A 59,995-nucleotide genomic window follows, 5' to 3' on the forward strand; every position below is an offset into this window, starting at 1 on the left:
CAAACAAATAAGGCACAGTACGGGTTAATTACTTCCCCAACAGTGATATGCTATATCAGTAGCAAACCTGTTGTTAAACAGTGGTAACATCAATAAAGCATCCATGTCTCACAGTTTCTGTACAGCGTATTGTCATGGGTATAGCAGAGAGGAGTCTGGCACACACAGTGAAGACATAAGGCACAGCTATCATGCCAGCTGGTGAAAATAATTTAGATTATAAATAACTTCCTTCCCTCTGGGCTGTGCTTTGTCAGTAATGCAGCTTGTTTAAAATGTTGTAGCACTAAAGCACAGTGAAGTGATCAAAAAGATGTTAATAATAAATGAAACTTTTGGATCCGCACGAAAATGTGATGTTTGTAGCAGATTTGTTGCAACGGAACCTGCATCAGCATCATTTCGGTTTTCATTATGCTAATCTATTAATGGGCACAGTAAACCAATGATTTAAGATACATCAAGATAGGTAGAATAAGAAGAATATTTGACTTATAATGGATCATATCTGTAACATACTGACCTTTATTTTCTTATATACGGTTTCATTGAGAAGTGACATTCATCAGTGTCAGTGTGCAGGTCTTATTCCTCCTTGGTCACAGTATATCCTTGTCTGGACCAGTGATATGATCTGTGTGTGTGTGCACTGAAACTACTCCAGGTTGGTTTGGCAGGACATTGTCTGCCCTGGGAAACTGAACTGCAGCCAGCTTCTGCTTTCCTCCTGTCCTGACGCTAAAGACTTCAATAACTGAAACATTGCATGCATTCAGGTGTTAGGATTTTTCATGTAGGACTTGTACATATACTATGTCGATCCATATAAAAACAGCCTGTATACACGGATGGATATTATATATATATTTTAATGGGAACACATTCATATTTTTATTGAATAAAATACTCAATACAGCTGGTGTTACTGTTTCTCCCTGTATACATCCATGATTAAAAGAAAAAGAAAAAAAAAACACAGTGCAGCGGATCTTTCTCCGGTGCACCTGCATCTCTCCAGTCCATCACCATAGCAACCCGCCTTAGATACGCAGTCTCCTCTGCTCACCTGTAAGATTCCCAGCTGGGGCTTAATCAACCACTCAAGATGTGATAAGGCATATTAGTTCATCAGCAGTTTAGCCATGTGCCTACAGTGTAAAAAAAATGTCTCAATACTGTTACTAAGATTAATTGTATAAGGACAAATGTGTGCACATGTTTATTCTGCAATAAATACTGAGCATATATATATATAGAACACAATGTCAAATGTACAGGGATGTAATTAAAGTGTGCACAAAGAGTCTCTGAAGAGAATGAGTGTTTGTGCGTAGTGTGTGTGTGTGTGTGCCTGGTTGCAAGTGAGTACGAAGCTGCTGAACTTAAAGGGGTTGTGCGTGGATTATATACCATATATTCTTCTTGCTGATATACAAACCATACTTAGATAGAGATTATTTACAACATCCTCTCCCTCCTGCCTGTCTGTATCCAAGAATTTAAAGCTTCCAGTATCAAAACACAGTCACAATATATGTCGTATGTCATGTTTCAATATATAATATATCATATAATATTCAGCTTATATATTTTTTTTCATAAAGAGTATAAAACACAGCTGAAAATGGTTGTAGAGGATAGGTAGCATTTATGACGTCAGGATCTGATTGGCTTAGATTGAGTGACCTCGCATCATGGTTACATGGAGTCGAAGTCTTGGTCGCTGGGATCGATGACCTCAGGGGTCATGACCCTGCCCATGAAGAGGATAGACCCTGGAAAAGAAGAGGGATAGAAGGTTAAAGCTAACACACACACACACACACACACACACACTGATAAAACAGCTTGATGCATACACACAATACTCAACACGCACCTGTCCTTCTGTTTCTGATGACGAAGAAGAATGGGTGATCCGCCATGACCTGTGGGTACAGCACCAGGGTCCTGGTCAGGGCAATCATTCCTACGAGGGTGAAAGAAAGAGATGGGATTCATCATTAGTGTCATTTACTGACAGTGTTTTTGTAAATAAAGACGCACACAATGCCAGTGACCAAATAAAAAGTGTACCTGAGCCAACGGCTCCCTCTGCCCCCTCCTCTGTCACCTCCAGGTAGGCCTTCTGCACTGCTTTTCCAATGTACAGATCTTTACCATCTGTACAACACACACACACACAGCTCATTGTATTGTCTTTGTGTTGAGTTTAAACACAATAGTATGTGCCGATAAAAGTGCAGAGTGGGCTTGTTGAGAACAATCCCGCTCACTGGTAACCTCCCCTCCTTACAGTATTGCAGTTGCATTCTCTGAGTACATGTTGAGCTGAGGATGATCTAGTAAGTATAAGATGTGCCTAAATCCAGAAAGACTTATGGACTGTTTCATAATATAATACTGATAGGAGCAAGTCGTTTTTTAATGGAGCCCAGAGTGTGTTGACTAATGCATATTTAACCATGCTACATTTATGTACTGTATGTGGGACCATGTGTTCTCTGGTTTGTTATCCAAACATATTTGTGTATGAAAAGTCTTTGTGTTTCTCTGCCTCTCTATACCTGTATATCTCTGAATCTATTTTTAATGGATGATGTGACAGGTCTGACCTGCCCACTCAGTACCAGTTACCTTGGTTACCTTAGAAAGTACTGAGGGCTACTTCACTGCTGCCATGAAGCAGAAATATTAAAGCTCACACTGAACCCTTTCAGGACCTGAGATTCCTCTGGTTTGTGCATGTACATGTGTGTCCATATTGAAAAGCGTGCGTCTGCTGTTCACCTGTCATGGCAGACAGATCAGCATTGCTGGTGAAGATGTTCTTTATTCCCAGATCCTGCAGCACATTCTGCAGATCAATCTTCTGCTCGACCTTAAACCTGTGGAGAATTTAAATGTCAGAAGAAGGATGGTTGTGTTGAATTTCTTTAGAGTGTGTCTGAACTGCATGAAATGGTTGTGTGGTAGCCATGATGAGAGCTGGCATATCCCATGTCCCACCTGGGTAGGTAAACTTCCACCTTCTGTCGTTTGACATTGTTGGCCCACTCCTCCAGCAGTGATGCTTTGAGGATGGGCTCCAGCGATGCCAGTGGCACCTCCTGCCGAGGCAGGACGATCATCATGGACATGTCCTCTCCCTCGTAGGGCATCTCAAGTACCTGGTACACACCGCCCGCTTCCTGTGAGCCGTCGCTGAACTCACCTGATCGAAAGAAAATAAAACATACGCACATGTAAAACCACACACTCACGCACATGCACTGCTGCCTTCTGTAAGGGGTTTGTTTGTGGACATCGCTGAGGAGGAACATACACAAATAAAAGCATGTTGAGGCTGATTGATTGGTTTCATCGATTGTAGTTTGTGCGGTCATTTCCCTGATGCTTTAATTAAAAAGCACTCACGCTTAACTCCAAAGGTTTTGGTTACACTTGATGACAACATGCATACTATACTATATGCAGTCATCTAGTGCTCACAGTGCTCTGATGGAATACAACAAAATTCAATTAAGATGAAAGGATGGTTTGTTTGTCAGTACGCTGCCCATTTTTTTTTTACCAATTTTGTTTTTTTTACACAAACACACATTTCCAGAAGAAAATAAAACCAATGAATTCAATGTGGGGTCTAGAAAGATATCACATCCTTTCATATAGACGCACGCATCTGCCCCCCACACACAAACAAACAGCTATAGGGGTAATATCTTCTTACACATAGTTTCACAGCCTTTAGGTGGATCAGTGGATTTTTGTAAGTAATTAAACAAAACCTCCCATATAAAAAAGTCAATGCAAGACATTAAATGAGAGTATGTCTTAGAATGAGATAATCCTTTTACGCTCAAAAGAACTACATTTTAAATACAAACATAAGATTACAGTGTGAGATGGAGATTATAAGTAAATTAGCACTGCCAGATTTAATCCCACCGGCTTAAAAGGAAAAAAGAAACTGCTCATCCTTCATTAACTTTGTATTCTGGGCAGCGTCTGAATGCAGATAAAGACGGCGATGCAGCACAGAATGGAACGCAGCTTCCTGAAACATTTTACTTAACCAATATGATTGTGCTTCAAATGCAAACGCAGCCTATTCCCTAAGGACCTGTCCCTGTTTTCGCAGCTCCTCAAACACACACACACACACACACTGTGCTCACACACGGGTTCACACATACACAGATTCCCTTCATCCTAAATGTGTGCGAGTATGTAGGTGTATGCAAGAGTGCAGCCACTCTCTGCACACATATGGCCCCAAAATAACGCTCACCATGATTAGTTACAGTGCAGCAAGAAACAGGCACATTAAATAGGTATTCAAAAAAACGAATTTAAGAGCTTCCCATAAATTCAGGCAATAAATATAGTGCATGTTAAAATATTAAGGACAATTTGAAGAAGGAGATAAATACAGGTGTTGTAAAGAAAGAACAAATAAACATGGAATACAACATAAATATATAATTATTAGAAAACTCAAACGCAATAGATTGTGCTTTAACACAGGCTTTGAGAGAGTACTAATATAACACGATGAGATTGACTCCAAATGAATTACTGGAGGTTGTTTTGTGCAGTTGAAGTGAATTTTAGCAGCTTAGCACATTGAGCAGAACTGAGCATCCTTTCCTGGGAATAACGCAGCAAATATGAATATTTCACATCTAAGATTAACATTTTAAATAACCTCGAGAAATAAGAGCTGAAAAATCAAGGGCTCCAGAGAAACAGCTACAAGTACGGTTATACAAATGCACACACACGCATGCACAAGCACACACAGATGCATTTCCCTACCGTAGTAGAAGTCTCCCTGTTGGTACATCATGAGCGTCTGGACTTCAGAGCCATCGTCCCTGCTGAAGGAGAAAGTCCGGGTGTTCTCTGGCCTGAACTGGTTTTTCCAGGAGCCTCTGAAATAGATGGCGTTGACCAAGGTCAGGCGGGTCACGCTGCTGAAGTCCTCAGCTGATAGCAGCGTACGGATCTTACCTGAAGGGGACAGGTGAGGGAACAGGTTTACACCACTCCTCTAAAAATATCCCATGCCATTTTTTAATGAATGTAGATACAATCTACTTTCACTCACTCTCTGTGTGATTCTCCACCCAGCTGTTGATGTGCTCGGCTACAGTAGATGATTCACTGAAGTCCACAGTTTCCACATCAGCCCGGAAGTACTTCCTCATCAGATGCAGAAACTCGGGGTTAAAGGTGACGCCTTCCTGCAGGAAGAGGCTGTTGGCAAATCGGATCACGTAGTGGACATCATCATCCGACAGAGCTGTTGTCAGGTTCTGGAGCAAAGAGAACTCCACACCTGGGACAGAAGAAGGAGACACACATTCGCACTGTAGATGCATACACTAATGAAGTAAAATGTTTACATTACAAAATAAATGTATTACTACATTAATAATTTAATATAGAAAGTAATATAAAAATGTTTTACAAGCAGAAATTGTGAGTGCCATTGAATGGTACTTGGTCACAGTGTACAGCCTACAGCTGAGCTCACAGGCTGGGTAGAACTCCTTAATAAAAAAGTGCCCTTCATGTGTAAAACTGAAAGCTTTTTTAAATGCTTTAAATTGTGAGAAAAAAAATAAATACTTTTAAGTCCTTTACCCGCCACTGACCCTGACCCTCAATTTGTCCCCCACCTGGCAACAGATGGCTGAATCCTACAGCCTGTCGTATCTCCTCTAGTGAAACCCCCCTGGCTCCCAGTTCCACCATGCCCAAGGCCACGGCCACACTGAGGGGGGAGAAAATAATGTTGTCCTGACCCCCCGCCGCCTGCAGCCGATGGTACAGTCTGACGGAGAACTCCGATGTAGTGTCCTCTGGAATGTCCGCCGCCCGGCAACCATAGCCCGGCAACAGGATGAAGAGGAGGAGGAGCGGGGACAAAACGCCCAGGATCAACATCGTAGCACAGACCACAGAGAGCTGAGGGAAAAGAAGAACAGAGTGGAAAACAAAGAAGAGAAATTAGAAGAGATTATGGGGTGGGAGGACAGAAGTTAAGTATAGAAAGATATAAAGATGGATGGATGTGGTGAAAGGTTAAAGGAGAGGAAATAAATGATTGGAGAGCTGTGGAAGGGGGATGGGCAGCCAAAGAGTTGTGGACAGAAGAAAGAAAGGAAGGAAGAAAAACAGATGGAAGGATGACAAGATGAGAGAAAAATGATTTTGGGGCAGGAGGAGAGCCAAGAGTAGAGAGAGGAGGAGTTGGTACAAAAACAACAGGATTGCAGCAGGGATGGAAAGAGATAACGGTAGAGAAGATTGTTGCGTAAGGGGGAACAGAGATGAAGGACGAGGATTTTGCAGGGGTTAGACATGAAAGAGGGATGTAGGATGACGAAAAGAGACAGAAAACATCTGTCAGTCAATCATTCTGTATTATAGCCAGTGATAACAGTGCTGTTTAATACTAAAACAAACTGCGTGAAAACAGAGAAACACAGCAAAGACAGTATAGGCCTATATAAACATATATATTGTGCATACAGCTATACTCCAGTCAGTATGACTGTTCAGAGCACATCTGCTAAATGAGCTTATACATATTTCATGACCATTCCTAAATCAGTTTCCTTCCTTCACTTTGTGTGTGTGTGTTGAAGCCCAGCTGTGAATGGATGAGCACGATCACAAAAAGGCCCATACTACCTCCCCTCATCTTCCTATGCCATCACCGCTCTCAGCCTCTTTTTCATCTACCTCTTATCCATATTTTATCTATCGTCAAAATCTCTTCCTCTTCCTCCTCCTCCCTCTCACCTCTCTACTTCCCCACCTTCCCTGTCTCTTTACCTTCCCCAAATCACAGAGAATACAAACACACACAAGGTATGCACCATATTCCTAGCGCTGTTGTTGCCAAGCAACATTGTTTTCTGCTGGCCAAAGAGAAAAAGGAGAGTCAGTGATATATAGCATAACGACAGAGAAAGATATTGAGTACAGAGAGAGTGATGAAGAGTGAGATAGCACTTTGTTTTGTTTCTGCTATACGCTGCTGTTATTATAACGTTCATTCAATTAGCAGTCCCATGCAGGGCTGGAATCTGCTGGCTAATGCTGTATGTGTGAGATGGCAGGTGACTGCAGTGACAATGTACCTGAGTGTCAACAATATTAACAATGGGCAACAGCCAGAAAATTTGCGCCCCATCCTGTTGTGTCCTCTGCTCTGTTCCGGCATGTGACAGATACTACTTCATTACAAATCTGTTATATTTTTAATCCTACGAAATGACAACAACAACAAAGCCCTCTGTGCCACAGACCCCTACTCCCAAAACACATCACAGATTCAGTGTTAAACTGGGTGACATGCTCGTGGACACAGTAGTTTATCTCAGTCACACATAAACTCGACAGTAGTAGTCCTTTCTTAATCTGTTTTCAAGCTTGTCAAACATTTAAAAAATATATGAACCACATCATTTTGCGTTACCTCATAACAACATACAGTATGTAGATGGGAATTGTGACTGCATGTGGTTTATTTCAACTCATAGTGTGATGCATTTGAGACTACAGAATTCTGAAAGGACTAGGACTGAAAGTTAGATTTTCTCAAAAAGATAGATGAGCCACACTAATCCTGACCTAAAAAAGATGGCTGCTATGTGCAAGTAATGTGTGTGTGTGTGTGAGGATAAGAGACACACTGACTATTGGTTTTGGAGCGGCTTGTTGACAGTAACAAAACTGTGTTTGTAGAATAAAGTTATGCTTTAATGCTTTCATTCATTATGTTCATAAAGTGTAAACAAGGGTCAGAGTAGGACACTGAATAAACATGAATGCACTCTGAATAAAGAACCTTGATAGAAGTAAATAAATCAAGCTGGCAGCCACATAAGTTGTAGTTAAAGCCTGGGGAACAGTCACACTGCACTAATGGTGCACAACTTAAAATAAAAAATATAAAACGAGTCAGAAACCTGATGTGTTGCAGTTAATATGTCTTTGTTCACATGCGTTCACGGGCTCTCACATGTCACACTGTGAGTCAGAGTAAGAAAGGCTGAGGGAAAGGAGGGGGCGGCTGGCAGAGATGTAAATGGAGGTAATGTTCCTGACCTTCTGAGCTGTGGGAGCTGAACTTTTCTGAGACAGTCGGCCCTGTTTTCTGTAAGGAAAGACCCAGCCATGCAGCTAAGCCAGGGAAAAGCAGCGTGGAGCATAATTGCGTGTGCACCTCTGTGTGTCTGCTGTGCAAGCGTGCGTGTGTGTGAGTAGATAATAACACCATGGGTGGCTGGCTTTTAGTTGTAACGCTGACACCATTCTGACCTTTTGAGTTGTGGCACGCCGTCTGCAAGAGGATCCCACACTTTGCCAGTTTGGCCATTGAGGACTATGAGCGCAACTTTGGCTCCCATCTACTCAGGTGGGTTTCCCAGCATGCCTACCAGGTAAGTGGGGAAACCCAATACACAGGTATAAAATAAAAGAACTGAATATGTCAGAAAATCTCTTATGGTGCAAGACTTTAATCCTGACAACTTGATTAATTCCATGCAATTAAACCCACTGGCCTTTAAAAGCAGCCTTTAATCTCTCTGTGTAATCCTAATTCTCAGACAGAATAGATCGGCAGTTGACATTTCGACAATTAAAACATGACGTCACCCAAAACCGTGCGCACGTTAATCCTTACTGCCATTTAAACCCAACACCTTGAGACGGCATGCTTCGGAGGCCAGGGGAATTTATTAAACATGAACATCCTCATTCATGGTTCAAATCCACAGGTACCCACACATGCACACACACATTTTTAAGTTTCCACATATAGCTCCAAGACAAGGTTTCCAAGGCAACTCAGCAAGTGATGGACATTTTTCATTTTGCCAAGCTGACAGAGAATTTTTACCCTTGAAAGATATCTTCCTCCTTCCACACAGGCAGATAAACGCCTTCCTCTTTTCTTACTCTGCTCTTTCAGCATTTTCTGTCGCCTGCCTCTTTGCAAGAACTCCTCGCAACAGTTCTAGTTCTGTCACTTTGTGCACTCTCTGACATTGTCTGGTAAAAAAAAATGCAAACACACACACACTCTCTCACAGTACACTGACTGCACACGGTAATTTGTGCAAAAACAAGGCAAAATCCTGCTTCTTTTTTCTTCTCTGGAAATGAGGACCTGCACAAAAGTCTTCTTAGAGCTTCTCTGCTTCACTTCCAATCATCACACAGTGGCTCACTCTAAGTACACTGACAAACTGCTGAATCTTTGACAAATTCTGTGAAAATGCTAACATCCCATTTCATCAAGTCCTATCCCTCTGGGGAAAAAAACTGCAGAGACTGATGTCTATGATTATCTCTGGCCTAGAAAAGCCTTGAATTTCTGCAATAGATGCAGTGTTTAAAATGGCAGGGTGATCCGGCATGATTTCACCATGAATATGTTTGACTTATAAAAGGCTTTGCAGTACAGGGATAATTGAGTCTGATTATAATTCATGAGCTAAAGGTGCCATGGTTGCTGCTTTTTACATAGAACTGAATACACAAATGCAAGACGCATGCGAAATCACACTAAAGATTAACCTGACAAAGTCAACTCTGAATCACTCATATCAATATGCATCCTGGTGATCTGATCACACCGCTCCAAGGACAGTTATAGATACACCCAGGTGTAAGGTGATGTTTTGAGAGCTGTCTCCCACCCAGTTCGATAAGAAACACTGTCTCGCCGGAGCACAACCGGAAATTTACACAAGCTCCGTGCAATAAAGCCCACCAACCACATGGTCAGAGCCTTTAACTTCATTACAGTCTAAGGAAAAAAGGAAGCACTGAACTCCTGTGGTGGGTGGGGACTTCCATTACAGCACACAAAAAAGTGGATCCAATTCATCAATCAAGCTGTCTGTGCAGCTAACACCCCCTACATGCACCTACTGTAGCACCCAGACAGCTAACAGCAGTGAAACCACAAAGAGGCAAGTTGTGTATTTTATTCCGGATATTACACCACAAGCATTGCTTCATTGTGATTTACCTGTGTTAAACAGGAACTATTAAAGCATCCTAATGTGTAAACAGTAATTCAAGAGACTACTACAATGAATGCAGAAGCTAAAGATCAATGGTACCCACTGTTCTGACATATTCCTTTGGTAAATTAGTTTTAAAATAATAGGCAGTAACAGCAGTTTCATCACTATATAAGATCAAAAATGTAGGACTTACACACACACACACACATATATACTGCATATGGGAACTGCAGTGTTTTGAAAGATTAATTCGTTGTGCTCGATAGCAAACAACTGTTTCACAGGAAGCACTGCAACTTGTCTTAATACAGTAATAAAGATATTCAAGTGTGCCGAAGCCATGACAGCATGACTGTAAACAAACGTCGGGCTTTTGACACAAATTCACGTATTTGATAGTGAGCTGATGCTTCTTCATTGCAGTCTATATTTTCAAACGATCACTGTGTTTATTGAGCTTAATATTAAACTCTCATCCAAGTTAACCTTAGGTTGTTTATTTTTTAATCTCCCAATAAATTGTCCTACTAAGTAGAAATTGTCTTTTCAAAAAACTTCAGGAATTTCTTATTTAATGTGTAAGTGGGCATGCTTGGGAAATCATAATCAAGTGTGAAATGTGTTATAGATTTTTATGTATTTATTTATTTACGTACTGGAGAAGGCAGCAATTGTTTAATAAGCAGGTCCAGTGGTGGAGAGAGAAACTGTCTTCACTAAGATGCTACGTATACTTACATAGCTTAAAATACAGTGTGTGGTTTTCAGGCCTCAGCGATAGCACAATCTTATATTTGGGGTACATAGAGGCTGCTATGAGTAACAAAAACAGTAAGCAAACGCAATGCTATATGCTTAAATATACTGGCGTAATTAGCGGGTTAAATCTAATATATATTTTGTTTTTTTAGCCAATCCTCAGCTCAATACCTGAGCTCATGCAGCACCTTGTTAGAAAATAACATAATGTGCCATGGAAGCAGCTTAAAGTCCCAAGATGCTCACTGTACACTCCACACAGGGCACACAGAGGTTAACAAGTCTTTATTAATCCCTGCTAACAGAGACACCCAGAGGGTGACACACACACACACACACACACACACAGGTGGAGAGGTATAAAGTCAATTAAATAGGCTTGGAGGCAAATAAAAGACACAAAAGAAAAGCAAACACAAATAAAGACAAGTAGGCAGATAAATACGTGCAGACAGGAAGTGCTAAAGAGCTAAACAGCGGCAGCTTCCATGCAGACACTAGGTTTGAATCTGAGCCAGTGATTTCTAACGACCCCCTGCATAGCGTGGCAAGATGGTTGACTGCTCCTCACACTCTGCCAAAACACACTAAACAGCATCTCTTTCTCTAGTATTGGAAAAACACACATAGACACACACACTCTCTCTCTGAGCTGTGGGAGCGCAGTTAGGAGGTTTGAGGCGTAATTGGATCGGCCTCTATTTGGGGTCAGCGGTAAAAGTGAAAAGACTGGAGGCTTTTTCAAATGGACTAAAGACCAGGGAGGCACCACAGCGCAGGAAAGGTCACTATGAAGAAGTCCTGTGAGGGAAATGTGTGCGTCTGCATGTTTGTCGGTTAGATAACTGAGGCAGGTGAAGCGATAGCCAGGTGAGAGGCAGAGAGGAGGAAGACGGCAGGGGGATAATAAGAGTGTCTGAATCGCTGTGTTGCTTGCTTCAGGAGGGTGGAGGTTCGCTAACAAGTGTGAAAGACTGACAATTAAGAGAATAATACAAAGTGATTTGGTTCCATTTTTTAACAAATCATCTGATATTGCTGCAAAGATCAGAGCGAAACGGAGAACAGATCTGTGTTCATGTGTATAAGATGAATTTATCTGCCTTCCCTGTTTATAATTCAAACTAGCCCCATCTCCAGCCACACCTCAGACAGGCTTTTCCCATACACTTTAAACAATCCAGGGTTTGTGTATGTGTGTGTTTCACTTCACTTTTGTACAGTACTGGGTGAAATTTTGTTGTTATGTACAATACATCCACCTCCTCTATGTACACAAATAGTTAAAGGTACCTCACTGTTTCATACATGTTGGTTTTTCACCTAATTCAAACCGACAATTAATTTCAATTCTTCTGATTTCCTCTTTTTTTCTCAGAAATTTCTCTCTCTCTCTCTCTCTCTCTCTCATCCTCCTATCTGGCCGGCTATGAACTAATCCCCCGTGTCTTTGCTGCAGCAGAGTGTATTGGGGACAAACCTGCTGCTTGGCTCTGTATTTTGCAGGTGGCGTGTTTGAGAGTGAGTTTATAGGATGTGAAGGAAAGAATGAGCACAGTTTAGTGGATTTATTAAATAATTTAAACTGTGATTGTCTTTTACCGTATGTCTTTACCCTTTCTGGCTGATGAATAAGCATTTTTTCATAATTACTGCTATTACTAAATTGTATTTCAAAACTCCTACTACTTCACACTGCAGTATATTTTGTCCAGCCTACAAAAAATGCACTGCATTTCATGACGGACAGCAGCTGCACAAATACTTATAATTAAAATAAATCAATTTATACTCACAGCAGAATAAAAACTAAACAAAATATAAAAGCAGACACACACTCACACGTGAGCTCCCAACATGGGCAAGCACAGAGAGCAAACAGCAAGCGATCAGCAGAGATTAATACTGACTCAGATGCATATGGGATTAATACATCCAGATTATGATTTAAAAGGATACTCTCTTTCCATTAATATGAACTGCAACTATGGGCCTAAATGGGGATTTAAAGGGTTATTATCTGTCATGGCACAGATAAACAAATGAGAGCCGGCGTGAGAGGATGACAAGTGAGAGAAAATGAACAGTGCAATGTTTACAAATGATGTTGTTTGACATTGAAAAAGTGAGATCAGTGGAAAATTGCAAAAATAATGCCACATTTTGTTCCACGTCTTTCTATTTTCATGCATTCAGAGAAAGGTTTGATGTCTTTGTTTTCTATTTTTCTTTAATATAAGAATTGTATCCTCACTAAATGTAACTAGAGTTGCAATGTGAGTTTGTTAATAAACCATAGCTTTGAATTGGACAGTCTCTGTGGACTCAAAACCAACATGAGCACACATACAGAGCTGCATGAAGGAATAACAAGTGTGTGTGTGTGTATTTATGCGTGTGTGGGGTGGGGATAAGGTAGGATCAGGCTACTACAATCTGCCTCGTTAATTCACACACATTCACTCAATGCGCCTTTGCCTGTATTTCAAGGGCAAGAAACCACATCACAACCCCTATAAGATGATTTAAAACAACAGCAGATAAAGCAGTGCAATCGAAAATAAAACAGCCCTGGGTGGTGGACACACGGCTTTTAATCAATGGGTTTGAAGAAATATGTTTTGGCTCCAACGTGCATCTCCACCCACCCACATATTATAAACCCACACATGTTGATTACGGCATTTTAATCCCTTTACACGTTCCTCTAAAAAAATCACCAGTTACACCCACACATTCCTGCACCTTAATAAAAAGTAATTCTGTAGAAAAACTCAGAAATAGCCCATGGTATTTTTTTTACATCATCTTACGCTGAACACTTATCCTGTCATGAAATAAATGAGTAAAGAAAGCGCTGTTGCTGAAGCGGCTGTAGGTTATTGCATAAAACGTTTCTTACCGATAAAGGGCGTACGTAGGGATGGATGGATGGATAAGTGCGGTCTCTCTCTGCTGCTCTCCTCCGCAGCTCACTGCTTGTTCATTTGCCGCAGACCCCGCCCCCCTCCGCTCTGATTGGACCAATGTCCGTCGACTAAAGATGAGTAAATGTGGAAGAAGATGACTCACTCCTTCTCGTTTCCGCATTAGCTTTCGTTACAACTGTCAACGTTAACGTATTATTTACCCTCTTTTATGCAACTATATATTTTATTAAGGAGTAACACAAGGGATATAACAAACATATATACAGTTTAAACCATAGCATAGCATATTCTTATATGTTTTTTTCAACTATAAATTATCCAACATGTACATACCCGAGTGTCAACAAAGGTGGCGTAAGGGTTAAAACACGTTTTAGCTTCCTGCTTGGGATTTGAAGTCCTTTCTGGTGGCAGTTCCTTTAAAAACAACAAGAAGACTCACGGAAAGAACTACAACCAGCGTCTCGTGCGATTCTACGGGCAGCCGTCACAACACGGCTCTCCGCCCACACCCGGCTCTCCGCTACAGTTTTGTCAGGCAGAAAACTTCCTGAATGAAACACAAACCACCACAAGAGAGGCGAGGCACCCAGCGGAAGCATCGGCCTGTGTGTTGTAGCTCGTATGTTTATTACCGGATAATTAGCTAGCAGTAGAGCTAACAGTTTAGCCGAGGACGGATCGATCACCTGCTCCAAACTGCTAATCTCATGTTAGCCTGTCACCTATAGCTGGAAGGTAGCTTAATGCTTTCCCTGTCAGCCTCACCTACAGCTCTACCATCAAAGGTAAGGCTCCTGCAGCGACTGTTAACACTTGATGTGACTTGTTACGGTGTGACAACATATTGTGTATGTCCTCACACTGCCCTGCTGGTGGATAGTGTGATTATTAAAACTGGAAACAGGACCACCTTGTTATTTGGCTTTGCCACAGTGCTGATCTGATCTTACCATTTCAACAAAAAACAAATTGAAAAGCACACCTTTAACAGATTAATAATATTCCAGCTAGTGACCTAGTTTATGTGCAAGGATCACTTTCAGAGACGTTTGCTGTGGCAACACATTTTGTGGCGTCATAAAGCACTTTTTATTCTGTGTAGGTGTGCCATGCCACATCCTTTCTTCAGGCACACCTAAACATGATGCAGCCTTTATGAGTCATGGTGCGTTTGACAAGTTGAAATGTTGTGTAAAGATGTATTATTAGTGCATACATGTACCTGCATGCATTTATTCTATGGTATAATAATAGCCATATTATACCATAATGTAGCAGTGTGTGTGTTTCAGTGAGCAGAGACTTATCAGCAGCTGGACTCATGTACGATCTAAATTGTGAGTAGTGAGTAACAAAGGGGCAAAATAATAAATCTTACAATGCCTGCTCACATTGCTCCTCCTAATACAAACATGGATTCCTAACTTTTTTTTTGTAAATATTTCTCAGACTTAAATGTGTTTTTCAGATTCCTTGTATGACTGTTTTATTGTTTTTACACAGAAATGAAAGGTAAATTATAAGAACTTGTAACTCATAGTCATGTAATACACAGTTGCCCATAAAGTTGGGGCAACTTTTGCATTCATACACAGTCCTCTTTATATGGAAGAGATCGATCGATAAACTTTTGAGAAGATATTTTTATCAAGAATCAGTCACATTGTTTTAATCATTTTCATAATTCAGTGGCTGTAAAATGTATGTATATGAGTACCTTCTCTTTCCAAAATATGATCATTTGGTTATTCAGTCCTGCATTAAAAAAACTCTACAGATTTACCAGAATTGTATATATTTTTTATTTATTTATTTGATTACCAATAAACACACCTCAAAATGTCTTTTTTAAAAGCAATTATGATCAGTTATTCAAGATAATCTGAGATAATAACAACTGTGATTGTTGGCTTGAATTTGGGGTGAATTGACCCTTTAACATATTTGTGAAGTTGAAAGACCAACTCTTTAAGGTAAAGTGTTAATAATTAATCATATGAAAAATAGAATCCATGAATCTGAGAGTGAACGGCTCTAAATGATGAGCTGTGTTGGATTCAAATTTGAAATAATCATCAGATCAGAATGCTGTGACTCACTGCAGTCTTGTTACATGCTTGAATAGAGAGCCGGTATGTGTGTGTGTGTGTGTGTGTGTGTGTGTGTGTGTGTCCCTGCCCTCCAATAAACATCTATTATGTGATGAATAGAATGGCGAATGATGTCATATTAGATCCTGTAAATCTGTCACACAGTAAGCAATGGCTGAGGAAGAACTGGTCCAGGAGGTATCAGAACAGGTGTGTGTGTGCATTTGTTAGCGAGAGAGACCAGAGAGGACATGCTGGATATATTTCTCTTATTTTGCCTGTCAGGATTCACTGCTTCTTCAAAACAAGGTTGGGGTACAACAAAAAAAACCTGTAGCTTTGCCAATGTTCTATATTTATCACAGTGTTATTGTTATTGCTGCAATAATTTTGGGCAGGGTGTCCTTTTTTCCAGGTGTGCCAGCGTTGTCACTATTGTACCTTGTGTAACAGTAAAGTACACACACTGGCAGTGTGACTGTTGGGTGATAATCATGTCTGTGACTGAAAGGCTTTTTTGGAAGTAGTACACACGGGGATTGATAACATGTAATTGGATGAAAATTAATAGAGCCAGTGCTCTGGAGGAATTATCATAAAAATGAATTTTATGAATTTATTCCATCTGTGTTCTGTCTGTCTGTCTCTGTCCCTGGTTTCAGACTAAAAAAACAAAATAAAATTGAAGAAGTATGCATCCGGATTGTAAACATGGTGCCGCTACCATCCATCTCTCCCTGCTTGTTCACCTGTCTTGCTGTCTTCGTCCTCAGGACCTTGTCTGCTCCCATTCTGTCAGTCACTGTGAGTGATTGAATGTGGTGAAACTGGCATCGGTGGACAAGCACAGGAACGAAGGGCCATTGATTGGTCAAGGATGACCACAGAAGACATGAAGAATGAAGCTGACGCCACCTCAGTTGTCTCTATGGCTCTGTACTCAGTGATGTATCCCGTCTTAAACCAGGTAAAGGAAACCAGACTGTGGGTTTGTATTCTGTTCAGGTAGAAGGTTTGTGTTTGCTGCAGGAAGTTAATTGTGAATAGGATTATTTTTATTTCTGTCTCCAAATGAGGAGTGAAGTGATTGATGAAGCCACACAGGCAACATAAGGTATGTATCAAAGATCATTTTACAGGGGTCGTTAATACTTCCATTACGTGTCCATTATGGGGTCCTACCTGTGCTCTGCAGGAGGTTACCAAGGAAGTAGCAAGGAAGGAGAAGCAATCAAAGAGAATCACTCTTTAAGACAGCCAGTGTGATTGGTAGCGATGCCTCACAACACACAGCACCTGTTTCTGACTGAGTTATTGCGACTGAAAGAGCCTGTCATGCAAACACCCAGCCAAAGATTACATGACCCGCTACAGTCTGTCGATATTAACAGCAGTATCCTCTCCAACCGCGACAGCTCGGAAAAGGCCGGTGACTGTATAATTTGAGGCAAAACAGTAATTTGAACCACAGAGGATGAAGGTGTACTGAGTGAAATGCGACAACCTGCCAATGCACTTGGCTCTAAAGCAATACACACAGAAACTCACCAGACACCCTTCACTGCGCCTCTTGTCACAGCACACACATCTGACTGCTTCAGTTTTAGTTTTTCAGCTGCGTCTTCACCTTGTTATTGTTTATAGTGTAAAATAGATTGTTAAATGATTTCATGGTGTGCGACAGGCAGAACTCTGAAGTTGAACTAGTGACGAGCTGTCTAATAGCAAAGTATCAGCTCCCAGGAGCTGAATAGACTTTGTGGAATTTACAGAAAGAATACAGATGACTCAGCTCAGCTTTACACAATACAAGAGAGCACAGTGTCCTTCTCTGATATAGTAGGATCCTTGGCTTGTATGTACCTTGAGAAGAATTACATTGCAAGACAAGTCCATGATAAGAGCTAAGCTGTGTGTGTGTGTGTGTGCGTGCTATGCTACAGGCTTATGTTATACTTGTGTTTGTGTATTACACCTTGCAGCTGGAGACAGTCAATTTATCAGCAGCACAGACCTTGAGAGCCGCCTTTATAAAGGTAAAGCCGTCTGTTGTAAGTTGTCATGAAATGAACTGCTACTTTTCTTGTAATGTTACTTTTTTACTTTTTTTAATCATGTGGACTATCAGCTTTGCTCTAATACTGAGTTGTCAGAAAGGCTGCGAGATCTCAGTGCAGCTGAATGTTTGTTTGTCTCAAGGCAGAGAAGGAGAATCCTGGTCTGACTCAGGACATTGTCATGAAAATAGTGGAGAAGAAGAACTTAAAAATCAACTATTGTGAGTGTCTGCTTCGCATGGCCGCAGATGATGTGGAAGGTAGGATGCTCTGTGGAAGCACGGTGGAATAAGATAAGGTGATACCTGATTGTTTAATGGGCACATCACTAATTATGCAGGCAGGTTGAAGTAACTTATTTGCACTTGGTTTTGCCTTGTCTATAATTTTGTTAGCCCATTTATCCACTAGGGGGAGCTGTTTCCCCACAAATCAACTCCAGCAGTTTTCAGCTGTTCCCTTGTTTCTGTCTGTAATTGAATTCCTTGTGCCGAGTACAGTGATTGATGGTAGTAATGAATTAGCACACACATACACACACACACACACACACACACATTGGATGAATTTTAAAGGTACCCCATGCATGGCACATTCCAAATTCTTTCCTCCTTTTACTTCCCCATCTCAACACTGCCACTTTAAACTGTGCACACATGTACTCCGTCCTGTGTGTTCCACTTTATACAGTTGTAGTCTAGACATGTGTTTTCCATACATGCCACTGTTATTAATTGCTTTATTTCAGTGTCCCCTGTAGCTATTCTTCACGCTCGTGCTGACGCGCTCATCGCTGAGCAGATCTGCATTTTTCTCTTCCTCCCAGAGTTCATGATTGACAGGCGAGAGCCAGAGTTCCAGAAGCTGAACGAGAGAGCCCGAGCTCTGAAACACATCCTCAGCACCATACCAGATGAGATCAATGACAGAGTGGGCTTGCTACAGACCATCAAGTAAGACAGCTCTGTGTGTGTGTGTGTGTGTGTGTGTATTCTACATAAAAGTTTCAATCACACTTCTTGTAGTAACTGAATATGCTGCGAAAAAATGTCTGGAGGTCCTTCAACAGCAGTTACAATAGATGATGATTAGACGCTTTGTCTTTGTTTAGTGCAGAGACTAAAGCTTTTTTTTACAGCAAATGACCGATGTATGACCTTTCACACCAAAATAACCATGTGTAGACATTATTTGTTAAATGCATAAAATAAGTGACATGGAGGACATATAGGCCATTAAATTCTGAGTCCTTAAGGTTTTATTGCTTTGTACCACAATTTTTCAAATCTTGAATATAAATGGAATTGTGAAGGTTAAACGGTAAGGTCCCTGTGTGCTATTTCATTTCCCTGTCCACACACACACACACACACACATTGCAGAGAGAAAGTGAGAGATGTTTCATCTTCTTGGCCCACTTTGCCATTATTTTGATCAAATTCAATACTCTTAGTGAGTCACTGCCTAAGTTACTTAACCGTCGGAGAGCTCAGAAATAAAATCAATTCAATGGGAATGCTAAGAAATTAAAGTTATGAAACGGGCAGATTTCAAGTGCATGCAAAGGAGGGCGAGGGGGGGGGGGGTGGCAGGTGAAAGCATGTTTGGGAGGAAAAAGGGAAGAAAGGGAGACAATGAGGCAGGATCAAAAGACTGTAGTTTCTCTTGTGTTTTACTGCCTGATAACAACAGACAGATGATGAGATGCTTGTTTTTGTATGTGTGTGTCTGTGTGTGTGTCTGTGTGTCATCCACAGAGACATTGCAAGTGCCATCAAGGAGCTGCTAGACACAGTTAATACTGTCTTCAGGAAATACCAGTATCAGAACAGACGGGTAAGTGGAAACATTAGGAAGAAGACATGCCTACACACAAACACAGATGCGTTAAAATAAGTGGAGCTGAAAGGCTGTCTGTATTTATTGGATAGGCGCTGGAACAGCAAAAGAGAGAGTTTGTGAAATACTCCAAGAGCTTCAGCGACACTCTTAAAACCTACTTCAAAGATGGAAAGTAAGACACTCTAGTTTCTAGTTTCTCCTCTGTTTTAGTGAGTCTCTTCCTCTGTCTCCTCATTTGTTCAACCTTTTCCTGTTTCACACACGGCTACCACCAACACATTTAATAGCTGTACATGAATGCATACACACTCACACACTCGCACCGTCACCACCATGTAAATGGTGGTTGTTTGATCACAGACACGCTTGAATCAAATCCACCATTCCTGAATAATTCCCTTGACCCATTTCCTGTGTATTCATGCTGGCTTGTATTCTCTGAAGCCTTGACGCTCTCCATTCCAGCCAGATCAAAGTGTTTCCTGGATCAATCTTAATATTGTTGCCATGGTTTCTTTTCTGTATGATTGACACGTGTGTCCTTGTATCTCTGTCACGGTTCTTTCCTAGAGTGATTAATGTGTTTGTCAGCGCCAACCGGCTCACCCACCAAACCAACATGATACTGCAGGCCTTCAAGACTGTGGTGTAGCAGCCTCAGGACACACACACACACACACACGAGGAGATGTTTTCCTTATAGAATAGATTTTTTTTTTTTTTTTTTTTTAGTTTTGTAATTTGCACAGACATTTGATTATTTTAGACTATATAATGTATAATTCTGTGGCTTTGTGGAGGGATCAGATAATTGTGTTGCCAAGGAACTGTTTGTATTTCGTTATTCTTTTATACTGTATAATTCCCTCTCTGTCCTGGTCTTTATAGGTCTGAAAAAGCAGATTGATAATGTGATTGTTTTCCATGTATGTAAAGTTTGGTGAGGCCATCAGGGTTGCAGCTAACAGTTTCCAATAATCTGCCAAAAACATGTTTGAGTTTTCTTTTCCTGTGTTCTTTTCTATGACAGCAACTTTTTTGAGAACATGACATTTAGTGTACCACAGTTGGTTTGTCTTTGTTGCGGTAATTCTAATAACAGTATATTCTTACACAGCCAAAACAAGCTTCTCATAAAAATAAGCAACACTGAAGACAACAACCTTTTCTGAAAAGTTCACAATAGGAGCCACTAATCATTATAATATCCTGTTTTTTTCTCACCAAAACTAAAAAAAATGTCCACTTTACAATGACATAAAACAGAAAGAAGCATTTTTCTGCTGATCAACTAATTTCACCTATTTTCCAGATGGATTAAATGTCAGCATACATGAAGCCTTCTGCTATATAAAAAAAGAACAACCTTGAAGAAGTAGTAGTCATTGGATACAAAAAGTAGATAGATAGATATTTACTTTATTAAACCCCGTGGGGAAATTAAGTTGTAGCAGCAGCATATCAAAAAACAATAAATACAATAAACACAGCAAAAACTCTTATACACATACACATACACACACATGGCAGCAACAAAAGAAGAAGAATATGTACATACACACACATAAGGCAGATCAAGGAGGATAAGAAGATAATAACACAGTTAATATAACTGAGCAGTTTGAAATGTACCTGTGGTGATGCTTTAGTCCAAGTTTGTGAGCACAGCTCTGACAGTCACAGAGGAGTTATACAGTCTAATGGCGAACGGCAGGAATGACTTCCTGTACCATTCCTGAGAGCAGCGGGGCAGCAGGAGTCTGTTGCTGAAGCTGCTTCTCAGTCTGTCCACAGTGCTGTGGAGAGGGCGGGAGGGATTGTTCATGATTGTATGCATGTGCCCTGTGTTAGTGTTTTTTATTTTTTACCTGGGATAAGTCAGTGTTTGGAAAAAGTGCCTGCTGTATATTACCAAAGCAAAATACATCTGAAAACCTGTCCGTTACCTCTCCTGTCACCTTTCATTTATTGTTTGGATTTTGAACAATGGCAGCAAGTCTGGTTTTCTCTCAAACCTTCCACACAGTTCTTGTATTGTATCCACATCCTAGTGTCCAGAAAACAAGTTACAAACAAAAATCAGTTTTGGAAAGAGTGCTACACTTAGAGATCAATATGAAAACTGATTTTATTTCATTTAAAAGAGCAAATTGTTTCTTATTCTGTTTTCTTTCTCCGTGTGTCTCATATTCTGTAATTTTCACGACATTTTCACAAAAAATGTAAATAAAATGAAGGGTCCTTAAAATCTTTTGAGAACTCTTACATAAAAGACTCATGAACAGTGAACACTTCCCTTTTATTGCAAATTAAAGAGTTCTGACATGTGAGAAAGAATTTCAAAAGTGGGTCTCTCCTCAGATTTGCATTGTGGTGTATGAAAGTGCTTCATTTCTGCTCAGTTGCCCTTGCATTCTCTTTTCTTCGACTGCACCTCTTTTCTCCCAGCGCTCCAGATCTGCACTAATTTTTTTTTTCTTCCCATTCCGGCAACTTCATTCTTCTCCCTGTATAATAGTGGATTTTCCATGGTGGATTTGTGGCGGGCTATTTTCAGGCTCTGTACTGGCTCCTGCATGCACCACTGTAATCCAATTGTGATAGTGTTAATTTTTAAAGCTTTATTATTGAAATTGCTGAGACCTAATTTTCTGATCCTGTCACTGTTGACGACTGCTGTAATCAGCTAATTCAAGTTATTCCAGACCATTAAGTCGCACATGGGGATTGGTCATGGTCACTGAAGCAGCAGGAAGGCCGGGCAGAGATATTATCTGTGCTGCTGGATGTATAGATTTGGTGTGCAGTCATACTGGCGGTCTATTCGTTTGAGTTTAACAAGTCCCAAAGAGACTTTTTTCCTCTTGTTGCTGTGCGTGTGTGTGTGTACAGCTATGAGTGACCCACAGGATGTCCTCTCAAAGGCATTTGAATGGTGCTGTAAAGCTCCTGTGTTGTGTATTTTACTGTTTCTTTCAGATTGAGATTCTGTGTTTTTAGATGTTTCAATGCACTTTTATGAGTTGCAGCTGATGTTGTTGTGATTTGTGTTGTTTCTCTGGCTGTAAACTGTGTACAGGGTTATTGTATCTCACACAGATTATGTTTTCTTTTGTGCCAACCTTTGAATAGAAGTAACACACACACACACATACACACATGTGGTACATACAGACAATAGGGCCTGGACTCACAAACTCTTTTTGAGTACTTGGTTGCCAGGAGACTTAGCCTGAGTCTTTAAGGATAATAAAAGAAAAGAATTGTGTTTGTGTGTGTGTGTGTGTGTGTGTGTGTGGCCTCTGCCACTGTCTGGACTACTGGGGGCAGTTAGTTAACTCTCTGTGGGTGTGTGCGCTGCGGCCGGGGCTGTTATCGTTGATTGTTTCTCAGACATTGCTGGTTTCCACAAAGCTCAGGTTGAAATCTGTTGAATCTCCTATGGACAAGGCCAAGAAGGACCAACTACAGGCTGAGGATTTGTTTGAAATGTCATCCTTTTAAAAAAAAAATTGTGTTTCAACACCTCAGAGCATAGGGACTCTGAGACAGTTTACTGTGGATCCCCACTGTGGACGGAGAGGATGAAATTGGCCGCCTCGGTAAGTCTGAACTTATTATTAAGTGAGAAGCTGTGTTTAGCTCTGCTATTTGAACTTTATGATAAAAAAACACCTTTATTGAAGTGTGTGTATGCACTGGCAGGCCGCAAGCCTGTTATTATACAGATACAGCCTGGAGCTGAGATGTATTTTTGGTGTGTGCAGTCAAAGTGCACGTCTAATAAATCCCAGATAGAAATCCTTCATTGACTGTTTTTCGAGTGGACTGACTGCACCTGAAGGACCCATCCAGGAGGAAGGAATGTAACCCTGGGTACGTGGGCTGTGTTTGCTAACAGGTGTTTTATAATTGAAAAGAGCTCTCACAGTGACATTGAGAAGAAATGTCTTATTTTATCTGTGATTGAACTAGTGGTGAGAAAGTCAGTTAAGGTAAATGCAGAAAAGTCCTTATCTCAAACAATATGGGTGCTGTTTTATCTCAACATATACTGTCCTTGTTGTCCTGCACAGGTTTCACCACTGGATGTGGTTTGTCACACAACATGAACACTGTAGCACCATCTGATGCAGACAGAGATGTACATAAGTGAAAGGTTATAGCAGAATCACACTGTAATGAATCACTGCTTTACAAAAATATAATATCGGCAGCATTTTGTTTTTCTTTCATTACAAACCCTGTCGCCTGAATCCCAGTTCAGATTGCTGCCGCATTCAGTGAATCTGTCTGTGTCTGGCTGAGAGTGTTTGCTGTCCCTGACCGTCCTCTATGATGTTTTATACAAAAGAAACGTTTCATCATCTCCCAGACCTCAAATGTGCTTTTAATTGCAGTGCAGACCTATTTAACAAATCCTACTCTCTGTTCATTTATGTGGGATTTCTGTGCAAAATGACAGACCTTTGCCCACCATTCAGCACAGACGTGTGAGTGAAAAGAGCCGCTGTGACCCCCGCTGTATGAAGACGGAAACTTGCCAGCCCGCTGTGAAATAAATATGGAAGGTTACTGAGGGATTACTGGAGCCTGTTTCATAGTGTAAAACCAAGGAACGCTTGGTATTCTGTTATTTGACTTCTGCACAGACCCACACGTACACACACACCTTTCCTCTCTGACCTCATCCCAAATGTTAGTGATTGATTGACAGGTCTGAGCTGTAACCATGGGAACGAGGATGGAGGTGGCACAGCTTGAAAGCAGGATGAACACCGAGGACTACAGGAAGTTACAAAGTCTTTTCTTGGTGACTCTTTGTTTTTTTAAATCTCATAACACTTTATATTTGTATCACATATAACCAGGTGTGACTTATGATGTTGACACAAGAAGACAGTACTTATTGTCTAAACATTCCTGCAGGACTCTTCGGGTGCATCTCTCTCCTTATCCAGGGCCGAATTCATCGATTTGGCTTGGTCATCAGTGGGCCGTGGATCCAAGGAGGAGTACGGTCTCTTGTTTGACAGCGTGGTCGTCACTCAGGACCACCGCGGCCTCCTTCTGGACACCGTGCAAGAAGAAGGACGCGTCGACTGGGGAGGACTGTGCTCCTTTCTGCTGCTGGAGCTTTCTGATAAAATTAAGAACAACAGGACTCTTAGTGTGCCGTGCTGGAAGCCCCCGCGCACCTTCACCTGTCCACACCGAGACCCAGTTCAAAAGGTAAAAGGTCACTCATCTTAAAGCGAGCGTTTTGTTGTGAGGATCTGTTTTAAACCTGTGACCCGCTGCTGCATGTTATCTGCAAAACATTTTGACATTGACAGACCGAAGACTCTGCTGACTGGATGGAGTTCCACATTATTAAACACAGTGCACAGAAATGTTCAAAAGTATTAGGGTCTGGCTCATCAAAATGGCACACCTCTTTTGAGATAAATGGCTCTGGACTCCTTTAACATCTATCAATTAATATGGAAATGAAGCAGCCGGTATAAAGTGCCTACCCCTGTGGATAAAGTGAGGGCTCACCACTTTAATCTTTCAATCCTGAGTATGTCAAAATGTCAGAATGTTGTGTCAGTTGTTTTCCAAATGACTGGAAGGTTTTGACGCTTTTAGCTTAGATCAGTCTTAAAGAGGCAGAAGACTAATGTGAAAAATTAGGGAAAATATACCTAAACCTGCAAAGAGTACACTCTGCACAACACATTAGTGCGTTTCAGTTGCAGATGTTTTAGTCACCAAAACATTAGCTTTTTAGGTCTGCAGAAGAATACATTGACTAAAAACATGTATGCTGCCTTCAGAGCTGTCTTCTGATATCGTATGCTGATGACATTGATCAGTTTCCATCTACTACACCTCCTGACTTCAACAATTCGGCCTGTTGGCCTCTATTCAGCAAAATTATTTTATCGGGTTGAAGCTCATCCACCATTTTTTTGCTACCATGCAAGGGTGTAGTTTTAGCATGGATGGAGGGGAAGCGTCCCCACCAATGTCCAGCAATTGCTAAATTGTCCCCACCAATAATTTGATCCCCTCCAAAAAATAAGCCCTTGATATTCTGATTCTGATTGGGTTATATCAAGGGCTCTGGTCCGACCGTAACATATATGGCCATGTGATTGGCTGTGCCTTTCCCTGCTGTCACATGTGTGGCTTGGTGCATATCGAAGAGATGGCAGCCATAAAAAAGGAGTATAAATAAACCTGTAAGTCACCTAAAGTTCGCTAATAAAATTAGTTCATCATAATAATAATTGTCAGAATCTTGGTCCCAACCAATGCCAAAAGCAAATCTACACCCTTGCTACCATGGTAACAAGTCCCACCTCAAATAACCACAAAGCAACAATTTACTCGATTTCCTATCTCCAGTTTGCATCACAATTTCAGATTTTTACTATTTTTGTCCAACATATTCACGACCAGGAGAGAGAAAATTGCTCCTAAGCATCATACTAATTTACTTTTAATAACTACAACTACAACTTTTTTTTTTGCTTTTGTGAAATCTGTCAGATGATGGAACTGAAGGTGAGCCAACATTTGGGTGGTGTTGACCCGCTTTGCTGAGGTATCAGCATCTCCTGCAGTGTCTACTATTAACATGTTAGAGTTTTAAAAAAATAAGGGTGAAGTCAGGTCAAACTGAATTGCAGTGTGCGGTATGCTAATTCGAAGTAAACATTGTCTGCGTAACTCGTCAGCCATGCATCAATAGGTAATTAGAATAATAATTACAGATAAATATATGATGTGCCAATTCAAGACATGGTGCAAAGCCTTCAGTTGAAAAAAGTCTGCTATAATTAACTGGTAGAACATCTAAACCCTGACCTCAAAATGAACATTTCTTTCTTTCTCATCGCGTGCAGCCTTTTGTGTTCTTGTAATACAGCCAATAACATCCTTCCATTTATAAACGCTCCTTTGTTTCATTAGCCTCTGCCTTTCTCTTGCATCCAATAAGAGGAAGATTTAAGGAGATGCTGGTGTTTTGAGTAGTTTATGGTTATGGAGTTGCCACAAAGAAGAGGAAATGTGATATAAAGTACATGTTTAAGCCTCACTTACAGATTTTTATTAACTTCTCATACTAATGCTGCAAATTGCTTTGCACTATTGAAGCTCTTCTGGTGGTTGGTGTTGAGGTGGTGTGAAGCACAGTGTACATGCAAAATCTGATACCAATTTAGAAGCTGAGCATAACAACTCGGGAGCTTCTGATTCCATGTTTCTTTCTTTCATCTCTTTCCAGCATAGGCCAATCATCTTTTGGCCTGTGTCTTATCCGTCATGTTTGTTCTGTCTCCTCCCAGGTGTTGTACCTGCAGAGTTCAGGTCAGTATCTGACCGTGAGCAGAGGAGGAACTGTGGGGCTGCGTGACAGAGAGAACATGTCCCTCCTTCACACACTTCACTTGCACAACAGCACGGTGGCACCCAAAGACCTCTGGGTCACAGACATGGTGCTGCTGCAGAACATCAACAAGGTGACCCTCTATAATCAGTCCGGTTATTGATCATCGGTGATGCTCCTTCATCCTGGTTCCTGTTTCTTAGCTTTCGTACAAATGAATTTATAAATTAATAATTGATTAGTAGCCTCTGATATTGGGACCGATAATGCACAGAGGTAAACAACTGTCTCACTCAATAAATGAATTATTGATGTGTGGTTTTGGTTAATGGCATCACAGACATGAAGCTGTTGCATAAAGTTCAGAAAGTTAACGTTCATTTTTTAGTAATAAGACCATCAATTATTGATCATTACATTTAATTAGCAATCCTTTAATCTGCAGATGTATGGAGGACACACACTTTAATTGTGTTGAATAACATGCATTCATTTAACATGGAAAGTATGTTTACTATTATTATTTTATAATAAGAAGAAGTCTGGCTAAGTAACTTGTTTCTGCTTATTCTCAGATAGCGGTGTCATTCACAAGTAAAGAGGTGTGTTTTTATGACATACTGTCTAAACAGGACTTCAGCTGCAAGTATAAACTCCAGGTAATATTAATAATTAGAATCATAATCCCTAACAGGCTGTAAGGTTTGGCTTCTGTTTTTGAATATCATATTCTTGACTTTTTTGACTTTGACTATAGTAACAATATGAGTGCCTTCATGTATCAATGCTCATTATCATCAGGGTTTGAAGTTTACTCCATGGTGCCTCGACTACTGGGTTAACCCTTCTCAGCCTGACCTGGCTGTCCTCACCATTGGAGACATTGGAGGGCAGGTAATACACATAAAGAGAAGGAGGAGGCAGAATGCTTTTGGCGACATGTTTTTCTGTATGTGTCCGTTGGTCCATCCCTCTAAAAACTGTGTGTGTGTGTGTTTTTTCAGGTCAGTGCTTTATATTTTACCTCAGTGCAGATCTCTCTGTTTGAGAGACACCATACGAGATCGGACTCTGACTCAGCAGACATCATCCTGTGGGATGAGCTGGTCAAAGGCAAACATTACTGCTGTTACACTATGACACTCCAAGCACACACCCCGGCCTGGGTTAGAAGAGGTATGAACTACACACACACACAGCAAAACACAGAAACATCTTTATTTAGGTTTGTGTTATCATTTTGTGTTTATATATTTTTTTCGTATTGCTTGTAGTTAGCATAATTTAAAAGAAAGGTTTTTCATCTAATTAAAATAATCCCACTTTTATTTACACATTTCCCAACTTAATAGCACCATCTCTCTAGCAGAGTTGGTGATGTCACTGGGTTGGTTGGTGTGGTGACAGTAGCAGGCATCAGCTAACCAGGAGTGATAGCTTTGACAGTGATTACATGTTTGTTTTGCCACTGTATGCAGTAATGAATTTTATTTAGAGTCAACGACCAGGGAAAGATCATCCACTTATAGCTGGATAGCAGCGCAGCAACAAGAGAAACATTGCTGCTAACAGGGGATGAGTTGGTAAGAGGGAGAGTCAAACAAAATGGGGGCCACATCTGACTATAATGCCCATTTGTACAGTGGTCACTACAAATGCTAGCATTACGGCTAACAGAAGGGCTTTCTTATTTCGACAAGGTTCATTTGGTCTTCACCTTTTTAACTATAAGAGTATTCACGTTACACGTCACCGGTAACATCACGTGACTTCCTAAGGAAGACTGCAGGAAGCAGTCGAAACATGTAGAATCAAGGTAAAAAACACAAAAACACTGGTCTGACTGAAAGGAATACTCTTATAGTTATAGAAGGGCTTTCTTGTTGTAGTGCTGCTGGCCAACAAACCACAATTACACATAAACCTTAAGAATTAAGAATGATCCTGCTGTTTTTAGGTTATATTGACGAACCTGATTGATAATGACTTTAGGCTCAAACATGTAATTTTAAAGATTTATTTAACAAAAAGTGCATCAGAATGAAATCTCCTACCCTACCTTTAAAACTTATTTTTCAGCATTCATTTTAGTTGTAGCTCTTTCCCAAGGTGTAGCCCAAATGTAGCTACACCTTGGGAAAGAGCCTGTAGTCTGAGTGTGCCAAATCAGGTGAATAGCTTGGGGACCAGTTCAGATCCACATTCCTGGACAGGAGCCACTGTGGACTTTCAGGCAGCACTGACTGAATTTTCAAATAAGAAACACTACAAAAGTGATTGACTTCTCTGCGTAACCCCTTATGCACTATTGAACTGCATGCGAGTGTAATGAGAGCTGTATAACTCGTCTCCCTCAACCTGAGGTAACAAGCTTATCAATCAGTCCTTTTTTATGTGCTGTAACTCCATTCAACTGGGGGTCAAACATAGCTTTCATTAGCAGGACAAAGTGGACACAAGACTACAAAATAAGTAGCTCAAGTCACAGAATGAAAGAACTCAAGGCTACATAACACACACACACACTCGACAACCTTGACACCTGGAATCCGAGCTGTTGGCATGTGTACTCCCCTCTTTACTATCAGCTTATGCAACACTGTGGAAATGCTTGGGTGTGTCTCGGTCACTGATGCACACATGCACGCACACACACACACACACACACACACACACAGCGAGTCCTGAGTCATCCACTTCATAGGCAGGCTTTTGGCTGCTGGTGTAAAGTCATGGGTTTGAGGTCTGCTCCGCTGAGATTCCCCACTTCAGCTCAGCGTGGGTAACAAAGAGGTCTCTTAGTTTTATCTCGATTGCATCATTCGGATAGGGTCTCTCTGAAGAGTTATTGGGCTGTTTGAAAATGATTCAGCAGAGGCAGCGCTCTGAGACCAGCTTGGCTGCAAAGGGAGGGGATCCTGATAAAAGAGAAAACAAGGATAAAGCACATATAAATAAGCACAACAAATGGGGAAAAACAAAGGGACGACACACAAAAAGTGGGGGAAACAAAGACGTCAGCGGCATAACAATGCAACAATAGCAACGGTTAAGTGTAATTTTACAGGCTGTGTGTGTGTGCACATAGTGTGTGTGTGTTGTGGTAAAAAAGGGAAAGCCATGTGTGAGTATATGTGTGTTTGCATACCTCTGGGGGTGCTGGTGCTGTTCTTTTGAAGTTTCCCACCCTGCAGTAAGAGTGGGATGTGTACCATTAGACATGGCTGGTTATTCAGACCTCCAAACCTTCAGGCTCATGGGCCACCAGAGAGAGGTGGAAGAGGGAGAAGGAAGGAGGAGGAGGGAGGAGGAGGAGGAGAGAGGGGGGGAGACAGAGGGAGAGAGGGGTGATGGAGGGTGGAACAGAGAGGGGGAAATTGAGAGGAAATTAGGAGGAAATTGGGATTGGCACAGACCTGTAAGGAAGAAGATGTACGGGGAGTATTTGTGAGTGAGTAAGGCATTAACATATCCTTATAACATTTTGGCCATAGAAGACGAACATGTAGGTGATTTAAAATCAGCCAAAATGTGCAGAACAAAAGAGGTTTGCTTTGATGTAGATGTGCAGTGACTCTTGCAGTTTCCCTGCTATCCTGCAGTAAACGTGTGAGATTAACTGCTACAGGGCCAAAGCAGATGTATCCATCTCTGCGTCACGGTTTGATTTGTGTCCTGAATGAACGAAGCTCCCAGTAATCAGTGGTGCAATACAGTCTTGAAAAAAATCCACTGATCTTTTAAATTCCCAGAGTGGAGAAAAAAAGACGTGATGGTATGAAGTGTAATCAGATGTCATTATTTGCCCTGGCTTTGCAGCTGATCTTTGACCTGAGACTGTCACATGTCAACTCATTTATTTGTGCTAAGCAGCCTTTAATAGAGACATGCGGCATCCAATTTCAGTCGCTCTCAGTCAAACTCTTAATTGAGATAGATGGTGATGCAAGATCCATTACATTTTCTGTAATACCAATGTGCAAATCATGCTGGCCTAATTCTATGCCATGCTGAGCGCCCATGAATTGGTTGGTTTGCCGTACAGCAGGGATGCGGTCACTGCACATTTAGCACAGCCATTTCAGAAAGTGGACATCTTTCAGAGTTCCGAAGCGGTAAAAGCATTTCAGCGTCAGCTGGGAGAAATTTAGAGAAATGAAATAAAAGGAAGAGTGTGTCATCATCTAAAATATGTCGCAATGTTATTTTTTTATTGAATATGTCGGAGTTTAAAGTAATTTGGTGTAACTTGTGCTGCACTCTGGCTCCGCACAGAGGGGCTGTTTAGGAGCCAATGGGCTGCATTTATGATTCTTTTCTTATTTCTTCTCTTCCTATGAGTTTGGACATAAAAAGCTCATTACATCATAACTATTTCATCAATACTTAAAGGTTTTTCCTGGGATCTCTCAAACCACAGACTCAACAAAAGTATAGTATAATTCAGTTGGGGTTAAGTGTGAAAAATACTGTAAACATTGCATTATGTTGTTCACCTCTTCATCTTTATTTGTTTGACTGTCTCTATATAGCTCACGGTGAAGCACAAACGTGTTTACCAGACTAAATACTTTCACTTCTCCATCTTGCAGTTCGTTACCTGGGGACACTGGAGGCCTTTGTGTCGTGCAGCACCAGTCCAGAGAGCAGCATGGTGATTGGCTGGAGGGAAAAGGAAAGCAGGAGTCTACGAGTCATGACCTACATCACAAAGAGAGGAGTGTGGGACGTGGACCACCACTGTGGACTCAACCTGATAGGTAAATTACATTAGGTTACTGTATATTTGCTAACTTTGTCATCTTTTAAAAATGTATAAATACAGTTTAGTTCATTTCAACTAACTTTATTCATGTAGCCATGGTCACAAAGAGCATGATTACAATAGCAACAAGACATCATGCGTAGGGTAGGACTATCCTGTCTCATGGTTTAAACCCAGCTCAGACTCATTGTGGGTAGCAGGTATTCAATCCAACATAAATACCCATCCACATAAGCCTGACATAAATCCTGTACAATAATTTGAATTGAAGTAAAAATAGTCAATGGGCCTTTATTAGAGTTATCAATGACATATTGTAAACAATATTTTAGAGAGTTGCATCCACATACATTTCAGCCAAAGTAGTACCTGCAATGCAGCCAATTATTATATGAAGATATGCCAAGTGACCTGGTAAACAAAGGGTCAAATAGTAAATAATTTCCCTATTTAACTTAAATGTTGTGTAATTCATTGGTGTGACTGCTTTGAGTGACAGGTGGATAGGGACTTCCACAATGAGCATCACTGTGTAGGATTCATTCATCTTTACATAAAGTCTTGGTCCCCCATGACCAAATGGTCACCATGCTGTTGTCAGGCACACTATTGGCTTATATAATGTATATAATAGGTTAAAATCCTTACTTGACTTACAATTACAAAAAAAGAACATCCAGTGCTTGGAAGCTACCATTTCTAGCCATGGTGACCACACACACATACACACACACACACACACAATTACAAGGTTAAAATAACTGGTAATACATGGGCCCTCTGTGTATTGTTTATGTGAAATAATTAAAGATTAGTATGTGAATGAGTTATTAAATCAAAGTAAATGTGCTAATTATAAGCCATCATAATGGGCAAATGGCTCTGTAAAAATGGAGTATGAGGAAACCTGTTGTAACAGTGTGGCTGGTTGTAGCCACAGCAGGTGTGGATCATCAGGTCCTGCTTTGGAACCCTTTCGTGTCCTCTGAGCCGATGTGTGCACTCAGTGGACACTCCGGTCCCGTCACCGCAGTCCACTTCCTGCAGACCAAGCAACAACTGCTCAGCTTCTCCAAAGATAAGGTAGATGTATGTGTGTGTGTATGTGTGTGTGTGTGGCAGCTCCTTGTTAGAACTGATTATACAGAGATGAAGAACTATATACCAGATATTAATAATTCTGTAATTCAGATATTAATTGTGATTTTTTTTCTGTAATTAGAGGAAGGGGGCTGTGGTGCAGATGATTGGTAGTAACGGTTTCATACAGTTTCCATTGCATGAGCTTGTGTTTCTCAGAATAAAGACCCTGTTTCCTTGAAACTCTTCTCTCTGATGCAAAGAGGATGTTGGTGCTTGTGCTGCTCTTCCTCTCCCTGTTGTAGCGCCGAGCATGTTTGCCGTCTCTTTGGCTTTTCTGAAGAGAATGAATATTTTAGAGGTGATTTATGTTCCATCTGCCTTCTGCTCAAATGCCATCTGCCAAAAAAACTCTGAAGGCTTTACCTCAGCTACCTCTGGAATAGTTCCTGAAACAGAGGCACTCATCTTGTTTTGTGTCATATAGCAATATGGCAGGACTCTTGTGAACTCTGAGTAAGTGGCACTAACGTTCAGCTCGCCGACAGCTGGAGAAGCATTTTTTTTTCTTGGCAATGTCTGTATTTGTTTGGTGATTAAAATAGTGACTCGGAATGTAGTGGTGATGGGCACTGCATGTAGCCATTCATGCACTCTTACAAACGCCGTGAATAACCCCTTTTCTTCACCATCTTTCCAGGTGCTGTGTCTATGGGATGTTTCCACTCAGCAGTGTATTCACCGTCTGGAGGGTGTCTTCCCAAAGACGCAGGAGGACACACGTGTTCTCCTCTTCCTCCACGAGGAGCATCAGCACCTCCTGCTCACATTTAACAGCCTGCTTCTCCTGCTGGAGACCATGAAAGAAAAGAAGAGGACCAGCAGCCACGAGCATCCTGTCACCTGTGTGCTGTACAACAGTCTGTTCAGACAAGTATGCATAAGTCTGTAAACAACACTTTGTGGGCTAACAATCGCCTGCAGTGGGAAGCGTCGCTTCTCAGCAGGCAAGGGACCTGCATGGAGGCCCCTGTCCAGGCATGATAAGACCAGATTATAATGATTAAATATAATGATAGAATAAAAAGTCCTAGTCCAGCTTTAACTTCCATTAGCATCACAATTTTGTTAGTTTGCAGTTTAATAGTAGATTACTTATCTAACTTAACAGGCTAGTGTGTCCAGGCAGCTTTTCTGGTCCACTGTGTGAGCGGTGCAACCAGATGTCAGCACCGGTGTTCTGTCAAACTCTTGATGATTAATATCTACTACCCTCCATGTCTCTCTCTCTCTCTGCAGGTAGTCAGCAGCGACTCTGCCTCCTCTGTGATCTGCTGGCTGGCTGACACAGGCCAAAAGGTCAAGCAATTCCACCGTTGTCACGGTAACGCAGAGATCTCCACCATAGCCCTGGACGGCACGCAAACCCGTCTGTTTACTGCAGGCACTGACGGCAAGGTTAAAGTAGGTGAAGAGGCACACACACACACACACTTGTTCAGCCGTGATTCATGTAGCTGCAGGTCAAGTCTGATTAAGACATAAACTTTGAGCTGAGATGCACAAATGCAGGAGAGGTGAAGGAGAGAGTTTTTAGGAAAAAATAAATACATTTTGAGAAATATATACACCTAAGCCTGGTGACCTGGGTGCAGGGTTTCCAGGGTGTACCCTGCCTGTCACCAATAGATAACTGGGATAGGCTCCAGCCCCATCATGACCCTGTACTACAGGACAAAGTGGGGTCAGAAGATGGATGGATGGATATACACCTAAAGACATTATTGACTTATAACTATATATAAGTTGTTAAAGTGACAAAATCAAACAGCTGCAGCCAAACATTTGCCTTTATATTTTTAGATCAGGAGACCATATAGAGCCTGACATACATCTGGTACAATCATTCAAATAATGGATGGATAAATAGGCTTCCGTCTTTCACAGCTTCTCTCTCTTTTTGAGTTAGTATTCCAAACATGGGGTGTTATTATAGTGAGTATTGTTTCAAAGATTAAAGTGCTGCTGCATAATGAATCCAAGCTTACGGCAGTCGTCTCTACAGTTAAATAAAAATAATTATGCACTTTGTAATCAATATAATCAACCACATCAGCTCTCTGACCCCATGAGCTCTTGTGAGGATGCAACCTTGTGTATCCCGTGCAATGTGCAAGCAGCGTCATTTTTACACTCGCTGCCATTGAAAAACGACTGCACTCGTCATCACCAGCAGAAAATAAAGCAGGCACCCCTCGGGCCAATTAGCAACAAGATGCATCATCTCTCCAATTTTCATCAACACAGAACCCGTTGTGTAGCAGTTAGGACCATTCAGAATTTGAAATTTTGACCTTTTAATTACAGTGTCCCCATTGAGCCAATCAGTGTTTCTTTGTTAAATGCCACAAACAAAGACACAGACACAAAAAAAAATCACGCAAAATTGGACAATGAAAAAAATTACCTTAGCAGTCACACTGGATTGATGTAGGATAGTACGCTCTGCTGCTCATGGGGCACCAAAATCCCCCCCAAAAAACACTTTATAATTATTTAATTAATCCAAACATAACATTTTGATGTTGTGATTATAGATTTTTAAAGATTGATTGTCTTTCAGGTGTGGGACTTCAATGGCTGCTGTCTGCACAGAATGAACGCTGGCCTGGGTCAAGCTGTGGACATCTCCCAGGTGTTGTTGCTGAAAAGGAGCATACTGGTGATGGGCTGGGAAAGGTAGTTCAGCTGTGTGTCATTTACTTATTTCTTGCCCACTTACATTATGCAGTCTGCGTGGCTCAATGCGTCAATGCATGCAATGCGTAACACACATTGCACGTAATATAACAATCTGTTGAAGCTCTGGAAAGTCCTAAGCTTCTGCTGCAAAAACAAAGAGAAACTACCGTTTCAAGAAAATAATGTGTTATTTAGGTAGAGTTAAGTGTAACAGCTACATGCCATGGTTCAAGTAGTTTAATAATAACACTGACCTCCAACACAGAGAAGATACACCACACACACCATCTGTGTTTGTACTCACTGTTTCTATTTCAGGCTGTAATTCTTTCTCCGACTGCTGATTTCTGTTTTTATCTGGACCATCAGTAACTTTTATTACAACCGTCAGATGCTCTGCCTCTCAGCTGCTGTAGCATCCTCTGTCCACGTCCCTGTGGCTATCATACGGCTATACATCAATAAAGTAATAGTCAGGACTTGGTAACAGGATTGGGTTTAGCTTGGACTAAGGGGCGAATAATTGTTGTATGTCCTCACAACAGCAGAAGTAAAAGTGTGTGTGTGTGTCTGTCAGTCCTTTCCCGCTGTCTTCCTGCCAACATCTCAGAGCCAACCAGACATCTGGACCCTAACAAGTCAGAGCACTCCGGGGTGCTCACAGTCACTTTACTATCGCTACCTCATATTTGTGTGAACACATCTGTGTGTGTTTGTGTGTATGTGCGTGCTTTCTTTGTATACCCACATCACATCTGCTCTTCTTCATCATCGTCATCATCACCATCATCATTTCACACCCAGTGAGCTGAACTCAGCAGTGTGCTATCATCAAGTTATACGACTCCCTCTTTTTCTGTCTTTTCTCTCCCTCTCATCTCTCTCTACACACACACACACACACACACGCTTTCTTGCTCTCTGGGGTGTCACAGTGGTAAAGGGAACATAGACGACAGATCAGCAGCAGTAAAAGAAAATAGTACCGTTATGACTTTCATCACTCATATAATTTCCTGTTATATAATTCAACCCAGAACACAGTTTAATCCTTACAGGTCAAATATACCATACCAGTGTATCACCATATAAGCACATGGGGTATAGATGGATATACCGTACATCATCAGATTGTCCTGTGGGATGTGGAGTGGGTAAATGAATGATGTTTGTATATGTAGTGACGGATTCTTTCACACCTTCCTCCCCACCTCCTTCCCTCTGTGTTTGTCTCTGTAGGATGTTAACAGTTTTCCACCTGCACTCCTTCTCGCAGTCCTTTGTCGAGCCCTCTGAATGGAAGGGTGGGGTTGAACATCATGGGGATGTGCTCTGTGCCGCATTCCAGCCTCCACAGACTCTAGTCACAGGTGTGTGTGTTTTTTTAGTGTGTGCATCAAGTGTTTCTTTTTGATTGATTTGTTTCACCAGAATTATTAAGATTATGTGCATGTGTGTTCTCTTCTTCTTTTTGAATGACTTTAACAAGCTTTTATTAAGAACAAGGAGGCTTCATGGAGAAGAAAGAGGAAGAGATGGAGAGATGGTAAAAAAATAAGACTGCAAAAAACAAAGGCTAGGAAATGAAAATCAAAAACAAAACTTCAGTGCGGGAAAATAACTGCGAGCACTTATCTGCTGATTAAAGTAAGTGGTGTTGTTATCAAAGGAATGAAGCTCCACTCTTCCTCTCTCTCTCTCTCTCTCTTTCTCTCTCTCTCCCTCTCTCTCTCTGCTGGAAATAGCTCAGTGTTTTTAATGTGTGTCACACGTGTGGGCGGAAAGAGAATTAATGCACAATCAAAAGTACAAATGTGTGTGTGCGTATGTGTGAGCGCGCCCACACAGCTGTGGGTGCGTACTACCCCCAAACTTTGAACGCTCCTCATTCTAGCATTTGTATTCATGTCATAAAAAAACGCTTAACTTAGACAACAGAAGTACAAAAACAACAACAACAAAGGACAAGTGAGCTGGAATTGATCTCATTAGAGATGCCCTGTGTGGTTTTAATGTACTGTAGATCTGTCAGTCCCTTTTAAGCCAGCGTTCCTCCCTGTTGCCCTTTGTTAGTGCAACCCACGCTGCTCAGAGAAACACTATTTTAGTTAATTTTTTTCCTCTTTTCAAATGAATTAGTATTTCACTTCTCAAAAGAACAACAGCTTTTATTTTCTCTCTGGTGAGCTAACATTTGCCTCCAACCAAGACCGAAAGCTTTAAATGTAAGAAACCTGTTAATTTGAAAGTTCTGTCCTAATTAAATTCCTAATTAGTGGCTGCATTAAAGGCAAGTACACACATATAGTAGTGAAAAAAACACACAACCAGCACTACATTCATCTAACAAGATCAAGATCTATTTGCAATAAAAACACTTCCTTCAGTTATCTTTCTTATTTTAATGTGTGAGCTAGCTAAGCTCCATCATCTGAGAGCCTCCCCTCACTCAGGGTATTCCTGCTACGCTCGAAAATAAAAGGATGCATTGCAGAAAATGAGCCAAGCAAATGTGATCATGCAGTTAATCACTGCAGAGATTCAGTGGTTTGAAATTAAAATAATAATAATAATAATAATAATAATAATAATAATAATAATAATAATAATAATAATTAATGGCTCACTCATATGAAAAGAGTCCTAAAATCACACCAGTGCTTTTTAATATGCACAAAAACTAGGTGCCTCTAGCTAATAGAAGAGCACACAAACAGCCTGCTCTTGTTATCCAATCACTTTTTTTTTTTTTGTATTTCACTTTTTGTGACTCATGAACTTTGGAACTTGGCTCCAAAGTTTCTACATTTCAGTTGAAAGTTTTGTTTTTGGACCCTTGATTCCAAACCCTGTGGCATTTCTTCATATCTGCCAAGCTGTCACATTGAGCAACAGCCGCCATGATTAACTGAGAGACAAGGAACTAGCTTGTCTCGTAGAGAAAAAAAAAAATTGGCATCCTTATATGCCAAAATGACCCAGTCTGATGCAGTTTATAGGATGTTAAGATGGCGTACTTTGAAATTCCAGCAGTGCCTCTTAGGACCCATCACATTCTGAGATTTTTTTCAGCCTGGGGGGATTGAACTGGCAATCCTCCAGTCACTGGTCCACTCCTATAACCATCAAGCTACCAAGACTCTGCACCCAATTTGCCCCAGTATGCTCTTCAGTTTGTGAAGTTGTATCACTTTGGCTCACGTACTGATAGTTCACTTTAAGGTTACCAGTCTGCACAATTAGAGCGAAGACACAAACCGCAGGTCTTCTCCGGCCTTCTGAGACAGATCAAGGCCAGAGATAAGTATTGAGAGTGATAAAGTGACGGATGGATGTAGAAAGGTAGATAAGAAGAGTGTGTGTGTGTGCTTAAATCTGAAGGTAGAAGTGGTTTGGAAGGAAATGAATTGTCGGTGCTGGAACAAAAGCACAATTCAGAAGCGACTTTGTGAAACTTCTTCAAAGTTCTCTGCGCAGTTTCTTTGTCAGTGTGTTCAGCTCCTCTCTCTGCTTGTGTTCTGTTGTTTTTTTTCTTCTTCCCGCACTCTGACACTCCTCGTTCACTTTTGTTTATTTTTTACCTCATCTTCCTTGTTTAGCCTGCTGCATTTCCTCCTCCTCTGTCTACGCACACATACACACGCACACTTCAATTTAATGGCCAATTTAAATTATGTTTATTAGTGCTTACTCAGTGGGAGTGTATGGGAATGATACTGTTTATTTCAGTCTCATGCATATGTGTGTGCCTGCTAGGTTTATATATGATATACATAATACATATATTAGATATGTTACAAATAAAACATGATATTATGATGCTGGTGTGTTTGCATGTGACTGTGTGGTTGCATAATATTCCTGCTTAACCCAAATCCTTTTGTTAATAGTTGATGGAAAACAAAACAAAAGCCACGACTTTCGGATTTTTCCCAGCATAGGTTTTTGCATAAAATCCCTCCCTTTATCTGCAATTTCTTTTTTGTTCATAACCTGCTGTCACTCAGCCAATTGCTTTATAATGTTGATGCCTCCAGAGGCCTTGGCTGCTGAATGCAAATGATTCACCTCATAAATAGAGTCTCTTCTGTTATGAGCTATGATTCTGATAATCACAGACACAAATACATTAGTGGCTCAATGTGTGGATCAAACGTGCAACCTTTTAATTTTTCTCTCATTAGAGGGACGGATGTATCCACATCAGCTCGTGCCATGACCAAAAAAAATCAGAAAGTGTTGTAATTCATTCATAAAACCCTCCTACGCTTTAATATCCTGTGCATTGCTCTCGCTTCCTGGCCTGGGGCCATATTTGAAAATAAGGGCGAGTCACATTGGCATCCCTATTTCCTGCATTTTTACACGCATCTACTCAAAGTAAAATGTGTGAACTCTCTGTGTTATTTTATTTTTATATTTTATTACTATTTTCCAAATGTCTTCCGCGAAGCCACGGAGCACAAAGACGGCCTCTGAAAGCGGTGAAGCCTTTGTTTCAGTTGGCAGCGGTGTTCTTCAGAGCTTGCAGTGAGAGCTGTTTTTCACATCAGAGCACGCATGCTGCCAAGTTCTGCGTTAGCGCTGGAGTCACGGCACCAGTGACAAAAGTCAATTTAAAGTTCTGTTAGGTCTCACACATACTCGGGACTGCGTGCATGTGTGTGTGTATTGTGTGTGTTCTTGCATCTGTTTGTTTGTTTGTTTCTTGAATCACGTTGCAGCAGGAACATTTGGCTGATGTGGGACTCTTCATCCATATTCAGAGTCTTTGCAAGGTTCAGCTTGACTTCACACACACACACACACAGCAGGGTGCATGTACACATGGGTCCTGTCTGTGTACCTCCTTCAGTCGCAACCCCTTCTTTCATTCTTTTTCTATCCTCGAATCCCTTAATCCTCCTTGGCTGAACACCTTCCAAGCGACCAAGGTGCAACTCATCTGAACTTTGACGGAAGGCCAAAATGATTTAGGACTGGAATTGTTAGCTCAGAAATTCGAATACTTGATGAGACTTGATGATATTTTGCTGTTCCGCTGTATCTAATCACTGGGGAAATTGATGAAATCAGATGACAACGTAAAGCGATGTCTCATATGTCAGTGTCTGTTGGGCTCGGAGACTGCTAGTTTTTTTTATTACCTTTAGTACATACTGCTTAAGAGATCAGTGCATTAGACCCATATTGTAGTGTCGGTACAGTCCTTCAGCAGCCCTCACAGAAGTCATCACCATAGCCTGTGCATTTGGCTACATGATGTCACATGCACATGCACATGCATGTAATGACATCTGTGATTCATGTCCCGCTACATGAGGCCACAACACCTACCAATCAGCCGCGTCATCATAAAGTTGTGCCTCCACTTCCTTTTACCCTTTGCTGTCCATATTTATGTTCTCCGTACCTCACAGATACAATACGTGTGCTGTACATGTTTGCCTTATGTATGTACAGCACAGTGCACACTGATGTCTATGCAGTGTGTTGTGTTTTGTCTGTGTGCTGTCAAAATTGCCCGAGCTTTGTGCATCAAAGCACTTTTGAAAGTTAATGAGTGTGATTAAGCCATCTGCATCTAAAGCTCAGTGTTGTGTAGATAATGCAGATGATATACACTCTCATTCCCTCTCTTTCTCCACACACACACAAACACACACACACGGGACATGATAAAAGCCGCTTGAAATACAGAAGCTGGCCCTGGGCTGCATGAATAATGCAGGCAACCCACAATCCCATAAACTTTATACCTCCTATTGCTCACACATACTCACCTCCCATAGCCAATACACTCCTCACATATCTCATTAACTCCTGCTGTTCAACTGTCGAAGCGCCTGATGAGATTTCCTGCTTTATTTGACAAACACGCACACATACAGACATGCACGCACATTCTTATATATTATGTAGATTACTTGGAAAGCACTTTCTCTTAAGGTGAAAGTTAAGGGTTGAGTGGCGGAACAGATGCTATCCGGGGACAGATGTTGAGCCTTACCATCTTTAAAGTGGTTTTAGTGGCTGGGTTGCATGATTCTGCAGCAAGTAAAAATGTGTCTGTTGCCAAAAAAGTTTTGTTTTGTTTAGATTGTTTTTATATTTCCTTTGAAAACAAGATTTTTTTTTCCCTCCTGAGAAGGATCTCTGTAAATATGAAAGCTTGTAAATAGGTAGCAGGGAAATATTCTACAGTCATAAAATAAAAATAAATAAATAAATATTGTTGCATGTCTCATCTGATGTGCGCAGGAAGCTACGATGGAGAGATCGTGGTGTGGAACAACAGCACGGAGAAAGCTTTGAAGAAACTGCGGCCATACAAAGACTCCAAGAAGCAGCAAGGTCTCAAAGTCTTTGCTTGAATCCAAAAGAAACGGTGTTAATGTTTCTCACTCAGATTTCACATGTATCTTCTGCTGTAGGATCTGTCTTGTGTTAATAATTTTAGTTATATCTCAAACTCTCTTGTTGTTGCTCAACCCTGTCCCTGATTCTCACCTTTTGTTTGGTACGAAAGGCAAAGAAGACTCAGAGAACTGCATCGGCATCACCAGGTTGTTCTTTATACCAGGACGCACATCTGTGACTGCAGCTACAGGTAAAACACTCAAAACCTTAGAGTTATTTTCGTGTATGTCTCTGACTTATTCTTTATATTCTATTCTAAGTGGTTGAGAGCACTCTTAACACAAAATTAAGAGAGGTATTTAACAGAGCGTTGCTAAATTCGAGGCCCAGTGTAAGCCAGCATCTCTGGAGTTTCCCCAGAATAATTCTGTATTTGGACTTCAGTGAGGCTGTCAGCAATATGAACTCATCCCTTTGCCAAAATGTGTTGCCAGGTTTACTATACTAATACAAAATTCACAGTCTGGATACCAGGTGGGGATGTTGCCTTGTTGTCTGCAGCCCATTTAACCATACTATAGATCCCTTCTCACTGTGGGAACCTAAATAACGTAAGGAGTTGACTGTTTTTCCATCTATTGTGTGCATTGTGTTTACACATCATGAAGTCAGTATTGGTGTTGTATATTGTTGCTAAGATACTTTACAGTATATACACATCAATGATTCTTTGATGTGGCAGGTTTTCTAATTATCACTGCTTTCACAGAAACAATGTCCTGAACTCTGAAACTTACTTTCCTTTCCTTGAGTAGTTTAACCTGCTCTTTCTTCAGTTTTTATATCAACCAACATAGATTTACTAAAATAGGCTGTTATTTTAATAAATCTATGTTGGTTGATATAAAAACTGAAGAAAGAGCAGGTTAAATTCTGCTTATTAATGGTGAAACACTGATATCAGCATATTTGACCTTAAAATTAAATATTGTCTATTGGCAGGTTGAAACTGACTAATGTTCAACATTTCCTCAGTGGACACCTCATGTCTGCATGTATGTCTGCACTGTGGAGGATTTCAGTTTTCATAAATGGCTAGCATAGCTGCTGTCTGCTCATGATTTCTCTGCATTGGCATTTCTTTAACACTACAACTTTAATGACTCATTTCATTTATTAAGTTAATACTGGAAGACTCAGGTAGTCTTAGTTGGTCCCCCTGTGGTGGATAGGGCTAATCACTTCACCTTGCTTTGGTGTCCATGCCAGAAATCTTGGTGACATTTTAATTCCTTTAAAATTTGACAAACAAATTGACTTTGCTGTAAAGGGTTGTTTTTTTTCCCTGGTTAGAAACATATAGCTTCACAAACCACCATTCCCCTCATTTGATGACTTTCATTTCCTCATGGCTTGACTTACGTCTGCCCCCTGTGTTTGGGAATCAGCCAGTCATAATTGTCTTGTATGCAGCTGGTACACATGTACTGGGTCCCTCTGCACTGGCTACCTGTCAAGTACAGTGTTTAGTTTAAGGTTATTTATTATTAAAGCCTCCTGTGGTCTTGGGTCACACTACACCTCTGAGCCCTGTTTCTATCTCCCCTCTGCTGCCTTTCTGACCCAACTGTCAAATCCTCACATCCACTTCTTCTGGCTGTTCCATGAGTGCAGCTAAGGGAACTAGTGACCTTTGGTTTACCTGTTTAATAAAAGTTCTCTTTAGATAATTTCATATTTTAAATCTGTCTGTGCTTATGAGATATGGTGTTACAGATGTTATATGTCCATCAGGTGGTGCAGATTTGGTGTCCTGTGGTAGCTCAGGTGTGGTCAGGCTCTGGAACACCCAACATGGCTGCCTGGTGGGACAGTTCGAAGCTCACAACAGGGATCTGGGATCTATTGTAATGGCTGTCAGCCCCTGTGGGAGATACCTGGCAACGGCTGATAGGGAGGGAACAATCAAGACATGGGATATAAAGGTAGGTTGTGATTGATTAAACATAAGACTGGAATCATCTTTCCAATTTCTTTGAAGAAGAAGCGCAGACAGAGCAAGTGACAAAGGCTGATGAACACAGAGCCGGGGGTGGGGGGGGGGGGCAGAGATCAGACGGTAATAGACAGACAGAGTGGACCCTGGATATTTCCATTAGATCAGGCATGTTGTTCAGTCTGAGACTGACAGCACTGTCTGTCATCCGGAAGCCTCTGCAGCTTGAGTGCAATGGAGACAGTCAATCATTTCGAAAATCTCCCCTGATGTTTCAGCACAAGACGATGATGGCCGTGTCCTTTTTAGAGCTTTATTTTTTATGATATTAGAAGCCATTTGAATGAATGACAGAACTACACCTTTATTTTTTGGAAAATTTACCTCCATTAGAAGAGGATATCAACAATAAAATCATCAGTAGTTTTTTTTACATCTGCATAATGTAAGAAGAGTTTCTTATACACAGAGAGGCCTTTTGACTTTTTGACTCCATTTATGGAGACTTGGTTTGTGCCAACGGTGTGAGGCGTAGCTGCATCACTGTCATGCCCATAATCGCGCTAAAAGAACACCCTCTCGGGTGTTATTGCCACAATATTCAGAGCTCAAGTCTCTGTCACAGTTTATAAGAGGGGATGAATTCAGATGGGTTTGTATCATTTGGCTTCAAGTTTAATTTATGGTGATTTATGTATATATGGAACAGAGTTGAAGAAGTTGAGCAAGCTCAGTGCTCTGGTAGAAATCCTGTCCTTCGGCAAGTTTGGAGCGCAGTCTGGGATCAGCTGGATGACTAACATGACTGCTAAGTATACAGTGTTGTGTGCACAGGCACAGGACTTCTCAGTGTAGTCCCAGCTCTCAGTCTAGAATAGAGAAGTCTGGGTCAGTAGTAGGACTGTTAAGGTTTAAATGGGAATGAATGCTGAGGCGATGTGAACAGCCTGGTGACTTTATGTTTTATTGTCCTCAGGATTATTGTCTCAAGCCAAATGAAGGACTAACCAAAGAACTCCCAAACCTACTGCGCAGTTTCCGCCCACACCTTGATCACGTGACTCACCTGGAGATGTGCGTGCACGGCGATAGGCTCCTCCTCCTCTCGGCATCCTCAGACTGCAGCGTTGCTCTTAGCTACCTGCCTGGAGACGCTGTTGGTTTGTTCGGACAGGTAAACATGCACTGCAGTAGCTTGAGTTATACAACTTGTGTGTTTGAGATGAGTTCTTTTTTGGTATTTTTTTTCCCCTAGCGGTAACTCTCAAGGTAACACCCTCAGATCCTCACAGTTCAAATATACAGTGGGTACAGGCTGGCTCTGATAAAAACCAAACCTCCCACTCTGCTGTGTGCTGGCGGGTGGCGGTACCCAGTTGATGAAATGAATGTGAAACCCAGCATCAAGCCACAGTCAGGCGTTTGTGTGTGCGTCTATGTGTGGGTTTGTGTCAAAGGAGGCCCATATTAAGTTTGCCTGGGGCAGTGTCTGCTGAATGTTGCTTCATTTCACTTTGCCTCAGGCCCACACACACACACACACAGTCACAGAAATGCATTCATATATTTTTACCCATATAAGAACATGAGCGTCTTATAGCATGTACACCTACACACACCAGCACAACACAATATGGAATGTGTTGATTTGCGTGGCTGAAAAATGCCAATAGTTAATGTAAATCAATAGTTTGTGATGTTTTCTAATGTTTTAAGCGGCATAATGCCACATTCACTCATCTCAAATTATTTTATTAGATATGGTTGGATTCATGCATAGTCTGTGTTGTGTTTATCATCCATATTCATCAAAGGATACACAGTTAATTATGAATATATTACAAAGACACTAATTCGCATTAAAGAGTTTTCCACTATATTTATAAGAGCATAATAATTAGTCTCATTGAGATTAGACTGCATGTTTAAGTGTCCTAATCCAGATGATTTAAGAAATCTTAAGTTAAAAGGTCATTTCACAAAGCGTGCACACTTACATACTCCTCCGCTGTCCGTCATCTGTAGGAGGATCACTGGTGTTTGGAGGACACAGGATCACGCCAGAGCGCTCGTGAGACAAGTGCTGACCCAGGACACAGCGCTGCAGCAGAGGACGGCGAAGTGGGCAGAAAAGCATGAGGACAGTGGACACAAGAGAGCCATTATCCAGGTGAAGAATCGAGTCAGGCTATGTTGTAAAGCTTCATTTCATTACCACAACTACAGCAAGCTTTTTATTATCCGGAAGGTAGACAGTCATGATTCTAAATGGGATCTCCAATGAATAACTGAAGTGCACCATATGTTAAAAAATATTTTATTTTCTTGACATTATTCATTAAATATGATATAAAAACAGCATTGTCTGTGATGTAGGCAGAAGGAAAGACTTGAGTCATAAAAACACCACTGAATTGCAGCTTTTTCCATTTTCTTCCTGTGCCTCAGGACAGTAACAGTGGATAGTCAAGAATGCCAGCTGTAAAGACTGATAGAACATCTAAGATGCTTCCATGTCTGTGATTTCACTTCACTTTTACAGCCAGAAAACAGCATTATTTCAGAGGATTAGAGTGCACCTGATTCTTGGAGTTCTTATAAGGCACTTGTTAATTCAATAAAAAGTGCAGCAGCTTCTCAAAATTATGCATCATCGGCAGACATTTTGTGTGTAGTAACGTTATATTTTACACTCAGTTGATGATGGATTAAAAATGATTACAACTGCCTATAGGTTGGATTGATGTTTAGCATTTATGCAAGACTGTGTCAGTTATCAGTGAATAAATGTAGACAGAAATGTGTGTTTGTACATTTTAGGCTTCTAAAATGATGTATGTTCAAATGCTGAAAAAAGTCGGACTTCACACACACACACACACACACCAATGTCGTCATTGTGCAACTCTGATACCATATCACATTATTGCTGAGAAGAATGTATGTTTTCTATAGAACCAATGTTGTACAGACATTTTTACACACGCTAACATAAAGAGGAGGAGATGGAGCTGTAAAGCTCCTTCAGTAGAAACTCACCCCAGCCTCTTTAAAAGGCTCCTTTATATTAGTTGAAAGATGTTCTCTTTAAGTCAAGAAGAAAGATGTTCTCAAGTGGAGTCAGCAGTAACAGTATGCCCAGCTCTGCATGGGTCATGGTTACAGTTTGTACAAATTACACAGTGAGAGGCAGTGAGTGATGCTGAGCAGTTAATAAAGGCCCATCAAACATGGGTGTCTTTTTCTTTTAAAGCTCTCTCACTAAAGTTGGTGTAAGTTTCAGCTCCTTTCAAGGAGAGAGAGAGAAGGAAAAAGTATTCTTTCCTATGATTTTATAACGCAGGTCCACAAATTATCATGACACAGCCATAAAAATGTAAGCAATTAGAATATGAGGATAAGGATAATGAAAGTGTTGGACAGAATGGGTGTGAGGTCAAGACAAGTGACAAAAAACTGAGCCCATCTTCACTCTACATGGAGAGAGGGGGGGTGAATGTGTGTACTGTACTGAGCTCATCAGAAAAGTTTGTGTGGTTGATTTGGTGGAAGAGGCCAATTGGCAAGTCTTAACTGGGCTTTCTGCCAGGTGCTGGGCATGAGGTGAGGCGAGGGAATGGCTTCACTCCATCAGAGCAGCCATTTGCCAGTGAGTGAGAGTGTCAGGTCTGTTCCGCTCACTCCATCACTATGTGTGTGTGTGTGTGTGTGTGTGTTTGTGTGTGTGTTTGTGGGCAATACAGGAGTCATGGATATTGATGGCTCTGGGTGCTCAGTCTAATCTCTGCGGCAACACAAAGTACTCCAGTATCCACAGGAGAAATAAGATACACTCACACAAACTCAGTGGATTTATCCTTTGTGTTCAAATAAAGTGGATTAAAAAGAGTGAATATTGAGCGAATGTGTCTGATAGCCAAATCTGTCAAATTTAGATTTGGTTAAATTTAGCACACACACACACACACACACACACACACACACACACACACGATGTGGAGGTGGGGAAAGCAATTACAAGCAGGCAGGTTGATTTTGATTTTAATTGGAGCCCTCGCTGTGAGTTCCACCTGTTATTGTTGTCAGCCAGCAAACATAAATGTGGAGCTGTCAGACCCCTGAAACTCTTTCACCGACTTTAATCGAAATTCCTGTGGCCTTATCACCTGTTCTTCCTCTGAGAACTTTTAATAAATCGGTTGAACAGTTTTAGTGCGCTGTGGTTATCTGTCGATCTGAGCAACGCAGGTTTTATGAGGATTAATAATAGCAGTGACTCCTTTACCTACATTAATGTACATGGCTGCCAGTAAAAACAAAATATCCCTGCATGTAATAGTGTTTATCCACAGTTAAACTGCTCCATTTATGCACAGTGTGCACGTTTAGATCAGCTCCTTCTCGCCTCATTCTTTACAAACCATCACTGACTGATGATGGATTTTAATGGCGTGGCTAGAAGTCATTATCAGACATGTAAGCGCACATGCAAACACACTTAAATATGCCGCAGTACACAGCCACCCCCCTCCTCCTCCTCCTCTTCTTATTCTTCTCCTCCATCTACAATTCAGAGTAGGTCCAGCGTGCAAACGATGTGTGCCCCCAAAAAATTCCCAATTAATTTTATTCACTGTGTGTAAAATATGGGGCCACTGCACGACTGAATGAGTGAAGTTAAATTACCAGGAAGTGGGGCTGATGATGCTGGCCCGTCTCTGCATACCCCTGAGCGTATGGCAGTGTTAGCATTTCAAATTGAGTTACACGCTAAACAAGCAAAGCAGCGTGCGAGTGCTAACTCATCTGTTTATAGCTGGGCCTGCCTTGTTTGTTCACTTTATGTGTGCTTCTGATTCTTTGTCTTAGCAAAACAATTTACAATCCTCACTCTGTGTGCGTGTGTGTGTGTAAAAGTGAGGGTATCTGTGTGTGTGTGTGTGTGTTTCTGCAATCCCCTTTTCCAGTAGTTTGTCTGTGGGGCTAAACACTCAGCATGTAAATCAGTGAGCTATTAGGAAGGCTGGCTCCTCTTCCTCTGCTTTCTTATGAAGATGAATAAGAACCAAGCAAGTGATAAAAGAGAGAGGAAAAGGAAATGAAATGAACTAGCTGATTAAAGTGCACAGCTATATGGGCTTTTTGCTTCGTGCAGTGTTCTTATAGTGTGCCTTTCATCCTCAGCTTATTTTAATTTGGCGGTTTCAGTGGTTTGGTTGGTTTTTAAGGTGACATTCAAGTGCTGAAAATGTCATCTCGCTCACACACACACACACACACATGCCCCGAAATTTCATGATCGTACAGTACCGTGTGTGTCTGTGTGTGTCTGTGTCTCACACACTCAGTTCATATCATTTATGAAAGCATTAAATTGCAATTCCACCACATAAGATCCCTCACATATTGCCTTCAGAGAATTAGATGCACTTACGGGTAATTTTCCCTCATCATTCAGGCTGCGGTTATAACACTGTATATTGCATGCATGCATACATGTACACGTGTGTGTATCGTGCATTAATTGGCCCAAAGCACAGAGGCTTGTAATATTGCCTTATCTGTTTCAATGGTGCATAAATCTCTCTTTTCATATACTCTATTTTTAAGATGGCTTCATTTGTATGTATGAGTTTGGTGGCAGGTGAATTAGTCTGCATGCACATTGCCGCTCAGGCTGCCTGATTGCAGTGTAATTACCATAAATCAAATTTACGTTTGTCATGTAATTTAGTTCTCATCTTGGTATTGCCTGGTTAATTTTAGCGTCCACCACAAATAAGATTTATTGTCATACAGATTAATAACTGGAACACACACACACACATATATACACAGCCAAAGCATATCTCAGGAGAGATTGCAAACTTCAGATACAATATTTCAGCTTTAGATCCACACTGCTTTACTCACTGTCTTCACCAGGCAATTAACTGAGAACAGCTCAGTTATGTAAATAGTTTGAGATGTAATGCAAGAAGGCATCCACGGGACAGATGTCATAACACAACCGCCAAACTCAAAGTGTGTGAGTTATGTCTGGATGTGAATGTGTCTAGAATAAACATCTACATACACTTCTGTGTGTCTAAATCTTAAAACCAGAAGCATCATACCCTCAAACAAAAACACTGTCACAGTCAGACGTGCTCTAAACGCTCCCACTGCCGAAAATAAAGCCAGTGGCAGCCAGGTGGACAAATCCATGAATAAACATCATCTTTAAATAACTGCAGTCTTTTGACGAATAAACATGACAACAAATTAAAGTAAGGTGCTGCACATTGATCATTCCTTTCCCGATGTTTGCTTTGTTTGAGTTATTCTAGGTAGCCCTTTTTGCAGAGTTGCCTGTCAGTGATAGAGAACAAATACTTGATGTTTTTCTTCTGCAGTGCAGAGACCAGAAAATAAGAACTGATGGATCAGACTACAGCTAAAGTTAGTTCGCCTACAACATCTTGTAGTATTGTGAGCCTATTAAATACAAAAGTAGTCACAACCATCCTCATCCAGTGATGAGTCTGTTTAAACCCGGGTCCTATTTCCTAATCATCTGGAGTCTAAATGACTAAAGAGAGACCAAAAAAAATGAAAAAAGTTGCATGAGGTTGATATTAGTCTTTAATAGCGTGAAATAGCGTATTTTTTGCAGCAGCATCTCTACATGCTCTTGGGGGTGGGGACTTGTCAACATGGCAGCTGCATATGGCGACCTCCTGTTTAAAAACTATGAAACAACATTATACAGTATCGGAGAAAACCCTCAATCTTCCTCTGCACTTGTTGACTGTGGTGCAGATATAGTGGTGGCTGATCATTTATGCTGCAAATACTGTATTGTATGCTGTGATTATTTACATTTTCATTCCAGCTGAGGTTCAAATCGCCACGTTAGCAAAATGTACCTGCACCAAAGGGCCAAAGCGAGATGACACTGATAACATGGTTCTTGGGATGTTGCTAAGTTATCTGTGATGAGATGAAAACAACTGTATCATTTTCTTAACTGTGTTTAAACCTGTTTGCCTAATCTCTTCTCTCTTTTGTGTGTTTGCTTCTCGTAACACTGCATTTGTAGAGAAGCTGCCTCTATGCGTTTTTAATTGCATTGTGATTACTGCTGTGCTTGTAAAGATGTAAATGGCTGTATACTACACTGTTTATGGGTGATAGAGAGTGAAGGGGCTGTGAAAGAGAGTACATTTTTACCCTGTTAACAGGCTGTTCAATACTATAACATACTGATTGAAATGCTGTGTTATTGTCCCTCAGAGAGGTGTGTGTGTCCAATCATGCACTATGTAGTAAAATAGAGCAGAGGCAGGAACCCAAAACACAAGATTTAGTTGGAAACCCATCGGTGCACTGTCTGACTTTGATTCAAGTGCATACTTTTGCATATGTGTGTGTATCTGGACTAAATCAGTGCAGGAGGAAGACGCATGCTGACAGAATGCTAAGCAGCGGTTCTAAACAGTCGTAATGTTGAGAAGGTGTCGGGCAATACATTCACTTTGACGCTGCGTGCTGAATCCCTCGTCTACGATCAGCAGGTACACACACACACACACACTTTGGCTGCAAATACTCTCTCGAGTCAAAACAGGTTTCTTTTCCACTTTATCTATCCAAGTCTGTCCAACTGTAGGAGAGGGAGGGGATGAAGATGAAGGGAGGAAGTGAGGAGAGGATGTGTGTGGACTGAGAAAAAGGACTTGGGGAAATGAACAAACAAAAAGAGGAAAGAAAGAGGAAGAAATAGAAATAAACAAGTAAAGGACTACCAGAAGAGAGAGGAAACAAAGGGCAGAGATGAGAAGCACCGAGGAGAAGATGAAAAGGAGGGCGGACAGATTCGGTAGATGAAGAGGTGGAAGAGGACAGGAGGTCGGTGGTGGAGAGAAATGGAGGAAGTACAGAAGTGAAGGATCTGTGAGGGTGCAGGGGTTAGACTGAGAGCAGGAGAAGAGAAATTGTAGATAAATAGCAATGAAAGATGGGGAGTGAGATGACTCCGTGGCTATGGATCGGAAGGCCATAAAGAGAAAAGCTTCACATCTTGAGCTTGAAGTTTATTAGCAGGCTGACATGCACTTCCACTCTGTTTTAAAGAGGAAAATGTTGCATCAACATGAGCCAATATCTCCCCAGCCCAATCAGAGCATGTCAGTCATCTTATATCCACTTGTCATATGTTTTTTTTTCAGTATTTTCCCCTTCATTTCAGCTTCTCCACAGGAGACGGCACCGTCAAGCCTCTTATCTAACATGCAGACATATTTTCAAACAACTTTTCAGTTGGTTATATTGCTAAATTGGCCCCAATGGTTGTGAGATGATCAAAAATATAAAAGATTCAAAGTTACAAAAAACTCCACAGTTAGAGAGCCTGGGAGCCGTGGTGTTTGATGTCTGTGCTCAGAAACATCTATGTAATATTAATCTTGCCAAGTCTCGCCAATGCAAAGGTAAGGAGTGGAGTGCATGAACAAAAGAGGTGCATAAGTAGTCGTGCAAACAGCTAGCAGTAAAGGTGTCGTGGTATCTATAGGCACTTCAGAATGTGGAATGTAGCATTAATATTCATATTATATCCATTAATTCATTAAGAATATATATGTTATTACTATTCTGCAACCATAGCTAGGAACCGCTCAGTTCTCCTTAAGGCCACAGTGAGCTCTTCAAAGCAAATGGATTTGTAAGTACTTCAACATATATTATAAAGCCCTGTATTTTAAAAAGCCTCTTTGTGTGTGTGTGTGTGTGTTGTGCACTTGCAGTTCATATATTGTCTTTTCTGAATGCTAAAAGTCTTTTTGCCTGCACATCTCCGCTGCGAAAATCTATAGAATAACATCTGAAACTCATGCAGACACATACACTCTCAAACTGCTACAGGCTGCTGGCTTAGCTCCTTCCCATTTGCCACGGGCTCTTTTGACACAAGTTGTGTGTTAGCTCAGAACACGGCGTGACAGTTTGGCCCAGTGGTCACATCCCCATGGCTGATATCCCCACTAATAATCTTTCTCCTTTTTCCATTCAGCCGTTAACTGGAAGTGTGTGTGTGTGTCTTGGATGCATTGTAAGCAGTGTGTGTGTGTGTGTGTGTGAAGTGAAACAGTTTAGAGGAGAGAACATGCTGTGTGATGTAACGTAAGACAAATACGCAGCATCAACACAGATTTTTAGTCAGGATTTCAATTTTTTATGTGACTGCAATATTGAAGCCGTCCACCTGCCTGCTGCAGCCTGCTGCTCCACCTCTGTTTTTCTTATTCTGGTCAGACGTCCTGATCTCTCTCTCTCTCCCGCTTTCTTTCTTATCATCTTCCTCCTGTGCCCTCACTCTTCACCATGTCCTGTCTATCATCGCCTTCGTCTTCTGTGGCTTAAATAATCTCCCATTTAACTGTTGTCCCACTCGTTCTTTCTCATCTTCCATCCATCATTTCCATCTACTCTGTTGCCATTTCATTCAGCCACCACGGCCCTCTCCTCCTTCTCTCTCCGTTCATGCATCTGTTGCCCTCTGTCTTTCCCTCTCACACATCCTTTCTTTCTCTCTCTCTTTTCTCTCTCTCTCTCTCTCTGCTGTCTGTTCTTCCATGAAATTAAAGCGCTCTAAGCTGATGTTTAATCAGAGCCTGTTTGGGAGAAAGTGCTGCGATGACAGAAACTGTCCGTCCCAGGTGCTGTGTCTATGTATGTGCTGTATGTGCTTGTGTTCATTAGTATAATTCTAGATGCTAAAAAAGGATTAAGCAGAAAGATGCATGTGTAGGAGTTTCTCCAGCTTGAGAGCCATTAAGCATGTTGGATATCCTTGGATGATTACGCTAACTAAAAATCAGGCATGTTTGGGGTGAATAATGATCAACAACCAAACAGTTGTTAAAGTGAGATGGGTCTGGTAAAAGCATCATTTATTAAATCGAGGCAAACTCAACAAATAAAACTAGAATAATAATAATATAATAATATGGCTCATGCATCTGTGTTCACATATTTCCTCTTATGTTATGTCTTTCCACCTGTTGTGATCACATGACCATGAATACAGCATTATTAACAGGGGTGCACTGATCCAACTTTGTCAGTCTCAATAACAGTAGTGATACCTGGGTTTGGTGGCTAATACCTGGCAGTAGCTGTCGTAATTGTTTGTGTATAGCTCTTTGTGTGTGAATGAAGTTTGTCTGCATGCTGTGTATGCTGCTGACACACCACATGTTGTAAACATAGAACCAATGAATATATATCTGTTCCATGGATTAGCCCATAATCTGGTACCTAATCTTCAATATCAGTGTATCTCTGATCTGCTGAACTTGGCCATTGTTTTCATACAATACACTGATGGTGCTACAGACATCAATGGTGTGCCATTTCATATCACATTTGTTGCATTAACCAACATTGTGAGTGTACACACTGAAAAGATACAACAATTTCAAATTGATGCAGAGCTTCAAAAGAGCTTCATCCATTATTAATCTGCTTTGTGTATTACAAGCAAACAATAATGTGATAACATATTTCCAGGTAGAACTTGCAAATGTCAGATTATAACTTGTCTTGTTTGGGAACACTGCATTGTTTCATCTTAAAGAGTCATCATGTAATGTTTACATTCCTGCTTGTGTATGAGTTGAAAAATGATGTATCATGTTTAAACTGAGCTTTAGTCTCCCCAGCTTGCAGTCTTCGTATTAATCTAAGGTAAGCTAAAGCCTTCTGTACTGTGTGGTTCAAATTTGGGTTACAAGCTTCTCACTTGTTCTGTTTTTGTGTTTTTTCACAAACATGTGACTACAGTATCCAGTATGCTGCAGTGTATTTGGATGGTTCTTATCAGAAGTTACTGGTGCAAACCTTTATCCACACAAGCAGCTACAAACAGTCATATCAAACACAGATAAACAAACACAGGTATTAGTCACCCACAGCTGGTATGTACGCAGAGCTCACTGGTGTTTCACACAAGTGCACAAACAGTCACTGAAACACAATGATGTGAAAAGGTCCCCTGCTCCTTGTGCACATTTTTACCACTGTATTCCAAATATGCTCCCCGCAATGCTGCAGTGTCTGTATGGTATTAGTGTATAAACACTAATGTCATTTATGATTTGTGCACCATCATATTACCACATTAAGTATCTATGGTGTCCACTCTCATCCTCTCATACCAGTGTAGAACATTTTAGAGGCAACAGTGCTCACTGTGATGCAATGGGTCCTCCAGTTCCATCCTCCAGATGGCAGTAGAGGTACAGCTCACTGATAGGCTGCTGCATGCACGTGCTTATGCACAGGTGCTTGTGTGTGTAACTGCAAAAAATATAGTTCTGTGTGTGTGTGTGTGAGAGAGAGAGAGAGAGAGGGTACACAAGAGTGATCAAGCAGAAAGGCACTGGAGTTTATTTTACCTGTGTTCCCACGCACATTGTTTTACAGACATGGAGGGGGGGGTGTTGTCTGTTCTAAATCTTGTTCATGCCACCATTTGTCTCTATAATCCATGGCAGAACAATAAGCTGATGTGATCAAACAGTATCAGCTTGTTCCCTGGTTATTAAATGTCATGTCTGACCCAGATTTCTACGCAGCAGTTACTGTCGCACTCTCTTTCCTAGAGTTGGATATGACAAAATTGAGTAAAATAAAAAAAGGGAATGACACATAATTGTAATTTTGCAACAGCTTTAACAAGGCCGTCAGTGTTGCTGTCAAACCAAAATTAGCAATTTATCATTGTCCTGTGGATTATTGTGGTTTACCCTGTCCTGATAGTGTACAGTACATTCTTTGGTCTGTCTTTCTTAACACCTTCGTCACTGACTGCCATCCAATGCTGTTGATCCAGTCTCTGCTTTCTTTCTATCTACAGCAGGCTTGATCACAAAATCTCACATGCCGACAATGTTAATTTAAGGTCACTCAGATGTGTGCACATGGCATCTCAGTCTTGTGAAAATAAGACAGATATCATACAAGATTGAGATTGCAATCTCCTGAGCACTGGGGAGATCTAGCCGCCATGCTCGGTTCATTTACCCATCATGTAATGGTGCAAAGCTGGTTCAACAGCAAAGTTTGCCTTTAATCTCCTTTAACTGTCAGATCTGAGCTGTGACTGATGTGCGTGATCTCAGTGTAAGTTACTTTGTGTGGTGCAGCTGTGTGTGTGTGTGTGACCGTCTGCTGATGTGACACATAGCCATCAGCTTAAGCCACTCTACATGATGAAGAGGCACTCCTCTCCCTCCACACCCCCCAATCTGTCTCTCCCTCTCCCTTCCTTCCTTCACCTTCCATACTCAACCCCTCAATTTCTCACTTGGCCTTTGCGTCCAGCCCTCTGGCCCCTCTGCCTTCCACCACAGCTCTCATTACCTCTCCGTCTCTTTCTCAATGACAGCCGGTGACTGGCCATCAGTTCCTGACACTTTGATATCCTTCTTGCATTGCTGCGTTCCTCTTCTTTCATTCAGGCTATAGTCCTCTTTGTTGTTCACTTTGTTTCGCTCACCTTTTGTTCTTCATCCATTCTAATTTGCTATCTACCTTTCAAGCCAGACCGTCATCTCGTCAATGCCTGTTGGTGTTGCTCTCTGTCTCTGCTGCTCTGTCTCCATGGTCACTAGAGTCTATTTATGGTATTTACCATGTTCAGACTCCTGAGTCAGCACCAGTCCTCTATATGATATGTACTGCTTCATGCAGTTCAGCTTTGATTGTTCTGTGTTTGCTTCTGTCCCAGTGGTAACAAGACAGCGCACACACACACACATGCACACACTGACTGGCTAATCAGTCACCCTGTCACAGGAGGATGAAGACATCATTAGCAGAGCCTGCATACTGGACTCTCTTCACCATGTCAAGGACCTGGACAAGTATTCCTGTCCGTGTCCCTCATCCCACTGCGGCCCACAGTGATGGCACTGAACCTCATTCTTGCCTCTCTGCCTCCTCATCATCGAGCTCACATCTTTTAGACCAGCATGTCCACTGAGTACCTCTCTTCACAGTCATGGCCTGAGAGGCTTTTTTTTCAGTGATGAGAACCTCAGCAAGAAGGAATCTCATTATTTTCAGAGGATGGGACCTGCTGTTGGATATTCCACACAGCAGTGAGAATAAATTACAGTTGCAGCTCTTGAAACATCTATTGCCAGGCTTTAACAATATCTTGGATTTCAACAGAGAAGGACTGAAATAGCGGTGAACGTTAAGTACAAACCAACAATAGTCATGAGCATGAGTATTATCATAAAACAGATGCTCCAGTCCCCATTTTTTTTACTCTATGTACAACTCATGCTTGCAGAAGTTGTAGGATTAGTTAGAATGATGTCAGTGAAGAAGAAATTACAGCTACAACCTAAAACAAGAGGAAATAAAAGACCCTAAGTTTGGAATTTACAAAACAAACTGTCACATTTGTAATCATTATATATGTATATTCCACATCTTTCCAGAATATTTGTCCTTAAATTCACACTTTACTGTAACCACTTTTCTCAGGTACAGTTCTATTCGGTATGTCTTTAAGAGAGTTGCTGGAAAACTGTTCATAGTGAGGTCTGCAGAGTATTTTTCAGCACAAAACAATGTCATGTTCTAATTCTGTTTGCCTCCCTATAGGTCCTTATTTTTTATAGCACACATTTTTTGTGGTAGCAAAAAAAGCACAGGTGTTGTACCTTTAATAAACTCTGCTCTACAATCGAGCACTGAGCTGAACTGACACGTCTGAATAGGATTCAAATATGTTCCTACAAAAGGAACTATCACATATCACACGTCTCAAAAAGGGGTTCTTTTTCTCACTTTTAAATATTCTTGTATTTTAAGGATGTCTCATGAATGTGAAATATGCATCTAATTTTAGTGCAGGCATCCATCAGAACAGAATGAAAAGATGTCTCATAAAATACATCTTTAGCCAGATTTATTTGAAAATGATCTATAAAATGTTACATATCAGGATAAGGTGATGAAGTGATGACATTTTTGATAAGCTGGTCAAAGGTCAGTTTCTCTGTTCCGCCCTGACATTTAGAAAAGGTATGCAACACTGAGTATTTATTGTGGCTTTAGGTAAAAATTGCAGTGTGTGTGTTGACCTTTTTTCCTTTCTTTTTTTTTTAGAACATTACACCAATCCATAATGGTTACAACTTTCCCTTCAGTTACATCCAGGTACTACATCAAGACACTGATCTGAAAATGGTACATCAGAGATTAAAACACACACTGACTCTTCCTGCTTTTTCTTTGTTGTAAGATCACAGTTTTCCTGTAGGCTAAATCTGCCTACATGGATTCCTGCCTGATTATGAAGTAATTTATTTTTAATAATCACATTTTTTTTTATTCCTTATGGTAAGACGATTTAATCTCATTTTTCTTTCCCTAACTGGAGGTTAGTTAGGTTGATCTCAGTTGACTTCGGTTAATGCGTCCCCCCTTTATTCAGTTCTGAGCAATTTAGTTTGACTTGCTTAGATAGTTTCAGGTCACGATCCAATTAGCACGGGGCTAAATGATTTTTCTACCTTTTTTTTAGAGAAGGGAAGCACAGAGATTCAGCAAAGAAGGCCTTGGTGAATACTTTGGTTTCTTTACACAATTCAAAGGCATGCAGATCAGGTGAACCAGGAGATTAAAATGACCTGTATGAATACATGTGCCTGGTGTTAATCCAATGATGGACTGGTGACCTTCTTTCCTTTTGTGCATGCAAGGACTGTCTCAATCTCAGTGTGTCTCTGAATAGGAATAAGCAGGTAGAGAAAGATGGATGGATGAAAGCTTCAGACCGACTTCTTCAAGGTTATTTAACAATTTCTCCATTATTTCGTCAATATATTCTGAGGGTATCTATAACCACCCTGAGCATACCACACAGTCACAAAAAAAACTCCTCACTGTTTCCACATCCCTGTTGCTCGCAGTCTGTCATCACTAAAAGGTTTCCAACCACAGCCAAACAGTCAATATATATCCAGCATGGGGCTGCCGAGGAAGGTTTAACCCAGCAGATGACATTCAGTGCAGCGCCATAATCATTGCCTCCTAATGAATTAAATGGCCCTGACATTTCACAGTGCAGTGCTTGTCCTTTTCCAGCAACTGCTCCTCTGTTGTAGCCCTCCTTTCATGCATTCTGTTGCTCTCTTGTTCTTTCTCCTGTGCGTCTTTTCCTTGTGCCTTCTGGCCTCTTGCTTTGCCCCCCCCCCCCCCCCCCTTCCACCCTTCATTTCTATATCGCTTGCTTCCTCTCTTACTCTTTCCTCTCACTCATCCCCTCATTGGTATGCCATTGCACGCCCTGCTGTCTATTCTGGCAGAGCTGAGAGAGAGAGAGAGAGAGTGAACAGAAGAGAGAGGGAGAAATGAGGAGAGGGAAAGCGTCACTGTTTAGGAGCACAGACAGAATCCAGCTGGAGGGTCATGACCCTAAATGACCATTCACACTCACACACACACAGGCACACACAGCACCCTCAGTAAGTCATACACCCACGCTTCCCCTGATGGCAGGAGCAATAGGTCATATGCCAACAATGTAGGAGAGAGAGAGGGAGGGAGACAAAGGCAGAAGGCAGAGAGAGAGAGAAAGGAGGATTTAGGAATTAGGTGGAGGTGTGCTTGCAGAGCCATAATTGTCGTGTGGTTTAGAGAGAGGACAGCAAGGAAGGGGGCAAAAACATGTAAAGGTGGTAGCATGGCTGGCAGTAGAAGTGTGCTTTCGTAATTGTCAGAAAGTTTCTTTTGTCCATGAATACAAATGAGGCTGAGTGGACTGCCTGACTGCACTGATATTGGACAAACACACTCTGATAGAGAGATATATGCCTGTGGGTCTGTTAGAGTTTTCTTTGTTATATATAATAACCAGTTTAATAGTAAAGGAGAGT

The 59,995-nt window shown here is 41.2% G+C and overlaps 3 protein-coding genes across 5 annotated transcripts; 2 read left to right on the forward strand and 1 right to left on the reverse strand.

Annotated features, from left to right (window-relative positions):
• Positions 1-851: 851 nt before the first annotated feature.
• Positions 852-14,303, reverse strand: serpini1 (serpin peptidase inhibitor, clade I (neuroserpin), member 1). 2 transcript variants are annotated; one of them, XM_028419706.1, is made up of 10 exons: positions 14,078-14,303; positions 13,717-13,851; positions 5,685-5,973; positions 5,111-5,341; positions 4,819-5,013; positions 3,010-3,214; positions 2,791-2,888; positions 2,077-2,163; positions 1,880-1,969; positions 852-1,775 (listed from the first exon to the last, which is right to left on the reverse strand). In XM_028419706.1, the coding sequence occupies exons 3-10, from the start codon at positions 5,950-5,952 to the stop codon at positions 1,699-1,701; spliced, it is 1,251 nt and encodes a 416-aa protein (XP_028275507.1). In that variant the 5' UTR covers positions 5,953-5,973; positions 13,717-13,851; positions 14,078-14,303; the 3' UTR covers positions 852-1,698. The 2 variants fall into 2 exon arrangements, with proteins under 2 accessions (XP_028275507.1, XP_028275508.1); XM_028419707.1 differs by having other exon boundaries at positions 5,685-6,120.
• Positions 14,120-22,025, forward strand: pdcd10a (programmed cell death 10a). 2 transcript variants are annotated; one of them, XM_028419708.1, is made up of 8 exons: positions 14,120-14,532; positions 16,611-16,804; positions 17,820-17,873; positions 18,037-18,154; positions 18,721-18,847; positions 19,652-19,730; positions 19,826-19,908; positions 20,307-22,025. In XM_028419708.1, exons 2-8 carry the CDS (start codon positions 16,715-16,717, stop codon positions 20,386-20,388), a joined length of 633 nt encoding a protein of 210 aa, XP_028275509.1. In that variant the 5' UTR covers positions 14,120-14,532; positions 16,611-16,714; the 3' UTR covers positions 20,389-22,025. The 2 variants fall into 2 exon arrangements, with proteins under 2 accessions (XP_028275509.1, XP_028275510.1); XM_028419709.1 differs by lacking the exon at positions 14,120-14,532 and adding an exon at positions 16,914-16,951.
• A 2,443-nt stretch (positions 22,026-24,468) lies between these two features.
• Positions 24,469-46,196, forward strand: LOC114445066 (WD repeat-containing protein 49-like). Its single transcript, XM_028420015.1, has 17 exons — positions 24,469-24,530; positions 24,698-24,968; positions 27,074-27,247; positions 27,690-27,773; positions 27,916-28,008; positions 28,119-28,290; positions 31,707-31,874; positions 32,814-32,962; positions 33,660-33,893; positions 34,259-34,423; positions 35,583-35,698; positions 36,941-37,071; positions 41,963-42,055; positions 42,162-42,311; positions 43,856-44,046; positions 45,034-45,231; positions 46,083-46,196. Exons 1-17 carry the CDS (start codon positions 24,469-24,471, stop codon positions 46,194-46,196), a joined length of 2,565 nt encoding a protein of 854 aa, XP_028275816.1.
• Positions 46,197-59,995: the final 13,799 nt, after the last annotated feature.

The sequence above is a fragment of the Parambassis ranga genome, chromosome 13, assembly GCF_900634625.1.
Source record: "Parambassis ranga chromosome 13, fParRan2.1, whole genome shotgun sequence".
Lineage (NCBI taxonomy): Eukaryota > Metazoa > Chordata > Actinopteri > Ambassidae > Parambassis > Parambassis ranga.

What these genes read in the sequence shown, in the direction of transcription:
- pdcd10a (XM_028419708.1), top strand. Translation starts at nt 16,715, where the DNA reads ATGACCACAGAAGACATGAAGAATGAAGCTGACGCCACCTCAGTTGTC. An exon ending in TGTATCCCGTCTTAAACCAG is followed by an intron (nt 16,805 to 17,819) that starts GTAAAGGAAACC and finishes TACACCTTGCAG; the next exon opens with CTGGAGACAGTCAATTTATC. An exon ending in GGCTTGCTACAGACCATCAA is followed by an intron (nt 18,848 to 19,651) that starts GTAAGACAGCTC and finishes TGTCATCCACAG; the next exon opens with AGACATTGCAAGTGCCATCA.
- LOC114445066 (XM_028420015.1), top strand. Translation starts at nt 24,469, where the DNA reads ATGGGAACGAGGATGGAGGTGGCACAGCTTGAAAGCAGGATGAACACC. An exon ending in TCAGCTTCTCCAAAGATAAG is followed by an intron (nt 32,963 to 33,659) that starts GTAGATGTATGT and finishes CCATCTTTCCAG; the next exon opens with GTGCTGTGTCTATGGGATGT. An exon ending in ATCTGTGACTGCAGCTACAG is followed by an intron (nt 42,312 to 43,855) that starts GTAAAACACTCA and finishes TATGTCCATCAG; the next exon opens with GTGGTGCAGATTTGGTGTCC.
- serpini1 (XM_028419706.1), bottom strand. Translation starts at nt 5,952, where the DNA reads ATGTTGATCCTGGGCGTTTTGTCCCCGCTCCTCCTCCTCTTCATCCTG. An exon ending in GTGGAAGTTTACCTACCCAG is followed by an intron (nt 2,889 to 3,009) that starts GTGGGACATGGG and finishes AATTCTCCACAG; the next exon opens with GTTTAAGGTCGAGCAGAAGA. An exon ending in TGATCTGTCTGCCATGACAG is followed by an intron (nt 2,164 to 2,790) that starts GTGAACAGCAGA and finishes TGTGTTGTACAG; the next exon opens with ATGGTAAAGATCTGTACATT.